The sequence below is a fragment of the Pipistrellus hanaki genome, assembly GCF_964339955.1.
Source record: "Pipistrellus hanaki genome assembly, chromosome: 20".
NCBI lineage: Eukaryota > Metazoa > Chordata > Mammalia > Chiroptera > Vespertilionidae > Pipistrellus > Pipistrellus hanaki.
Window position 1 is genome coordinate 10851874 of NC_140522.1, and position 64953 is coordinate 10916826.

The following is a 64953-nucleotide window of genomic DNA, read 5'->3' on the forward strand; positions in this document are numbered from 1 at the left end:
AGGAGGAATGAAAAGATATAGGTCCAATATGGTGGTGCCCAGTGGCATGTGAACCATGAGGAGTTTTCCCAGTTCCAGGAATTACTAAGGTGATGAGGGCGACTGATGACAGGACATGAATTAAACACTACTGTTATAACAGCTCTCTCTGCAGGAGAAAACGATGCCAGCCAAATCTGTAAACAACTCTATGAGTTTGATGAGGCTCATGTCAGTAGGGACGGAGTCATAAAAGACTGTACAGCTCAGACTTCATCCGCATTAAAACACCTCCGAGAAGAAAGAGAAAAGAATCTGGACAATTTCATGTTATTAAAGCAACTTAGGAAAGAACAGACGAAGTTGAAATGGATCCGGTCAGAACTGAATGCTGAAGAAGTGGTAAATGACAGGAGCTGGAAGGTGTTTGATGAACGCTGCCAAATTCATTCAAGCCTCCAAAGAATGAATAAAAATATTTTTTTTTAATAAAAAAAGGACCAGGTCATCTCATAAAAGCTAAGCATGACATATGTCAACAAGGCGGGCTTCCTAGGCTGATTTCTGAGCCATCAGTCCAAGACCTTTAATGATTTCAGTCCCACTTAGCCAAGACCTCAAGTGTAAATAATTCTGATAATTATGAAGAAATCAATGGCTATTTTATACTGATTCTGTTAAAAAATATTTTATAGCTATTAAAATAATTTTCTGACTTAGCAGGAAGAATAAAAAATCTCACGGGGTCTGGGCTCACCATTAACCGAAGAGTCCCACAAAACACTATTTCAAAAAGAAACCTGTACCTCCATGTTTATTGCAGCAATAGCCATGACTTGAAAGACACCTAAGTGCCCATCGATAGATGAATGGGTAAGTAAGATGTGGTGCATATATACAACGGAATATTTCTCAGCTATATAAAAAAAAAAGAAAATCTTCCCATTTCAACGTCATGGATGGACCTTGAGGACATTGTGCTAGAAAGTCTACTTTGAGTCTTTTTTCAAAATATATTTTCATTTTTTATTTTTTAATATATTTTTATTGATTTCAGAGAGGAAGAGGGAGGGAGAGATAGAAACTTCATTGATGAGAGAGAATCACTGATTGGCTGCCTCCTGCATGCCCCCCAGCCTCCCCTACTGAAGGTCAAGCTCACAACCCGGGCATGTGTCCTTGGAGTCAAACCCAGGACTCTTCAGTCTGCATGCTGACACTCTATCCACTGAGCCAAACCAGCGAGGGCGCATTGGGGCTTAATTTTGCACTAGTAGCTATGCAGTCTTAGGCAAACTGCTTTGTCTCTTTGAGATTATTTCTTTGTCTGTAAAATGAGTCAATAATACCTATTTTAGCCAAAACCGGTTTGGCTCAGTGGTAGAGCGTCGGTCTGCGGACTGAAAGGTCCCAGGTTCGATTCTGGTCAGGGGCATGTACGTTGGTTGCGGGCACATTCCCCGTAGGGGGTGTGCAAGAGGCAGCTGGTCGATGTTTCTCTCTCATCGACGTTTCTAGCTCTCTATCTCTCTCCCTTCCTCTCTGTAAAAAATCAATAAAATATATTTTAAAGAAATAATAATAATAATACCTATTTTATAGTATTCTGGGGATTAAATGAAGAGCCTGGGTTAAAATCCCTAACTTTGCTGGGCACTTGGCAAACACCCAATAAAAAAGTTCCTTGTATTTCTTCCTGCGACGTGAAGGTAGGTAAAATGACATTATTAATGTTTATTTAGCTATCTCCTGTCTCATTTCGAGCAACGTGCTAAATTATAAGAGAGACTCGGTAACTTTAGAAACAATAACACAGTTTCCTATATTGACTTCCTAACGTTCTCAGCTTCCTGAAGGAATTAGCCTACATCAGGTAAACATCACATGCACTTTGATCAGAAAACCTTGCATTCAAATCCCAGCTCTACCACTTACAACTGTGTAAGCATTTATAAGTAGCTTAACCCCGTGGTCGGCAAATAGAAGCTCGCAAACCACAGGTGGCTCTTTGGCCCCTTGAGTGTGGCTCTTCCACAAAATACCACGGCCTGGGCGAGTCTATTTTGAAAAAGTGGCATTAGAAGAAGTTTAAGTTTAAAAAATGGCTCTCAAAAGAAATTTCAATTGTTGTACTGTTGATATTTGGCTCTGTGGACGAATGAGTTTGCCGACCACTGCCTTAACCTATCTGAGTCACCATTTCCTCATCTAAAAGGAACAGTTGCTATAAATTTGGTACATTGCCTGGTACCTAGCAAATACTCCATTAGTATTATTTGCGGTCCATGTTAATGATTTAAAAAAAAATAACTTTATTATTTTTGTCAATACTTATTATTGTTAATTATTACTAATACCGTTATTGCATTTGTCTTGGGAACCACTATCAAATGGAGTACAACTGTTAGCAGGTCAGTGAGGTTGTAGTGACCAGCTCGAGGAAATTCTGTAGCACACCTACGGAAAAATCATCACTGCTGTTATATAAATGTATCTGTTCTCTCCTTTGTCAAGATGATACTAAGATTACACATGATTTGATCATTACCATAGAGATGTGGAGGGAGCCTTAATGTATTGCACTTAATTTAATCTTTAATATTGTTTTTCTAATTTGCAGTTACTGTAACCTAACAGCTCTCTTTGCGATAGAGACCTATGGAATGATTCCCAGGTAATAATTGTGCCTAATCAGGCTTTAAAGAAAGAAGTTGTAAAAGACCCAGGTGGTAGCTAAAAAGGAAAAAAACCCTCACCCATTTTCCTGGGACCTAATATTTCTGCCCAGTATGCTGTCCTAGAAATTGTATCAGTTACAACAGGGACCCAGCAGGAGGGAACTCCTGAGAAGTGTTACTGCAGCTAATTTCCTCTTTTTAAAATATATATAAATATATTTTAATTGATTTCTGAGAGGAGGGGAGAGGGAGAGGGGGAGAGAGAGGGAGAGGGAGAGGGAGAGAGAGAGAGAGAGAGAGAGAGAGAGAGAGAGATAGAGAGAGAGAATTATTGATCAGCTGTCCCCTTCATGCCCACACTAGGGATCCAGCCTGAAACTCTAGGCATGTGCCCTGACCAAGATTTGAACTTGAACCATGACCTCCTGGTTCCTAGGTCATGCTCAACCAGCTGGGCTGGGTTCTGCTTTTTGGTTAAATATATTTTATTGATTTTTTTACAGAGAGGAAGCAAGAGAGATAGAGAGCTAGAAACGTCGATGAGAGAGAAACATCGACCAGCTGCCTCCTGCACACCCCCTACCGGGGATGTGCCCGCAACCAATGTACATGTCTTTGATCGGAATCGAACCTGGGACCGATGCTCTGTCCACTGAGCCAAACTGGTTTCAGCTGGGTTCCGCTTTTATTCCATCATCCTCTACGCAGGGGTCTTCAAACTACGGCCCGCGGGCCACATGCGGCCCGCAGAGGAGTCTGATCCTGCCCGCCAGGTTTTTTGGGCAGTGAGCGCAGCCAAGGTGTTACAGTAGGAATTAGTAGTTCATATAGTCCGGCCCTCCAGCTCTCTGAGGGACCGTGATCTGGTCCCCACTTTAAAAAGTTTGAGGACCCCTGCTACAGCTACCTTCTTGCCATCAAACATGGCAGCAGGTAGACTGGCAGTGGGACTGAGAGGGGACAGTGGCTGTGCCTGCACAGACCCTGAATCAGCCCTCGACCAATGTCCATTGTCCCAACACACCCAGGTGACTGGTTGTAAAAGCATTTCCCTGGACTCCATGTCAGTTTCTTTGGAGAGCAGAAGAACAGTCTTATGTTAATACTAGAGGCCCAGTGCATGAAATTTGTGCCAGATAGGATCCCTAGTGGCTGCCAACTTCCCTTCCCTCATGGCTGGCTGCTGGCCAGGGCCTTCCTTTGTTCTGAGCCACCCCCTAGTGGTCATCACACATCATAGCGAGTGATTGAACTCCCGGGAGGACACTTTGTATATTAGCTCATATATATATTTAGATGGAAATTGGGACCACAAATGACTTTGCTTCTCTGTCCTGGACCTGATTTTATTTTTGTTTATTTGTGTGTGTGTGTGTGTGTGTGTGTGTGTGTGTGTTTTGTAAAACGTTAAACAAACATGTACGACAAGTCATTAATTATAGCCCTACTTTAAATATTACTGAGTCCTCAATTTGTTGCATTGATGGGAGGTTAATGGTGCGAATAATCTGCAAATGAGAAGAGCCATGTGTTGTTTCTAAGTAATTTTGGGGAACGGGCTTCGCCTTTTTGCAGCAGCCTCTCACGCTATTGGTCATACTGTCTATTTTCCTGCCTGGTCAGCCTCAACCACTAAAAGGTAAACAGTTTGAGGGTGGACAGGATGTCTTGTTCACCTTTGTTCTCTGTCAGTGGAATAGTAGCTAGCAATTCAGAAATTGTTTGTCTAACTTAAATTAACCAAAGTGAACAATCATTTCTAATTACTTTTTTTTTTTTTTTTAATTTCAGTCCAAATGGCTACCTGGTTTTTTCTGTCCTCTTTCTCCTGATGCTACTGTTCTGCAGTATTCTAACTTTTAGCTACTTCCATTACATGAGGATCTACAAACATCTTTATGGACCAACTGACAAAAGAAAACAGAAGAATAATTAGGGGGAAAAATGAAAGTTTGTTTACTATGGATATATATATATATATATATATATATATATATATATAGGAAAATACTCAGAGTATAAATATATATTGTATTTATATTGAAAACACGTGTTTGACCAAGAAGTACTAAGAATAAAAGTTCATAGTAAGTATTATCATCAAACTCAAGATCTAAAAAATGTTCCTAAATTATCCAAAGCACAAAATATTTTCATGTGTATCTCATATAATAAAATTAATTATTAATGTGTTTGCATTTATCTTTTTAAAAATATTATTTATTGTTTTTTCATAGAGCGAGGAAGGGAGAGGGCTAGAGAGAGAGAAACATCGGTGAGAAAGGAGGTCATCAGGTGGCTGCCTCCGACACAACTCCCACTGGGGATCAAGCTGCCCAGGCGCACTGGTTGTGCCCTGAGGGGTTTGAAGAAAAGGGAAGTTAGAAGTTACCCTGGCATTCCAAAGGTATGTTATCGTAGACTAGAGGCCCAAGGCACAAAGATTCGTGCAAGAATGGGCCTTCCTTCCCCTGGCTGCTGACACTGCCTTTGACCTGGCCCAGAGCCGCCTTTCCGCCTTCCCACAATGCCCAGAGGCCCGGAGCTGCTGGGGCAGTGCGCAATGCCTGTGTTGTCGCCATGGTGATGATGCAAACATCCCACCCCCGGCCGCTCAGTTCCTGAGTATACAAATTAATTTGCCATCTTTGTTGGGTTAATTTGCATACTCACTCTTGATTGGCTGGTGGGCGTCATGAAGGTACGGTCATTTTTTGCATCTTTCTCATTTTTATTAGTGTAGATACAAAAAGACAATAGGCTCAGTCAAGGTTAGAGTTGATCTTTGTCAGGGAAGATACCTGTCTAGGACATGACTACCCACCATTAGACTGCTTTTCAAGTTTTAATATCAGACCATCCTTTGTGGTTACTGTAGGTCTCTGAGTTTGCAAAGCCGCCATGCAGGGCTTTCCCTATGTTAGTCAGTTAGCATTGGCCCCTTTTTTGTCAAGACATGTTTGACTGGAATGGTAAGATACAGAGAAGAAAACATGGGCACTAAACCTGTAGACCTTGAAGTGGTGGTTTTGTGAATTAGAATGCCAAAGGCAAGGGGAATGAAATAAAAAATAAACAACTGGTATTTCCTTCTTGACACGGAATTTATTAGCAGACGCTACTCAATACAGAAGAGTCATTGGCTAGGCCCTGAAGATAGTTTTCACAGGAAGTCTGCCACAAAGGAATCTGGCCTGATTCATGGCCATGGAGCAGAGAACCAAGGTTGCTTGGTTTCCTTGGAGCTAAGTCATCTTAGGTATGAATAAAATGGAACTATCTCAAAAACTGATCTGGATATGTTATTTTTTTAATATATTGATGAGTTTTATTTGCTACTATTTTGTTTAGGTGTTCTATATAAATGATCAGGAGCAAGGCTGTCCCCTGTGAAAGGAAGATCAGAAACAGTTCACACCCACATGGTCAGCAATATTCAATTACCTGCTGATCCTATGGAATTCCCTGTAAACATCCTCATACAGATAACCAACAGCAAACCAAGTTCCTGTCTGGTCGGGTCACAGGTTTTGGGCCCCAGCTCCCATTGTATCAATTACAAATGAAACAGAACCTGGCTGGCTTGGCTCAGTGGACAGATTGTCAGCCTTCAGACTTAAGGGTTCCAGGTTCCATTCCAGTCAAGGGCACATGCCCTGGTTGTGGGCTCTATCCCCAGTAGGGGGCATGCAGGAGGCAGCCGATCAATGATTCTCATCAATGATTTTGTATCTCTCCCTCTCCTTCCTCTATGAAATTAATATATATATATATATATATATATATATATATATATGCACATATATATTCAATATATATATTGAAATAGGCAATGGGGCAGCTGATTACCCAAATTTCAACAACGATAATCTCTACCTTAGCACCAACATGCAATAATTCTCCTGCAGACACATGAAATACAGGACTGACAGGTAAGCCATGTTGAACCTAGCCAGGGAAGATTATATACCTTTGCCAAAGTGATTATCACTCCAGATACAGAGTAGCAGTGCCTACCTGGACAGTGACTGCAACGCCTACAGTCAAAGACTGGTCAAAGATCAACCACATTTCACTGCCATACCAACAAGCTTAAAAAGTCACTTCATAGCTAGAGACATCTAAGACAAAAGTGTATTTTTTTTTTTAAATATATTTTATTGATTTTGTACAGAGAGTAAGGGAGAGAGATAGAGAGTTAGAAACATCGATGAGAGAGAGTCATCGATCAGCTGCCTCTTGCACACCCCCTACTGGGGATATGCCCGCAACCAAGGTACATGCCCTTGACTGGAATCGAACCCGGGTCCTTCAGTCCCCAAGCCGACGCTCTATCCATTGAGCCAAACCAGTTTCGGCTAAGACAAAAGTGTATTATTCTCTGAATCCCAGCTATGTTTTCTCCTCAGCTGGCTGACAATTCTAAAAGTTTGTCCACAACTTTGTCTGAGAACAGTCATGCACACAGCATTTACTGCCACTAAACACTGCCTGGAGTTCAATTCTATTTTCCTAATGTATTTGTTTTTCCTACTTTATACCTTCTCTCTTCAAATTCCTTCCACTCCACCTCTCCCCTCTCTCACTCTCCACTAATCATCTTGTTCTCTTACTCATTGAGAAAATAAAAGCAAATCGGAAAACAAAACAAAACAAAACAAACAAACAAAAAAATCTCTCATTTCCCCATCCCCAAATGTCTCTGTATCTTCTAGGCCAGTGTTTCCCAAACTTTTGACATGTGTGTACCCCTTCTATAATTTTCCTCGTACTCATGAGAACGTAGAATTAGGCGCCGCTAAGCATGGTGCATATCCCCACCAAACTCTTCCCGTACCCCTGGGGGGACGCGTACCACACTTTGGGAAACACTGTTCTAGGCCATCGCTATGCACCTGCTTCTACCTTACATGCTGCCACTATGAATAAAGCATCCCTCCTAATGGTGAACCTCTCCACTTCCTTCCACTTGTGCACTGGAGGATCTCTTCTTACCTTGCCCTTGGGAACCTCGCCCTCTCTCCTAGATCACCAAGTTCCCTCTTTACATACAAGTATACCTTAGTATTCTCATCTTTAAAATGGCCTCCACTGACCACACAGCCCGATCCCATTTGTGCCCTAGCTGCTAGGGTCTCCATTGCTTCACCTTACATCCACTCCTCAAGCCATTCTAGATGTTCTTTGGACCTCACTCCTTCCCGGAGATTGCTCATGTCAAGGCTACCAGTAACCTTCATATTGCTAAATCTAGTCTTGTGGCTTTTGTGTTACCATGCTCTCCAGCCACACGGTTCCTCTTCCTCCTATATTTGATCTGTAAATGAAGGGTCTAAGAGTTTTATCCTTGGCTCCTTTCTCTAACTACAGTTTTCCCTAGGTAATCCAATCAGTCCCACAGCTTCATTTATCCAAATGCCCATTGACATGACAGTTGTCTAAAAGGCACCTCTAGCCCTAGCTGGTTTGGCTTAATGGATAGAGCAGACCGAAAGGTTCAATTCTGGTCAAGAGCATGTACCTTGGTTGCAGGCTCCTCCCTGGCCTGGGCCCTAGTCAGGGTGTGTGCAGGAGGCAACCAGTCGATGTGTCTCTCTTACATCAAAATTTATCTCTTTTCCTCTCCCACTCTCTCTCTAAAAATCAATGGGAAAATATCCTTGGGTGAGGATTAAAAAAACAAATAAATCCTATTTAATAAAGAGGTAATATGCAAATTGACCCTCACACCTTTCCACATGATGGCTGCCTCCATGTGGTCAAAGATGGCCAGGAGGGGAAGGGCAGCGGGGTGGGACCAGGCCTGCAGAGGAGGGTAGTTAGGGGCAACCAGACTGGCAGGGGAGAGCAGTTAAGGGGGGGACCAGGGCTTCAGGGGAGGGCAGTTGGGGGCAATCAGGCTGGCAGGGGAGCAGTTAGGCATCAATCAGGCTGGCAGGGGAAAGGTTAGGGGGTGATCAGGCTGGCAGGCAGGCGAGTGGTTGGGAGCCAGCAGTCCCGGATTGTGAGAGGGAAATCGGCAGTCGGACATTCCTGAGGAGTCCCAGATTGGAGTGTGTGCAGGCTGGGCTGAGGGCCACCCCTCCCCACTGCCAGTGCATGAATTTCATGCACCAGGCTTCTAGTAAATAAATAAATGGCACCTCCAACTTAACATGACCAAACCCTAACTCTTGACTTTCCTCCTACCAACCTGTTCTTCCCAATTTTCACATCTTGGAACCAACATCCTCACAATTTCCCAAGTTGAAAATCTAGAAGTTATCCTTGAATGTTCTCTCCCTAATAAACTCAACACCCAACCCATTAGCAAGTCTTAGATACTCTTGTTAACGGAAAAAAAACATTGAAACCTGTAAAGAATTTTTGTGAGTTTATTTGAGCGAAACTGTCGACATATGCCGGGAAGCAGAACCTCAATGAACTGAGATAATGCTCCGAAGAATGGCAGGTGACATTTCTGTTTATACATTGCAATCAAAGGAGGGACATAGGTGGGTTACATGAAATTCATTGGTGACGGGTTAAAGAGGTGGGATAAAGCAAAGTGGTGGGAAATCCCTGGGATGGGATAAAAAATAAAATGATGGGCACATACTTAGGTGGGTACAGGAACAATTAACATGATAAAGAAGGAATTTGTGGTATCTGTCCTGGCGCCCACCACATTTGGTTGTGCCCCAGGGGCTCCAGGAAGAAAGGGAAGTTACAAGTTACCTAGACATCTCACAGATATGTTATCTTAGAGGCAAATAGGCAAATGGGCTCAGTAAAGAAGATCTGAGTTGATCTTTGTCAGGGAAAATATCAGCCCAGGACATGACTAAAGGTACCTGTTTGTAGTTAGATATTTAATTTCAGACCATCTTTTGTGGTTATTTTAAGTCTCTGAGTTTGCAAAACTGCCTCGCAGGCCTTCCCTGAGCTTGTCAGGTTAGCATGTGGCTCTTTTCATCCAAAATATTCCAAAGCTCTCTAATTTTCTGTGTCCCCGACAACCCCAATATCCAAACTACCTTTTGACACGCACTTAGGAAAGCTTTCCTAATTAGTTGAATGAATTAGGTTTGTGGTTTCCTATTAATGGGATACTTGTCCCCTGATATCTATAGGTCTGCTTTTTTGTCATTCCAGATCTCAGCTTAAAACTCACGTTGGCAAAAGATCTTCACGCTGCAGCCTCTCTTAAGATTACTCTCAATCAGTTCATCCTATTCTAATTTTCTGCAAAGCACAGACCACCAATATTTTGTTTGTCCTCCTTCCAATTTATTACTGTACTTCCCAGGGCCAACAACACGGCCTGGCATGTGGCAGACACAACAAATATTTGTTAAATGCATGCAAAAGCACCAACTGGGTGCTAGGGTTGGGCTCATCTGAGTCTCGTTTCATGAGGACAATTTCATAAAATGTAAAATTGCACCTTGAGGATTAACTTGATGTATGTTGCACCCCACCCAGCACCAGTGACCCGCCTACCTTTATTCCCCACCCCTCCCCTAGCAAAAAAAAAAAAAAAAAAAAAAAGAGGGATTTGGAAAACAAGGTCATTGCTGCGGTCTTTTGCCACATTTCGTTATCTTCACCCGGGCTCCAAGGACAAAACTAGCATCACCAGAACCAATGAAAAGGGATCGAACGTCGAGAACCTCACCCCGCAGCAAAGGATCAAGCGCAGATTCCCCAACCACTGCATGCTGGGAACTGTAGTCTCCAGGGAAGCCCTAGTCTGATAGGGTCGGTACCCGCGCAGCATGCTGGGAGTTGTAGTCAAGGCTTGGCAAGAACCCCGCAACGAAGGACCGTAATAGTTGAGACCCCGCCTCCGCGCTTAGGCACGCAGCGGGTGAGCCCCACTGCATGCTGGTAACTGTAGTTCCCCCGGAACTCCGCTCCCTGAGGTGGAGAGACGCGCGGGGGGCGGGCTGCGCCATTTTAGGCCCGAGGTGCGGCGGCGGCGGCGGCGGAAAGAGAAGCGCAGGCGGGCCCCGCTCGGGCGCCGGGCCGGCTCCGCCTTCGGAGCTCCCGGCGCCCGCCCCTCGCCAGGCCCCGCCCTCCCCCACGTGCCTGCCGCCCGGGGGAGGCGCCTGGGCCCGGAGCGGGCGGCCAGCAGTCGGCGGCCCCGGCGGCGGCGGCGCGGAGGTCTTGGCGGCGGCGGCGCCCTGGAGCGGCCCGGCCTCCCGATGCCCCTGCGCCGGCTGCCGCGGGCGTAGGTGCCCGGCTCGGGCCCTGAGGCGGCCGCGGGGCGGGGCGGCGGAGACCGAGCGGCTGGGGGGCGAGGCGGCGGCCGCGGGCAGGAGGATGGGGGCCAACCAGCTGGTGGTGCTCAACGTGTACGACATGGTGAGTGCGTGCGGCCCGGCCCGCGCCCCTCGGACCCCGGCCCGGGCCCCGCGGAGGCCGGGAGGGTGGGGGAGGGGAGCGGTGGCTCCGAATCCCCGAGGGCGAGGGTGTCGGCGGGGCCCGGGGCGACGTGAACCGCCCTCGGGCCCCCGCTCGGCGCGGACCCCGGCCCCGGGCCCGACCCCCGGCCGCGGGGCCGTGTCCTTCCGGCCCCGCTCCCGTCGCGGGTCCGACCTCCGACTCGCAGCCCAGGTGCCCCAGGCGCCTCCCTCCCAATCCCTCTCGGGTCCGCCGGGCCACCCTGCTCCGTGCACAGCACCCCCGGCCCGCCCCCCGGAAAGTCCGTCCAGAAAGTCCCGCCGTCGGGGGCCGGGCCGGTCCCTCCGGAGGCGCCCGGAGCCCGCCCCTGGCCGCCGGGGCGTTTGTGCAGAAACATCCGAAGGAGGGGAGGGGGCGCCTCTCCCGGAGCCGGGGACCCCGTCCGGGGGATGCCACAGGTGTCAGGCGGGACCGGGAGCGGGGCACCCCGCCCGGGAGCCCTCCTCCGGGCACCGGAGCCAGCCCCGGCCCCGGCCCGGCCAGGGCGCCTGGATCCCGGGCAGAGCGCAGCCGGGGCCCCCGTTCGGTGCCGGGTTGCTGGCTTTGGGCGATGAGCTGGTTTTGTCGTGGACGGCTTGTCTGGAGTTGGCTGGAAGCGGCTGGGCACCTGAGAAAGCCCCTCCATTACTGTGTGTGCAGGAGAGCCCAGGTCCTCGAGGTCAGAGGTCTCGGTTCCCAGCCCCAGACCTGAACTTTTTCTCCCCTGCGTCCTGGGGAGGAGGGAGGGGTGTGGGGGGGCCTAGGAACCGCCTGGGGCCGGAGGTGGGTTCTCAGCTGAGTTCACTAAGAGCCTGGAGGTCAACGTGCTTAGGAGCCTGAAGCTCGATCACTTTCCAGAGAAGAATGGGAACCAGAGATCCTAGAAAACACGGCCCTGTGTCAGGGTCGTGGCCTGTGTCTCTGGTTAAGAAATAACTCTAGGTTTAAACTTTGTTTTTTCTTCTTCATGACCTATACTTGGCACTTAGTAGGGATATATACATATATACATATATACGTGTATAATTGATTATGTATATAATTGATTTTATATGTTATATATATATATATCAGAGAGGAAAGGAGAGGGCTAGAGAGAGAGAAAAACATCAATGATGAGAGAGAATCACTGATTGGCTGCCCCCCCCTGCTCGCCCCACACGGGACTTAGAGCCCACAACCCCGCATTGTGCCTTTGACCAGAATCGAACCCAGGATCCTTCAGGACACAGGCCAACGCTCTATCCACTGAGCCAAACCCTCTGGGGCTGAAACCACTATATTTTAAAGGGAGGAATATTCTAAGACCGTGGTCGGCAAACTGTGGCTCTCTGGCCCCTTGAGTGTGGCTCTTCCACAAAAGACCACGGCCTGGGCGAGTCAGTGTTGAAGAAGTGGTGTTAGAAGAAGTTTAAGTTTAAAAAATGTGGCTCTCCACAGAAATGTCAATCGTTGTCCTGTTGGTATTTGGCTCTGTTGGCTACTGAGTTTGCCGACCACTGTCCTAAGAGATTAGTACTGTTAACTAGTTCCTCACATCAGGTTGGTAGAGAGAAAGCAGGTGGAGAAAGAGGAAGTGAAACCTGCCCAGGTAACTAAGAGCAGGGAGGGGCTGGAATTTCCAGGCCGCAGTCTGATTCATTATCTCCACCAATTCCTGCTTCCCATTTCTTATATGTTGCTTTGGAGAAGTATATGACTGTGTATCAAAATGGTCAAGAATTGAATTATTAGGCTTCTAATAAACTTGCCTTTGTGTGTTCTTTTGGGGGCCTCAGTGTGTGATGGTTCTATGTCACTAATTCGGCAGTCTACAATTCTAGAAGTATGACCCTATCCGATGAGTTGGCCTGGTTTAAGGAATTGAGAATGTCACAGGAGAGGTGCAGTAGTAGGAACAACTCAGAGTAGAAGAGCACGATCTGGATAGGAGCATAACCAGAAGTGAAGGACGGGCTCCACCAGGCTGTGGGTGAGGAGACAGGGAAAGGCAAGGGGACACTGGAGGCCCGGCAGGTGCTCTGCCGGGGAGATGGCGGGAGCAGGAAGCACGGGCTGGATTTGGAAGCAGCAGCTGGTCCAGAAGAACAGGAGGGTAGGATACAGGAAAGGAGACACACTGAAAGTCTGATTAGAACTCTTCTTAGTTTGGGGCTGGAATGAAGGGTTGGGGGTTGGGGGGGGGGGGTGTCTGTGAGCCAGGGGGACCCACTTAAACTCGTGGTCCAGAGCAGCATGACCAGAGTTGCGTTTTAGAATTAGGTGGGTTGAGGTGCAAATTTGCTGTTATACTCATGTTGCTCAGCTCTGGATTGGCTTTTGAGACCTTTTAGTTGATGTCAAGGGCATGCTCTTTATCTTTGGAAGTGCTCCCTGCTCCTCCTGGGCCCCTGGGTGAGGATTGCTGTCGTCTGTGGTAAACATGTGCTGATCATCACTGTGTCAGGGACCTCTTGTCATGCCTCCTGTGCCTCTTGGCTGTGAGATGCCACCTGCTCCTGTTTGCCAGGTGGGAGCTGCTGGTCATTGCTTTCCCCGTCACTCTGCCTGGTGCGGATCACCTGTGTGACCGTCCTCCCTGAAGGAGGAGCAGCATCCCCCTGACGTCACCTCGTGGCCAGGCTGTAAATCACTGCCTGCCACCTTCTCGGTGATTATGTTTCTCTCAGGACATGTTTTATTGGGGGGGGGGGGGGGTAACCTGCCCCAATAAAACATGTCCTGGGGTTACTGTGAGTCTTGGGAATGAGGTTATCCCCATACTCCCAGCTGACTGGCCCACATTGGCAAGCAGCTGATTCAGATCATTTCGCTGCTGGGACAGTCTGGGGTGTAGTCAACTCCAGCACAAGCTCTTCATCTGTCGTAGTTCCAGGTCATGTGCTCTCGTGTTATCTTGGCTACTAATGAATTTTCATAAAACCCGCATATGCATTAGTGTGATGATGTTTGTCGATTGTCAAACAATTTTCTCCCTGTTTTTATTTTTATTTTTAAGTATACTTTATTGATATTCTTCCTGTTTTGTTTTAAATATATATTTTATTGGTTTTTCACAGAGAGGAAGAGAGAGGGAGAGAGAGTCAGAAACATCGATGAGAGAGAAACATCGATCAGCTGCCTCTTGCACACTCCCTACCGGGGATGTGCCCACAACCAAGGTACATGCCCTTGACCGGAATCGAACCCGGGACCTTTCAGTCCGAAGGCTGATGCTCTATCCACTGAGCCAAACCGGTTTTGGCTATTCTTCCTGTTTTTAAATAGTATCTGTACATCTCCAAAGTCTTAATAGAAAATAAACACACTTCCTAGAACTCTTCAAATAAGGAAATTTGGTTTGCTCCGTTCTTTTGAACCCCCCACCCCCACCCGCCTCCATGAAAGCTGAGGCCCTGCAGGCGTGACAGGCTCTGACTTCCCAGCTCAGCAGGTCAAAGGCAGACGTCCTGAACGAGTGCATCAGATCGTGTCCTTCACCTAAATGATTCCATAATCTCTGAAGCAACACGCTCAGTAACTGCCTTTCCCTCCCCTCCTTTACTCCCACACCCCGCACCTCTCTGTGGTAATTGTTTTTGTAATAGCTCAGCTTCCAAGCCAGAACCCTGGGAATAAAACTAAGTTCCTCTCCATTGCAAACAAGCAGTCAGTTAAGTCACAGGTCCTGTCTGTTTTGTTTGGTTGATTTTGCTGGAAGGAACCGCTTGATAATCGGTGGCTTAACCTGGAAGGATAAGGATCTTAAGTCCACAAATAGACAGACCTGGGGTAGGCCCGCGGCCCGGCGTGTCATCTGGACCTGGACTTCCACACTTGCGCTCGCTGTTCTCGGCTGCTGCCTTCTGTGTTGTCCCCTCGGAGTTGGAAATGACGTCATAGCACCCCAGACCCCAGCCCTGTCAGGACGGGAAGGCAGACAGGTGAGCAGGCCTGTCTGCCTGCACCTCCCTTTCAATAGACAGCTTTCCCAGAGACTGTCCACAGCTGCCACGGGGGTCCTCTGGCCTCGGCTCTCTGGGGGTTACGAGGAGGGGGGCAGGGAGTTGGAAATGGCAGTTAGCTGGGACCTATGGTGTCTAGCACATCCTTTATTTTCTGGGTGTTCTTTTTTCCCCACCCCATCCTCTCTCCTCCCCAGCCTTTCCTCTAAGATGGGGGCCCAAAGCTGGACTCCTGAGTGTTCTTTAAAGTGGTCACCTGATCATCATTTCCACTGCTGCTTCTCAAGTTCAAATTATCTCTGTTTGCGTAGTAATATAATAGCCTTCTTACTAGTGTCATTTTTTGGGATTACTTTGTTTTAGCACATTTTCCCTTCTGTTACCCAAGGGATCTTACTGAACCGTAAGTGATTGTGGCATTTTTGTGTTAAAATCACCTACAGGATACAGTCCAGGGCCCTTTATGATGTAACAGCTCCCTGACTTATGATGTAACCACGTACGAATCTCCCACGAGTTCCCACACGCCCTGTCCGCTCTCTGCTCACACAAGGAGAGTTTTTCCGTTTCCAGGCAGGCTGCACTGTACTAGCGCACCCCTCAGTGCCTTTGCACACGCTGGGCCTTCTGTCTGAGATGTCCCGCTCAGAAACGAGCAGCGGCACCTCCTGCTCCTTCTGCTGGCGCTTAGCCTTCCTCAGACGTGGGTGAACGTCTGTGCCCTCGGCCTGCCCACCTGTCTCCGTCCCTGCGTGTCCTGTGATTCTGTGGATCCCACTGGACTGAGTTCCTCCAGTGTCTGCCACAGGCCCGTCACCATAGGTGTTCTGTAGTGAATGTTTACCACCGAGTGGGTTTTAATGAGGCCGTTTTACCAGTGATGGTGTCAACACTGAAGTAGCATGAAAAGGTCATCTGATCTCCCTCTGTTTGTGCCAAATATCTACTTCTGTGTTTTTTTCTTGTACTTGGTCTACTGCTGGGTTCTAGCTTTATTATTGGAGTAGGGTGACCAAATGAAAGGGGAGGATCATGGGAATGAGAGAAGAAATATCAACTATTCTTCCGTGTCAGTTTTTTTAAGCATCATGGGACTAGGCTGAGGAAATGTTTTAAACTGTTTGTTTTTTGAAGTTGGATCTTAGTCATTCCTTGGAACACAATCTTTCCGAAAACATTAAAGTCAGTTCCTGAATTTAACACGATTAACTAGTTAGTAGAAACTAGACTCAATCTTCTTGCACCAAGTATGCATGTTGGGCCAGAGCCATTTCCACCACTTGAACGTAGAAACTGACGCATGAGTCTAGCTCCGTGGTCAGCAAACTGCAGCTCGAGAGCCACATGTGGCTCTTTGGCCCCTTGAGTGTGGCTCTTCGGCAAAATACCATGGCCTGAGCGAGTCTATTTTGAAGAAGTGGCATCAGAAGCAGTTCAAGTTAAAAAAATTTGGCTCTCCAAAGGAATTTCAATCGTGCTGTTGATATTGGGCTCTGTTGACTAATGAGTTTGCCGACCACTGGTCTAGCTAAATTAAAAAAGAGGACAGTCATCAGTCTGTCCTCCTAATTACCCGTGGAGCATCTGTATTTTTATTTTTTGGTTTAGATGAAGTGAGGAAAGAATTCACTCGCTGTGTGTATTTGTTCTCCATTGCTGCCATAAGAAACTCCAAAAACTCAGCCCAGCTATCCTCTCTCCTGTGGGTCAGAAGGCGGTGGGCTGGGTGGTCACTGCTGGGTCTCAGTGTCAGCCTGCCTGGAGGGGGAGGGGGGGGAGTGGGGGCAGGGAGCCTGCCCCCAGGGTACTGGGGCTGCCCCAGAATTCAGTTGTTCGAAGTTGTAAGACTGGTCTCACTCCTTGCTGGCTGCTTCATGTTTCTGGTGCCTGCGTTCACCTTTTTTTATATTTCCCCTGGGGCTCCAGGGGAATCCCGTAGGAAAAGGAGTGGTGCTCTGGGCTGACAGGTGGGCAGCGGGGGGAGGGCACTCAGAGGCTTTCCCGGGAAGGGGCCGCTGTGGCCACCGGCTTTGGGAGGACAGGGAAGGGCACTGAACTGAGGAACTGCATTCGCCTGTCTAACTTCATTTCCTTAGTCTCCTCCTCCTCCTCCTCCGGTCTCTTCCTCTTCCCTGTTCCCTGGGCCGGCCACGATGCTGCAGCCCTAATGGGGGAGAGGCCTGCATTCTTCATCTTCAGACCTCACAGCAGAAGTGCAGTGAGTCCTTCCCCTCTTCGCACCTGTCTGTCCCCTCCTGTCGCACCTATCCCCCCCCCAGCAAGTCCTCTCCTGTCAGAGGCTGTGTAATTAAGAGGACCCCAGAGGATGCCCCGGGACAAGCTCCTGTCTGAAGGCCTCTAACTTTAATTACATCTGCACCTCCCTCTGCACATCATGGGCACACTCGCAGGTTTGGGGGCCGGAGTGCCCCGTCCTAGGGAGCCATTCTGCTCCACAATGAAAGGTGTGTAAACCCCGATGTGTGCAGTGTTCCTTCCACAGCCCTGACTTGGCGTGGATAAATTTTAACTTACATTGGAGAATGTGAAGTGTTCGGAAAATAGAGTGTGGGAACCTTTTGTGACTGGCAATACGCAGACGTGAGGGTCCACGCCCGTTGGTGAGCACAGGCCCTCGGCCTGCAGTGCGTAGTGTGTTCAGCCAAGGTCACGCTGAGGACGAGACGTTAACAACATAGAACTGAATAGAACTGGGAGTTAAATATCTTCCAGGACCAAGAAGAGCTACTGTCTTAGGAGATTTCTTTTGTTAAATGGATTTTTCTTAAGACAGGGTGTACTTACTTAGCATTTGTTGACTGTCAGATTTTCTACAAGATTATTTAAATTTTAAAAACCAACATTATTGTTACCCAGTTGGTTAATAGAATTTAAAGGGAAACTGCCAAAATAATCTTAAAGTATAAGGAAGGAAAAATAATAGAGGGAAATGAGATACATGAAAATAATTTTGCTTCAGTTTATCCAGATTGTGTTTTGGTATATGTCTGATGTTCCCTAGCTCCAAAACATTTAACTCACAAATTAATTGAGCCCACATTATCTATAATAATAAAAGTATAATATGCTAATTAGACCAGACAGCCAAACAACCTTCCGGGCGACCTTCCAGAAGCCAGGGCTGTGAGCGCTGAGCCCTTTGCACAAATTTCTTTTTCTTTTTCTTTTAATATATTTGATTGATTTTTTACAGAGAGGAAGGGAGAGAGATAGAGTTAGAAACATTGATGAGAGAGAAACATCCATCAGCTGTCTCCTGCACACCCTCTCCTGGGGATGTGCCCCCAACCAAGGTGCATGCCCTTGACCAGAATCGAACCCGGGACCCCTCAGTCCACAGACTGATGCTTTATCCACTGAGCCAAACCGGTCAGGGCTCCTTTGCAGGAATTTCATGCATCAGGTCTCCAGTTTGAAATAAAAGCCTTTCCTCACTAAATCGTGATGTCATCCTTATCATACTAAATTCTTGCCATACAGAATTCTTGCAACTACTCATCACTACACTATTCTAACTGTTACAGTTTCACAGCGTATCTTAGTATGTGATTAGGCCAGCTTCCTTTGTTTAATATTCCCAAGTTTTCTTGACTGTTATTCACTTCCTTTTCTATGAACACTTTATAAGGCTCTCTGGAAACAATACATTTTTTAATCTTTTTGTTTTCTTAAATTGTGTGAAAACACACAGTTTGCCATCTTACCCATCTTTGCTGTATAGCTCAGTAGTGTGTGTGCTATTCACACTGTTGTACCCCAACCCCCGGAAATCTCTCATCTTCAAAACGGAAACTGTATTCACTAAACAACTCCCAGTTTCCTCTCGCCCTCACCTCCTGGTTCCCTCCATTCTGCTTCCTGCCTCTCAGTTTGGGTGCCCGTATAAGTGGAATTGTACAGGACTTGTCTTTTCATAGCTTATTTCACTCTGCACAGTGTCCTCAAGGTCATCCATGTTGTAGCATGTGTCAGCTTCCGTCTTTTTAAGACTGAATAATATTTATTCCATTATATGTATATATAATACCACATTTTGTTTAGCCGTTTGTTTGACAATGTCCATTTGGGCTACTTCCACCTTTTGGCTGTTGTAAATAATACTACTGTGAACATAAGTGTGCAAATATCTCTTCCAAGTCCCTGTTTTCAGTTCTTCTGTGTGTGTGTGTGTGTGTGTGTGTGTGTGTATACACACACATACATATACACACACACACACACTGTAGTCCATAAATTAGTTTTAAATTGGAATTGGACTAAACCTATAAGTTAATTTAGAAAGAACTGGCATCTTTTCTATAATACCGCCACCCCACCCCGGATAAAAGTATGATTTATTTATTTATTTATTTATTTTTGCTTTTTGAAATATTTATCCAGAGAATACATCAAGTAGTTAAATAAGTTAAGGCCCAACTCCTGTATCTGAGCCGTCTGTGAACAGAATGGGCTTAATGAAGAAGGAAGGAATATGGTATGCTGAGTGACAGCGGCTCAGGAGGAGCCTGAGGCAGGGCCGGGAAGGCAGGGGCGGGCAGGACTGGGCGCAGGTCCGAGCATGTGGCCGAGAACGGCCTCCGCAGCGGGCATTCTGGAAAGGGCCAGGCTGCCCGGGGACGTCCTGGGAAAGAATGTTCTGGGCAGAGGTAAGCACCACAGCGGATTAGTTGGCCCAGGTGCCTCTTAAGGAAATGTACAGCAAGAAACAGGATGTTTTTAGGGGAGTTCATGAATTATATTCTCAAGTCGATGAATGAGATCATTGAAAATAACAGCAGGCAGCATCCAGAAAGGACCAGTCTGAGGTTAGGATACATTCCACAAGGTGAAAGGCCCATTGCCGAATTTAAAACTATAACCGGAAGGAGTTACTGAACAGACAGATTGAAAACTGAAGAGAAAACAGCAAGATTTAGCAAGCCTCTCAGAACCCTGAGTGTAAGGGTCAGTGTTGATCTCCAGAAGTTCTAGGCAGACTGTCTTAACGCTAGGAACATCGAGCCAGAGCCTGGCTTAACTTTCACATTTCAAGCAGAAAGCAGAAACCCACACATACGCACAGGCAAAGAAGTTACCAGAAGGGAACAGAATTAAGCTACTCCAGGCTCCTCACGCGTGACAGCAGCGCCCAGGGAAACAGCGCTGTGTGCAGAGTGAGGGCGGCCACTTCTGTGGGCGCTCCTGCTTCTCCATGTCATTCCCCTGCAGGCGCCTGCGGAGTGACAGGCCACTGAGAAAGCGGGGACAGTATAAAAGAGTCACCGCTGGGCACCCATACTTGTTTACTATAGATGCAGCCTAATGGATATATGGTTTTAAAATGCCAGTACCCAGAATTCCTCTTCAGAGAGAAGGAACATGGTGTGAAAAACGAAGTCTCAGGTTATAGCCTCCAAGCCTGGGGGGTAGAGGGGGAGCAGCATCCAGCATAGCATCCTACGTAAGCACTAACCCAGTAGGTACAATTGGTTCTTGTTGGAATTGGAAAGTCCATCAGAGTGGGGTGTAATTTTTTTTCATGTAAATGGAAGTATTGTTGGGATAAAATCAGATCTAGAGGGGAAACAGAAGAGAAAATATAGTCCACGTGATGTAAGAGAGAAAACAAAAAAGACAAGTGTAAAATGAAGACAAGTAAAGGCTAGGCATAAATTATGAAATGACAGTAAATAAATTAAAATCCCCTTGTAAGCTTGTTAAGTATGTTTATATTGTCCTTTGCTTTACAGAGCTGAAAATTGCATGTGGCCAAAACTATTGTTGTCTGTGACCTTTCAGCTTCATGTCGTCCCTAGGAAGGCTTTCCCACGTTTAAAATTATACAAATAGCCTGCCTTTGTTTCCAGTGGAAAGCCAGTCTTCCCAGCACCGTTTCTTGCGTGATCCATTGCCCCTGGTTAACGGGAAGTGTGGGCCACGTTTGTCCCGTGCTAAATCATCAGCGCCATCTGAGTCTGTTTCTTGACTCTCTTTGCTGTTCATCTATTTAGTTACTTCTTCCTGCACCTTTATCAGGTGTTTAATTACAGTATTGCAGTGTGTTTTGTTATCTGGTGATGGAGGTTTCTCAGAACTTTCTTTATTTCACATTCATTTTCCAAATAAAATTTAGAATTTCTCAAAAAACTCACTGCAGTTTTAAGTGTAATGACATTAAATTTGTGAATAATTTTTAGGATAATTGATAGATTTACGCAATATTGAATCTTCCCAAAATAAGAGCTACCGTTTTTTGATGATTTCTTCATGCCAACCATTGCCCTGAACCATTTCTTTATACACTGAGTGCCAGATTGTTATGATCTCTGAATGCATAATCATCTGGCCACTCGGTGTATATCCTATATAATAAAAGGCTAATATGCAAATTGTCCCCTCGACCAGGCTGGCTGGACCCCACCCATGCACAGGAGAGTGCTGCTCAGCTAGAAGCTAGGCTCCGGCTGGTGAGCGTAATGGCGGTGACAGGAGCCTCTCTAGACTCTGTGGCAGCGCTAAGGAGCAGGAGCAGCGAGCAGGCGGGCAGGAAGGAGCGAGGGGTCCTGCACTGCGAGGGGCACAGGCCTGGCTGAGGGACACCCTGTCCCTCCTTGCCCCCAGTGCATGAATTTCGTGCACCAGGCCTCTAGTGTGAAATAGATAAAACAAGATATGTGACAAAAACAAGAGTAGGTGAAGGCTAAGAAACCTGGGTCTCACTTACATAGCTTAGCCACTCATTATGTGATGTTGGGCGTATTATTTGCCTGAACATCCCTAATGTGATTTACATATTTTACATGGACTGTTCTCATTATGAAAAACAAAATAAGTGAAAGTGTGGTTTATTTTTGAATGGCATCCAAAAAAATGAGTTATTAATTTACTATATTTGCACAGATTTCTGTTTAACACCTATCAAACTGTGATTGCTTGCATTCTTAATGAGCTCCTCCACATGAGGACTGGGAATGGATCATCCCGTTTCCAGTGCCTAGCAGTCCCTGACACATGGCAGGCCTGCATACATTTTATGGAAGCAAAGTTGTCTAACTTGCTTTATAGCAAGTAAACCTTTAAAATGAGATTTATTGTCTAACCACTATGCTGTACACCTGAAACTAATTCAAATTAATGTAGAATGTAAACTATAATTGAAAAAAGAATTTTTGATTAAAAGTAAAATGAAGTGAAATTTAAACTGAAACTCACAGGTCCTTCTGGAATAGTGTTTCTCAGTTTTATCCTGGACCAACAAGAAGTCATTTTACATCACACCCATTACACACACACAGTCCTGAAACAAATGTTAGGAGACACCTTTGTGTGATGTCCTCTCATTAGTTTGATCTCATTAATTTTTATTCATTTGAAATAATGCTGGTGTGACCCACCGTAATGATTTCAGGAGCCCTGAGAGGTTCCAGGACATATCTCAAGAAAGCAGGCTCCCTGAGAACAGGACGTTCATGTTCACGTCTATTTTGCTAGTGCTTGGCACATAGTAGGTGTTCAGGAAGTATTTCTGGAGTGAGTCAAAAAATGGACAGGCTCTTTTCCATAGGGCACAATTAAGGACAGTACAAAGAAAAAGCAGGAGAGATCTGTAAAACGGTCAACACTTAAAATATACACTGAGTGGCCAGATTATTATGATCTCTGAACACATAATAAGCTGGCCACTCAGTGTATATCCTATATGATAAAAGGCTAATGTGCAAATTGTCCCCTCGACCAGGAGTTTGACCAGCAGGCAGGCCGTCCAACTGCCCATGCCCTCCCCCCCACTATAGGCCAGGCTGGCCGGACCCCACCCATGCATGAATTCATGCACTGGGCCTCTAATGCATACACACACACATATATATATACACACACACAGTGGCCAGATTATTATGCATTCAGAGATCATAATAATCTGGCAACTCAGTGTATATATATATTTATCTATATAATAGACGAAAATGCAAATTAGCCAGGATGCCGTAATGTCATGACCGAACAGCAGGGACCTGAGGCTGTATGGCACATCAGGCCACACCCCCCCACCCCAGCACCAGTCCAGGGGACCTCAGGCCGCACCCCTCATCTGGCAAGGCTTGACGGGACCTCAGGCTGCACCCCCTGCCCCAGTACTGAGCCGGGAGACCTCATGTCATGCCCCACTCCCTGCGGGGCTTGACGGAGACCTCAGGCCACACCCCCATCCCGGCACCGGGCTGGGGACCTGAAGCCTAGTGGGGCTTAATGGGGGACCTGAGACAGTGCCTCCCATCTGGCGCCGGGCTGGGGGACCTGAGGCTGTGCCCCCCTCCACCTGGCGCTGGGCTGGGGGACCAGAGGCTGCGTCCCCTGCCCAGAGGGTCTGGGTCTCCTGTGTTTTCGAAGCATGTGCAGGTGGTGGGTAGGGACTTGATTCTAGGTCCCACGGGTGCGTCCCAGGCTCTGACAGGAGGAAGGTTTTCATATACATTTTACTAATTTTCTTTAATCTCTGACACTTCTATTATAGAGAAAGGGCAAATATCAATATTAAATTATTTCCTCTAATTAATTCCCTTTTAATGTGCACGAATTTCGTGCACCAAGCCACTAGTTAAAATATATCTATATATAATTTAAAAACACACACAAAGAAATAGCCTTATAAACTCCTTGCTACATTTCAACTCTTAGTATTTGGTGGTCTAACTAGAATAATGTGATAACTAAGCATCAGGAGGAAGCACAGGTAGGTAAGCCTCAGTCTCAGACCTCGCGCAGTTTAGAGCCCAATCCAAGGGAATGGTCAAGTACAAGTAGCCTTAGAAGAAGTTTCAGGATTTTGCCAACATATTTGACACCAGTCACAGACAGACACAACTAAAGCCAAGTGCTGACAGGAGGGTTTTCTGGCATAGATGTGATAATGGGATCAAGAATTGATGACAGTACCTTGCTCATCTATTTCTCATCAACTGTGGGTTATGTATAAAATAGATTTAATCTTAAAAATATTCAAGGGATACTTGGTTTGACAGTAAAAATCTGTTCTCCGCCGAAACCGGTTTGGCTCAGTGGTAGAGCGTCGGTCTGCGGACTGAAAGGTCCCAGGTTCGATTCCGGTCAGGGGCATGTACATTGGTTGCGGTCACATCCCCGGTAAGGGGTATGCAAGAGGCGGCTGGTCGATGTTTCTCTCTCATCGACGTTTCTAGCGCTCGCGCGCTCGCTCTCTCTCTCTCTCTCTCTCTCTCTCTCTCTCTCTCTCTCTCTCTCCCTTCCTCTCTGTAAAGAATCAATAAAATATATTTTTTTAAAAAATCTGTTCTCGTTAAATAAGTTAATTCATAATCTGTGTGTCGCTTGTGGATCCTAAAAATTAGGTCTTTCTGCAAGCACAATACTTTGTTGTTGAAAATTAAATCTGGTTGATAAAGAGGAGGAAGCTTTAGCTTTATACAAAATACATTTCCTTGTATTAGCAGGTAAGTATGTAGTTGTGTGTACTCACACTGACGAGTTCAGGACTGTGCTTAGGAGCTGTTAAGACTTACAGTCCTAAATTAAGCCAGCCTTAGACTAACCTTAACATTTTTTATCAAAACGGACTTGAGCAGGAGAGGAAGCGGGCTGAATAGCTGTGCTGGAACAGATGGAAATAGGACTTGTCCCCATGAACTGGGAGGCATGGCTCCCCTGGCTTTAGTGCATGTGTTCATGTCTGGTTACATCATCTTGAAAAGAAATAAAAAAAGGCTTTACAGAACATTTACAAAACTTGAAACACTATTAACCAAAAGCCCACTGGCAAACTTTTGTAATCAGGGAAGATTACTTTCGAAGATTGAAAGTAATCAACAATTTAATAGCATTGTAATGAAAATGTTTTTGTTATACAATTTTTTTCTAAGATCAAGAAAGTGAGCCGTGCTTATTTTAGATCATCTCTAGTAATGAAAAGATTGAATATTTTCTTAGAAATAATAATAGGGGTGGGGATTGGTAAGGTATGTACACATATAATATCTTAATAAAAAAAATAATGGAATAGATCTAATTCTTATTTTAAGGCAAGTTAACAGATAGCCCTGGGTGTTCGTGATTTTGTCTAAAAGACACTAGGATATCTCAGTTCATTCAGTGAGGATTTTTTGACTCCACTTTATGACTAGCCAGATGATCAGGCACCGTAGGCAGCATTTTAATGTGGTTTTCTGTTAAATGGCAGTTGCTATAGGATTATCTGGGACTCAGCCCAAACGGTGCCACAGGACCTGACAGGGTTGCTCAGCCGTGTGAACATGAACTCCAAGGACAGTTTTATAGGAGACAGCGCTATCGTAATTACCCCACAGTCTCCCGCGTCACCGTTATTTTGGATTTGTAACTCAGTAATCAAACGCCTTCTCTATTCCCTAAGCACCTTTTTATGGCAATTAAGTAAAACACTTGCTCTGACCCACAGGAACACGGGCTCTGGCTTTTCAGAGGAAACGGCCGTGCTTTATGCTCTCCGATCATTCCAAGTGCCTCTTCAGGAAGGAAGGCCCAGGCCCGAGTGGTTAGCTAAGTGTTTTAAGTTCCAGACTAGGGAGATGGCATTTATCGTTTTGTTGCTTGCAAACAGAAGCATAAAATTTTATTAAATCGATAAGGCAAATCATTGACCAAAATGAAGTTTAATGAAAGTTCTCTGTCAGAAGATTAACTTAACATTTTAATAGTATGTGACTATAATATAGCACAGTCAGCTCTCTTCTATAAACTGTGCTTTAAAATAATAGAAATATTTAGGCCTCTTTTTTTCTGTATTGAGGCAAAATTGGTCTCAAAAGTAAACGTACTTACATATTTATTGCCATTCCACATATTTTCAGATGATAATTTTTCTGGTTTGTTTTTTCCTGTCTTTTGTTACATTAATACTTTAGAATGCTTTGGCATATGAGCCTAACCAGTGGTCACGGACAACAGGGGGTGAGGGCATACATGGGGAGGGGTTTGGGGTAGGAAGGGGGGAATGAGGACAATTATGTGATACCATAACCAATAAAAAAAAATGCTTTAAACCAGCAGTCGCCCACCTTGCGGGCCTCCCGGACCACAGACCACCGGTTGGCGGCTGCTGCTCTAAACCAGGGACCCTGGCTGGCACAGAGGCGGTCGTGTGCTGGTGTTCTTCCATGCCATCTTCTGCAGAGCGGCCATCTCCATAGTCTTAGAAGTGCAAGGCGAGAGGGGCCGAGCACCCACGTGGAGATGTGGCTCTCCAGCCTCTGCTCTTGCCCCTCATGAAGGTAGAAGCATTTATGGAACCACTGCCTTCTTACAGACTTCCACTCAGGTCTGGACTTCCCAGGAGGCATCATTGCAGTAGGAGCCCTAGAGTCAAGTGAACTCTGCCATTGTTTGCTCTTCACTGTAGGGAGGTGCTGCTCCGGGCTATTTGATCTCCTCCCAAAGGTTCTTGAACATTCTGAGAATTCACAGAGCCAGAACTGGTCTGCCAGGACAGGAATGTTAGGACAGGATCATATTGTCAATAGCCATGTGTTTGCTGCTGCTGGCACTCAGTGGTCACTGTGCTGTGGGTCACGCACTGTGTAAGTAATGGATGCATCTCTCGTTTGTGTAACCCGCACAGTAGCCCTCTGAGTAGTACTGTTTATCTCGTTTTATAAACACTGGGAGGGTCCGTCTCTCTCCCAGGTCACCCAGTACATAATGAAGTCAGAATTCCAACCAACGCCTTCTGTTTCCAGAAACTGAATTGGAATCCAACTTTTGAGATAGATTGGGTATCTTTAAAATTATCAAATGTTTATGAAAATATAAGGCAAAGAAAGACACACCACCCAGCTTCTTTTCCACTATCGTTCAAATGCTTCACCTTGTGTTAGTTGCAATGCTTGGCTCAGCCTTTTCTTATCCAAGCAGTAATCTCTGCAGTAAATGCCGATATAATAGAAGCAGCTTCGTCCTTCGATCCCAGCTGGAATGATACAGGTTTCCCATTTGCCTAAGGGAAAATTGCCTCGATCTGGGGTCGGCAAACTGTGGCTCAAGAGCCACATGTTAAAGCAAGTTTGAGAAGCTCTGTTGAGCTTTGTACAGAGATTTTATCTCCAGAGATGCTTTGGCCCCTTGAGTGTGGCTCTTCCACAAAATACCACGGCCTGGGCGAGTCTATTTTGAAGAAGTGGCGTTAGAAGAAGTTTAAGTTTAAAAAACTTGGCTCTCAAAAGAAATTTCAATCGTTGTCTTGTTGGTATTTGGCTCTGTGGACTGATGAGTTTGCCCACCGCTGGCTAGATTTAAGCTGACCTAATGTGTCCTGGGACAGATGGTTTAAGTGGGTGGTTGGCGTGGAGATGCTGTGGTAACTGCTGTTGCTTCATGGTTTGAGAGTTGCTATTTTGTGGTAGCAACTGGCTGGTTTACTGTTTTCCTTTAGTATGTTACGGGTTTAAGAACTATAAACTAACTCAAGTGAAAACATGTGATTTCTCATGGGTCCCTGTCCGCAATGAGTAACCGTAAATATACCGCCTCCTCCAGGGGGCCCGCCTGCTGCTGTGTCGCTCCGCCTGCCCCAGCAGGCCTGTGCCATCCCCTGGGAGGAAGGCTGCCCCAGTGTCCTACATCCTCATCTTGGCCTCTGCAGCTCCTGGAGTCCTGAGCTCCGTCCCTAAACTGTCTCCCCAACTCTCCGTGCACTCTACACTTGGTCCAAATCTAGGCATAAAAGTGCTCCTTTCCCGGGTCAGATACAAAGCTAAGCTTACGGTTCAACTTGCCCCAGATTTTGCATTTCCCCCAGTCATGGAATTGTAAACTTTTGGCATCTGCTACTATTTAGACAACAAAATCAACGAAGATGTACCCAACAAAAGTGAACAGAGAGAGATCTTGCTGACATCCAGGCGTATCTAATTGAGCAGCTTGTTTTGTTTGTTTTTCCTGCCTGTGATTTCATGTTGCATATTTATGATATGTTTCTGTTAGAAACTATCAGTGTTTCACGGTGTTCTACCAGAGCATGCATTTTCATAGAGCAAGTTTGAGAAGCTCTGTTGAGCTTTGTACAGAGATTTTATCTCCAGAGATGCTATGTGCCAGGTTTTGACAGCATAAAGTAATTTTTTAAAGTAACGACGGGGGATGGAAACCAATATAAAGAAGCATTGAGAAACTCTATTAATTTCTAAAATCTTAAACTATGAGAGGGTAATAATTACTTCTGCATGAATAGCAACAGCAAATCATTCTGTAAAAGGCTTAGTCCTTGTATACCGTTTGGTTTTTTACAGTAATCTCATTAAATCCCCACTTAAAATAAGTATCCTCCAGTTGTCTGCAGAGCCAGGCAGGGCTCTGAGGCAGAAGCACTGGATAAGACAAGCTGACCTTGAATTAAACACCAGTCTTGCAGGCAGTGTGCCCAGGTTTTAAAGATTGAGCCTTCCAGGTGTGCTTGCTAATTGTGGAGCGAGGGAGCCCTCAAGGGAGCAGAAGCGTTTGGAGGGCATCTCTCCGACCAGCTCTCCTGAAGGCTTTACCCCTTTTCTTCCGAATCCATTCAGAAAACAAGTCACAAGAAGAAAAACATCCAAATTCTAAAAATGTTGCCAGTGATGTGCTGCTGCTCATGTGAGAAGAGGTGGCTGACCAGAATACATATATTGATATTACGAGTTGTGTTTTTTCTATTCTCCTGTTGTTTTTAGCCTGTTTTCCACAGGTTTTTTAAAGCCGCTGGCTGGAATTAAAAATGTAGTGTTTAGTCCTGTCAGTGTTGCTCAGTGGTTAAGCATTGACCTAATGAACCAGGAGGTCATGGGTTCAATTCCCTGTCGGGCCACATGCCTGGGTTTTGGGCTCCATCCCCAGTGGGGGCCATGCAGCCTATTGGTGTTTCTCTCTTCCCCTTTCCCTTTCTCTCTGAAATCAATAAAAAATATATATTTTTTAAAAAGAATGTAATTTGAGAAGTAAATTAAAGGTTTCTAATTGGGGATTAGAGTTCAAGAACTAATGGGACCATTATTTTTTATTAGAAAAAAAACACTTTCTTTAAAGACTCTTTAGTGTCCTTTGAAGCATAAAATTTTTTAATTTTTTCTTGTTTATTTTTTATTTTATGCTTGTGTTCTTTTTTTCTTTTTTAAATATGTTTGTAATTGATTTCAGAGAGAGGAAGGTGAGAGGCAGAGAGGCATAGAAGCATCAATGATGAGAGAGAATCATCGGCTGTCTCCACACTCTGCTACTGGGGATGGAGCCCACAGCCCTGGCATGTGCCCTGGCCCGGAATCAAACTGTGACCTCCCGGTTCACAGACTGACACTCAGCCACTGAGCCACACCAGCGGGGCTTGGTGCTTATGCTTTTGGTGTCAAAATTAAGAAACCATTGCCTAATATAAGATCATGAAGATATATTTTTGCTACTAAGAGTTTTATAGTTTTAGATCTAACATGCAGGCCTTTGATCCATTCTGAGTTAACTTTTATATGGTGTGCAGTAGAGTCCCAGTTCATTCATTTTTATGGACATCCTGTTCCCAATTCCTTTTCGGGGAGGGGGTGGGCCTGGAGCTTTTGGTTGGTTGGTGTTTATTGTTTTATTTGTTGATTGATTAAGGTATTGCATATGTGTCCTTTTCCTCCCATTACCTCCCTCACCCCCTCACTCATGCCCTCACCCCCCTGTTGTCTGTGTCCACTGGTTAGGCTTATCTGCATGCACACAAGTCCTTTGGTTGATCTCTCCCCCTTACCCCCACTCTCCCCTACCTTCCCTCTGAGGTTTGACGGTCTGATCAATGTTTCTCTGTCTCTGGATCTGTTCAGTTTATGTTATTCCAGTTCCATTTCTTAAAGAGTATTTCTTTCCTCCACTGAATTGTCTTGGCACCCTTGTTAAAGATCAATTGACCATAAATAAAGGTTTATTTCTGAACTGAATGCTATTCTTTTCATCTGAATGTCCGTCTTTGTGCCAATCACATAGTCTTGGTTACTGTAGCTCTGTACTAATTTTTGAAACTAGGAAGTGTGACTCTTCCAATTCTTTCAAGATTTTTTGGCAATCATGGGTCTCTTGAATTTCTAGCATTGACCTGTCAATTTCTGCAAAAGGGGCAGCTGGGATTTTGATGAAGATTGTAGTGACACTGCAGATTAATTGGGGAGTATTGCCATCCTAACAATATTCTTATTTAGGTCCTTACTTTCTTTCAATGGTGTTTTAGTTTTCAGATACAAAGTTATGTAGTCCTATGGGTTTTTCATTGGTGCTCTTTATCAGTTTTGGAAATTTCCTTATATTCCTAGTTTGTCGAGTCTATTTATCATAAAAAAAAAAAAAGCTGTATTTTGTCCAATGCTTTTTAACATCTGAGAAGTTTTGTCCTTTATTCTATTGATATGGTATATTAATTAGTTGATTTTTCAGATTTTAAACCCACTTTTCATTCCTATAATAAATCCCACTGTTCATGGTGTATAATCCTTTTAATATGTTTCTTTGCTTAGTTTGCTAGTTATTTTGAATCCACATTCATAAGAGATATTGATCTGTAGTTTTCTTGTGGTCTTTGTTTTTGATGTCAAGTTAATTCTGGCCTCAGAATGAGTTGGGAAGTGTTCACTTCTGTCTTCTAGGATAGTTTGTGAATAATTGATATTGGTTTTGTATTAAATATTTGGTAGAATTCTCCAAATTCTTCTCATCATAGCCTTTTTTCTTTGTGGGTAGTTTTTAAATTACTAGTTCATTCTCCTTTCTCTCATTCTTATTCACTATAAGTCTACAAGAGGCCCAGTGCATAAAGTTCATGCACTGGTGGCGTCCTTAGGCCTGGCTGACAGTCAGGGCCAATCGGGTGCCCTGCCTCCCTGCGTCCTCCTTCCCGTGCCACCTGCACATTGCCACTGCGTGGTTCTCCACCCCCTCCTTCCCTCACCACCGCATCCACCACCACCGTCCCCCGTTCCCCATCCAAGCCCTGGGTCCAGCCCCGATTGGGCAATTGGGATCTGCCAGCAGGGGGGGGGAGGGGGGGTGGCACGCGCGGACACCAGAGGTTGGCCAGCAGGCCCCCATCAGGCGATCAGGGCCTGCAGAAGCTGGGGGCAGCTCCTGCATTGAGCGTCTGCCCCCTGGTGGTCAGTGTACATCATAGCGACCAGTCATTCTGTTGTAATGGTTGCTTAAGCTTTTATATATATAGATTCAGATTTTTAAATTTCTTCTTGAGTTAGTTTTGGTAATTTGTGTCTTTTGATGAATTTCTCCATTTCATCTCAGTTATCTAATTTGTTGGTATACAGTTGTTGATAGTGTTACTTGAAATTCTTATTTCTGTAAGTAGAGCTATCTATTCATAGGTTTCTAATTAGTAAATAGTTACTTAATCTCTCAAAGAACTTAACCCTTAAATTTGGGGGTATTTCTGGAGATAAGAACACAAAGAAACATAAAAGCAGGAAGTTACTGAGTCCCTTATTGTTGTGAACAGTCGGTAAGCACCACCACATCAGCTCCTGCCTGGCACACAGTGTGGAGACAGAGCCGTGGGAAAGCGTTAGGAGTGGATGGCCTTCTGCTGCTCAGTACTGACAGAGAACAGTTATTGCCCTGCAACTTGTGGCTTCCTATAACCTCGGACAAAAACACTTGACCTAATTGTAACTTTCCGCTTGAGAGCAGAGATAACACTACCACATGCACAACTATCAGGTATTCATTTTTCATTGTAGTGTCTCCGCAGTTCTTTAGGAACCTTATAGAGGTCAGACCTCAGTATACTGAACTCCACAGGCTGACCACGTTTTCGGAAGGTACATTTTCTCCTTGTTTTTAAGTTTCTCATTTTTACAGATTTCCCAATTCATAAAATGTTTTACTTTTTTTAATGTAAAGTCTTGAGTGCAGGGAAGTTTCAAACGGAAATAGTATAGACCTACCCTGGCAGCATGCAGGAGCCCTAGCATGCAGTCCCTGGGCCTGTTATTGGTGAGAAGGCAGAGGATAGAGATTCTGAGTTGGGATCCCACTCAGACAAATGCATTCCCATCCCAGCCCTGTGTTACCCTTTGGCCCAAAGTCACTGTATGCAATTTTCCTTTTTCGTGAAAACCTTTCTATCTCTCAATAAAACCGTTAGATTCCCATTATAGACATTTATTATAAAAGCACTTTGGGAAGGCTATTTACTGCCCAACTAAAAGACAAATTGTTAAAATTAAGTGATATGAAACATTAAATGGAAATAAATGTTCAATTTACTAAGAGTTTAAAACATTGTTAGACAGTGTTTTATTGTAGATGTTCTAGGCAAACCATTAGTATATGTGTTTTTTGGAAAATATTCTGCATTTTGAAAGAGAAGCTCATGTGTACAAAGAGAAAGGTCACTAAAATAGAGCTGTCAGCAACCAGGGGGGAAAAAAGCCTGCCTGTGCTTCCCGTGTATGGAAGCCAGCAGTGTGCAGGCCGAGTTATTGGCTGCAAACGCTGAGCACGATGGGATTTCTCACGTGGAAAAGGCAGGGAAGTCAGGAGTGCCGCCAAGGAAACTGCTCCCTGGAAAAGCCTGGCAGCGTGTTTATGGGGTCTGGCAGGTCACCTTCTATTTCTGCTCTGAGAGGAGAGAGGAGGAGGGTAGCAGGAAACTTGGAAAGTCATCTCTTCGGTTGGAGGGAGGCAAGCACTAGGTCACTGGTCGGCAAACTGCAGCTCGTGAGCCACACGCAGTCGGAAGCTGCGGTTTGCCGCTCTGTTGACGGAGTTTGCCGACCACTGGACTAGATCATTCTCTTTAGTTCCCCCTAACATTTATTCTGAAAATGTATAAACCTTCAAAAAGAAGTTGTAAGGCCTGGCCTGCGTGGCTCAGTGGTTGAGTGTTGACCTGTGAACGGTTCGATTCCCTGTCAGGGCACTTGCCCTTGTTGCAGGCTCAGTCCACAGTGTGGGGTGTGCAAGAGGTATCGGTCAGTCATTCTCTGTCATCATTGGTGCTTACTCTCTTTTCCTCTCTGAAATCAACAAAAATATATATTGGTTAAAAAGCTGTAAGAATAATACAGTCTGTATACTTTTACCTAGAGTCACCTATTAGCTTCTCTACCCTCTCCTTCACCACGCACTCACACGGAAAGTAAGGGGGAATGCCAGGGTGGTGTGGCTCAGTTGGTTGGACATCGTCCCATGCACCAAAAGTTGGTGGTTTGATTCCCAGTCAGGGCACATGCCTGGGTTGCAGGTTCAGTCCCCGGTAGGGGGCGTGCAGGAGGCAGCTAAGCTATGTTTCACTATCACATCAATATTTCTCTCCCTTCCTTCCTCTCTAAAAATCAATTTAAAATATATTTTTTAAAGAATATAGAAGCATTATAGCATTTCATCTGTAAATATTGCAGCATATATTTTCTAAGAAGACAGTCTTACCTTAACCACGTTATTATAACATCCAAGAAATTTTCAGTTGGTATAATATCATGTAACGTACAGTCCCTATTAATGTCTCTCCCCCCTCCCCACCCCCCCATTCCCCCAGTTGTCTTAATAATGTCCTTTCGGCCTTTTTTTTTTTTTTTTTTTTTTTTTTTAAATCTAAGCTCTAATCAAATTCCTTCATTGTATTCAGTTGTCGAATCTTTTTAATCTTCCTTTGAAGAATACCCACCCTTTTTTTTTTTTTTTTTTTTTTTTTTTACATTATTTTTAAAAGACCAGGCCGCGTGTCTTATTGAATATCTCGCACTCAGCTGATTATTCCTTATGGTTATTTTCTGTTTAACATAGTTGACAAGAAAACTGTCAGGAAATGTTATGGCCTTTCTGTTTCATCATATCAGGAGGTACATAACACCAGTGTGTCCACCTGTTGACAATACTCAGTTTAATCACTTAGGTAAGATGATTCCGTGATTTTCCATTGCAAAGGTACCTCTTTCCTTACAGCTTAGGGGGATGGAGGGTTGGTACTTGGAGACTATGTGACCATTGCTTCTCACCAGCCTTCTCCCAGGGTGTTAGCATCCATGAACCTTGTGTCAGCAGGGGCTGCCAATGGTGCTTCCCTGATTCTGCCTTCACATCCACTCTGATTAGCTGGCTTTCTTCTGTCAGAAGAGCTATTCCTTCTTTTTTGTGTCACTGTGGGCTCAGATTCTTATTCAGTCTCTCATAGTCCACTGTTGTCATTTCCTGAGAGCTGCTTCTCCTTTTTATGGCAGCATCGTATCCACATGTTGTGTGAATATAGCACAGTTTATCCAGCCAGGACCCCGAGAATCACACGTCAGTTGTTACCAGTATTTTTCTCACACAAGTAATGCTGCTGCTTGTGATGTTTGTATAATGAGCCTATTCCCTTAACGATAGTATAAGGATTCAAATAAAGAGAAGCAGTCTGGAAATATGGAATTAAAAGTGAAAGAATCCCTTTATATTTCTCCCTCCCACCCGAGTACCTGCTCTCCTCTCCCAAACTGTTAACACTTCGTTCTGCTTCAAACGTTATTTTGTTGTAGTTGATGGAGGTTTTGCTTTATTTTTCCATGTTTAGTATGTAAAAAAACATACACTGTGTTTATTTTATGGAAATATGATCATGCTATAATATGAATAGGGTTTCCACTTGGTGTCTTAGCTACCGTCTCATGTCTAGAAGTATTGAGTTACTTCATTCTTCGTAGTAGCTGTAGACAGTGATAGTTCATAATGCAGACTCACCATCATTTATTTAGTCGTTCTCCTACTGATATTTAAATTATTCCTACTTTTTCAGAATTATAGACAACACAGTTAATAAGCTGCAGTGTATCTTTGTATGTATATGCCCAGTATTTCTATAGAAAAGATCCCACAAAGTAGCCTGGTAGTTAACTACCACTGAGTCACTCTTCACATTCTTCATTACCAAGTATTAGCAGCATAATTTGTATTTGCAAATCTGGTAGATTAAAAAAAGAATGGTAGCTATTGTGAACCTGGGGCCCTTCAGTTTGCAGGCTGACGGCTAGGGCAGTACCGTACTCTTTTAATGAATATTGTGATACCAGATGAGAAAGTCCCTTGTTCTTTTTCAAATATTTTTCCTCTAGGTATATTCGAGGGCGGGAGAGAGAATCAGCTTTATCCGTTTACGTTTTCCCAGCCATGTATGGACTGTGCCTCTTCCCAGGTCTGGGAGGAAACTTACCAGGCATTCGGAGCCAAGGTTGAAACTTAAATAAACCTAGAAAAACTAAAGATCATTTGATCTTCTGACCTGGGAGAAATCTGATAGGGTTTGTAACACTGTTAAATATTATCCAACATTTAATGAGCTTTTGCTCATTCCCTTCTTCCAGGTATAGCTCTCTGCAGTTTACCTTTTTAACCCCTCGGACAGTCATCCCCATAATTTCCTATCTACGTATGTACATATGTAATTTCACTACCTATGTACAAAATATCCCTGTCTTCAGGGAGCTTGCCAGGGAATGAAAAGGAAAGCTTAGTGAGAAGAAACATAGATATGAAAGCAGATATCGGGTGAATTTTTAAGTCACTAACAGAACTTACATATCATTTTTTCCCCTATCCTGGCCAGGTTTCGATTTTGTGCTCTCAATGTGCTGGTAGGAAAGTGAGACATTCCTTTTGGCCCAGGAGGGAATCTGGAAGGGAAAATACCGAGAAACGGGATCAGTGTGGGGATCGTGGCTTCCTGTATGTAATGTGGAGCCGAGACCTCAGGAGCAGACGTTCTGAATCTTTCCTTTTCTCCTAGTACTGGATGAACGAGTACACCTCCTCCATCGGGATTGGAGTTTTCCATTCAGGAATTGAAGTGTATGGCAGAGGTAAGTGTACACACGGTCTCAGTACACTTTCTGGAGGTTTTTTCTTTAAAGGAGTTGCAAAATCCTAACTATAGTGCTTCCTTTCCATTTTTTAACTGCTTCCATAACTTTCTATTGCAGAAAAGTAGATCACTTTCCATATTTACTTATACCATATTTTGAGGAAATCTCTAAAGTTGAATGTATTGGGGGAAGTACATGAGTGTACATTCATTTAGTTATCTTTTATTCTAAACTAGAGGCCCAGTGCACAAATTGGTGCACAGGTGGGGTCCCTGTGGCTGATGATCGAGGCCAATGGGGGGGGCCTAGCCAGCAGGGGAGGAACCACAGGAGGTTGGCTGGCCCCGGGGGTGGGACTGTGGCAGGTTACAGGCTGTGGGAGGTAGGCTGTGGGAGCACACTGACCACCAGGGGGCAGCTCCTGCATTGAGCATTTGCCCCTGGTGGTCAGTGCACATCATAGCAACCGGTCAACCGGTTTTTCAGTCGTTTGGTTACTTAGGCTTTTATATATGTAGATACCGTATTTTCCGGCGTATAAGACGACCCCCTAATTTTACCGTTAAAACATAGGTTTAGGCCTATATTTGCTGTATAGGACTACCCCCCACTTCCGAGGCAACACCAGTTCTTTTTTTAATAGACCGCCTCTCTGACTCTGGCCAATCTGAGCAGGCTTTTTACTAGAACACAGTATACATGTTCTGTACCCGAAGCTACACTGTGTTCTAGTAAAAAGCCTGCTCAGATTGGCCAGAGTCAGAGAGGCGGTCTATTAAAAAAAGAACTGGTGTTGCCTCGGAAGTGGGGGGTAGTCCTATACAGCGAATATAGGCCTAAACCTATGTTTTAACTGTAAAATTAGGGGGTCGTCTTATATGCCAGGTCGTCTTATACGCCGGAAAATACAGTAGTATGTCTTAAATATTTTTCTTTTGAGATTGTTATACCACAACAATCATTTTGGTTGGAGAAGGGTTGATTCTAGCGAGTGCCACACTTGAAATACCAGTTTCTGGAGGGAATTTCAGTGATTTGTGTTTGTAGATCTACCAGTGTGAGGCTGTAAAGTTTTAAAATGTCACTGAGCAAGCTCTGCCCTTGATTACACCCGGCTTTCTGCTGGGGAGCGATGGTCTTGGCCACTCATTAGCTCAGCTCTTTTTATTCTTTATTACCCTCATCCTGGCGAGCACATGGGGCCACTCTCATTAGCAGCGCTGCTCTCAGCAGCTTGTCTTTGTTCTCAGGCCCACTCTCGGTGAAGATAATTTACTCGTGAGCGAGTTGTGAGCAGTAACAGTGTGCGTCAGACCACACTGCAGCCTCATCAGGGCTGTAATAACACATTAGTTTGAGTCATAAACTCGCCCTGAGCAGAAACGCCTTGCATTGCCTCAGCGAGGCAGGCTTTGTGACTCTTTCAATGTGTTCCTGCGTTGACTCAAAAAGGCCACCGACACGCCAGCCGCGCTGCCAGGAAGAAAAGGCTCGTGGACGTACATGTGTCAGCACGGTGCGCGGGCTGTCCCTCTCTCACCGCACGGCCACCGCGTGCCGGGGGGCAGCTGTGCAGTGTGGGCCGCACGGTCACTGTGAAGCTCCATGGTGCCAGAGGCTGCATCTGCCTCCCGGCTGGGGTATTGCTGGGGGCATTGTGGTGTGGGTTTGCTCCGTGGTGTGACTTGGCTTTTGCCCAGTTGTGTGTATGTCCTTTCCCTCTGGGTTGGATGGTGTGTGTGTTTTAACCACACGCCTGTGCTCCAGGGGGTACATAAGAGCCACTTTCCCGCTGGAGTCACCAAACTGCTGAGAGCCATGCTGTGAATCAGCCACAAGCCCAGGAGGAAGCCACGTGTTCTCTGCACCAGGCCACGCCTCCCGTCTGCCTGAGCACGGCTCCCTTCCACAGAATGATGGGGCGACAGTTAGAAACATGGCTGGAAGCATCCACATAAGCTTAGCAAAGCCAGGGCACAATGCAGGGTGGGGCAAAAGTATGGAAACAATACAGTCACTGATAATCAATACACACAACGTAAACCTCCTTTTGTTCCACTCTGTATTCCTGAAAGTGAACGGTCACTCCTTACATAGGAGAGTCAATGGCTGTGACTCATCTTACTGCTATTAAGTTAAAAATCCAAATACATTCTTCCCATGGCCAACCTGATGACCACAGTGTTTTATAGCATCTGTCATTAAAAACGTCTTAATGTATATTTCAGTACTGAGTGTGAAATACCAGTTGGTTATCTACGTCCTTGCTTTTTTTTCTGAAAGATCTGAATCAAAGGTAAACTCCGTGTCTGCCAGTTCTTTCCCACGCTTTGCTAGAAGATCTTTTCAGGTTACCTTTAATAAATGATAAGTGATGGGATACATTTAAACAGGTGTTTAGAATTCTGACAATAAGTCACTAAGGTTGCCCACTTGAATACCGAAGAATCTCGTAGCAGAGCTGCAGACAGGACCTTCGGCTCCCTCCCTATCGGAAACCGTGCTCCCTGCTCATCTGGAGGAGCGGGCGGCGCTGTCAGGCAGGCTGTGTGTGTGAGGCTGTGTTAGTAACGCGCAGTTTATTTTCTCTCGAATGGGGGAATGGAATTCAGTTTTCCAGGTTTGCTAATATTTCAGAGATAAACCAGGAGTCTTTGGCCAGGAATCATGGAAACTCATTGTTTTTTATTTTTTATTGATTTCGGAGAGGAAGAGAGAGGGGGGAGAGAGAGAAACATCAGTGATGAGAGAGAATCTTGGATCGGCTGCCTCCTGCACGCCCCACACTTGGGATGGAGCCTGCAACCGAGCATGTGCCCTGATGGGTAATCAAACTGAGACCTCCTGGTTCATAGGACAATGCTCAACCACGGAGCCACAGTGACTGGGCCAAAACTCGTTGTTCTTAGGCAGATTTTTTAGCAAAGTACACTTTTGACTTTTGATCGCCTTGTGAGAATGAACTGACCCCTCATTGGTGCGGCAGGCTCCATCGGCAGAGAGGCTGTGTGTACGTCGGGGTGTTAGTCACTCTCCTCTTACAATTAAAGTAATTCTGTGACTGTCTTCCATTATTAGAGTGTCAGGCCTTTTGCACCAGCTGTCCTGTACAAGTAACAGCTAAATGAGATGTTTGTGGAAGCAGTGGTAAACCGAAAAACATTTAGGTGGTGTTATCATTTATTAAAGCTAACTCAGCATTCTGCTTATGGTTTGTGTGATTAATACTAAAAATCATGAGTTTTCTCTTTTCAGAATTTGCTTACGGTGGCCATCCTTACCCCTTTTCTGGAATATTTGAAATTTCCCCCGGAAAAGCTTCTGAACTAGGAGAGACATTTAAATTTAAGTAAGTGGGAGGACATTTTTTTCCACTCTTTTAGTGCCAGCACTGTTTCTGGCATACAGGACTCCTCTGCATGGAGGTGGCATTAGCTCACCGTTGCTTTAGTTGCTGGCATTTCGTGTTCACGTCTCCGCAGCTGGGGAAAGAGGGGGCGGCCTCGTCCGTGCTGCACTCAGACCCGGGGGAGCTGCTCCGCGGACTTGAAGCCGCTCCGACGGGTCTGACGCCAGCTCTGCTTTAGCAAAGGTTCATATCTGAGCCAGCCAAGAAGTGCTTACCCGAGTGTGTCTGCAGAAATTTAGAGAAAGCTGGCAATTGTAAAGCCATGTTACTAGCCTTAAAGACATTGAAGTCTTTAAGGTCCCTGAAAATGGCTGTGAAAAGAAGAAAATGGATAGATAGGTTCATATCTAAACATTGCTTCCCCTCATCTCCTGTTTGGGGGGAGATGGAGGACAGTTTTATTCCAATCTGCCTGACAGCATCAGCAGTCTCTTCACTGTCCCGAGGACAGGGACTGTTTATAAATTTCCGGTAACTGACTAGCCGGGAAGCCATTGCTCAGGGGAGAACCCAGAGTGTAGGGCCTGGGTGGCTCTGGAGCCCCGAGAGTGAGCAGCGCCCGAAACAAGGCTGAGCACCGGCTTCCGTCACTTCCTGAAGGTTTGGTTAAAGTGATGCTTAGAATCTTGAAGATGCTTCAGAGAGCTTCAGGCACATGATAGTTAACTTGCCAAAATAGGGGAAACAGTGAAATGAGGTTGTACCACTGAAGTGCCGCAGAGGGCTGCCCAGCTGGCCCGGCCCGTGTTCGTGGCCCCGCCTGTGGCCGATGGAAACTGTCCCCCAGGAACACTGCCCAGAGCCGTCCCGAGTCCACTCCGGAGGCCCCCTCAGTGCGGGTTTGAATGTTCTTGGCTCCCGTGGATGCCCTGCTGCTCTGCCTGAAATCCTCCATGGGACTGGATGGTGACGGTTACGTGTCCAGGGTGGCAGCTGGGTGCGGGCAGGGGCAGTTAGGCACGGGGCGGCTTCTCTGATACGCAGTGTGACGACTCACACCCAGTTGTAAATCAACGGTGATGCTGCATTTCTACTGTCGGGACGAATAAAGGCACTGACGTTGCATTGGACTTGTTCAGACGTCATGTGTTTAAGAGTTTATTGCAGAAAAGTAGAAACTAAAATAATTGACATTTTTAAAGTCTCATTTATCTTTAATCACCACGGTATTCCTGGCAGTATCGAATCTTTAAACATGCTTTCTGTAAAGACCTAAAGCTCACACAGCTGTGTTTTTCTCTTTTCTTTAAGAGAATCTGTTGTTTTAGGGAGCACGGACTTCCTAGAAGATGAGATAGAAAAGATTGTGGAGGAACTGGGGAAAGAGTACAAAGGCAATGCCTACCACTTAATGCACAAGAACTGCAACCACTTCTCCTCGGCTTTATCGGAGGTGAGTTCAGAGCGCTGCCCAGTGCACTGTCTGTCCCCGGCGTGTGGCCGGTTCGCCTTCTGGTGGTTCGTGTTGTGTAAGGAGGTCTTACATTTCTGTCCGCGTGGCCTTTCTCACAGGGTGACTTAGCACAGCTGGAAACGGGGTTGTATTTGCTGTGGGTACAGAGCGAGGAATTCATGTTATTACAGCCTGAAACTTCCGATGCCTAAGCGACCACTGCTTGCGAGCCACTCGTATTTCTCTTTCCCTAACTTTTAGTTGCCAACTTGAATTTTCTTCCCAGGCTCCCACTTATAAGACATTCATGTTTCCTGTCTGGGAGTCTTACTCTGCCAGCTTATCACCAGGCACGTACTGGCCTTCCCAATCTTGAATCCCACGCGGAAGGCCAAAACGAGGTCAAACGACAGGACCTTGGAAAGGAAGTGGAAGGAGAAAACGGAAGGTGCTCAGATAAGGCCTCGAGAATTAAATGGCCCGGAGCTGGGGGCGGCGGTGGAGGACAGCGCTCCCTCCTGGGCATTCCGGCCCCTGCAGGCGGCGTGGCCCGGCTCTGCCCACCCCTCCCGCTCCCGGGGCAGCGGCCAGCGGACTGGGGCACCACAGAGTCCGTGCGAGGGGCGTCGTCTGCTCCACGACAGACATGCGAGTCAGGTCCTCCCTGGGGCACGGCCCGGTGCTCCCTGTGAACACGAGTGGAGAAGCGGGACCACGGTGACCTGGGTGACCTCAGGGGAGGAGGAGGGTGGCTCAGGGTTTTCTGGAAACCAGCATGACATCGTACGGGAGGCAGACTCAGGGGCCGGTGGCGCACAGGCTCTGTCTTAGGCCAGACCGGTCACTGTGCGGGGCGGGGTGCAGGCAGCTTCCAGGAGGCGCACGGCTACACGGAGGCGCCGTGGTCCCCGTCACCGCTCCCGTGGCTGACCTTCACCATGCAGAGTCCTTAGCGGGTGGAGGTAACGCCTGTGTGTGTGTTCAGTGTAGGCAGATGGCAGTGGGATGGCAGGTCAGTAACCATAGGCATAAGGCTCACCCTTTGGGGAGGAGTTACATCCTTAATGACAGGGGTCAGCTCTGTGCATGCTCGCTAGTTTGGGGACATAAACCACTTGGAACCGTCCTTCCTATCAGCTGAGAAACGGGTGGCGCTCTGGCTCCCATGTCACCGTCGTGGCCATGACTGGAGGCAGGAATGCGAGAGGGACCTTGGCCCAGCGCGGGGTCCCGCAGAAGGAAGCGAGCAGTGAAGAGGGGGGCAGTTTTGTGAAAGCCAGTTTGAAACAGGAAAAGGGATCAGCGGAGGAGCCTCCGGCCTTGTCTGTCTGCTGTCCCCGGTGGGTCAGCCCAGAGCCAGGCTAACGCGGGAGGTGCTGCTGTTGGACCAGTGTGAGCTCCCGGGAAGCGGGGCCGGTGAGGGCCGGGAGAGTTCACAGACAGGAACATACCCAAGACTGCCTGCCCGCCCGCCCCTCGCCTGGGCGTCCCTGCACTCCAGTGACCCTGTGCTTGTCCGTGGTGGAGGCAGAGGTCTCTCCTGTGACTCGAGGCAAGGAAGGAAGGAGCAGGTGGAATAGCTCGTTTCACAGACTGAAGCCAGCAGCTGGCCAGGGCTCCTGAGGGAGGAGTGACAGGAGGGACCAGGCCCGCTGGGGGCTGCTTGTTAGCAGAGGCTGCCGCCCCGCACGGCGGGCTGGTGTGCAGTGGCTGCCCAGGGCAGGGGTGATGGCGGTTACCTCCCCTAACCCAGCCCTTCCTCCTCCAGATCCTCTGCGGGAAGGAGATTCCGCGCTGGATCAACCGGCTGGCCTACTTCAGCTCCTGCATCCCCTTCCTGCAGAGCTGCCTCCCCAAGGAGTGGCTCACGCCCGCCGCGCTGCAGTCCAGCGTGAGCCAGGAGCTGCAGGGCGAACTGGAGGAGGCCGAGGACGCGGTCGCCTCGGCCGCCGCGGCCGCCGCCCGGCCCGGGCGCCACACGAAACTCTGAGGTCTCCGAAGCCTCACTCCGCACCGTCTGGCAGGCGACTCACTGGCGAGAAGCAGAGAGGAAGCGTCCCAGGATGCTGGTATGCAAAGCTGGCTCTCCCCAATCCCGGTCACAGCTCAGGATTCCATTTGTACAACCACCGCTCCGCAGGAGGGGACTGCGGGCAGCGCCTCTGGTTTTTTACCCTCTGTAAATCAGATTTCTGTTTTCTACACTCTCCTAAGTTATGTTTACAGTATTTTGTACCGCTGTTTACAATCCTGCATGGACTCCTGCCGCCGAGAGAAGAAACTCCACGTCTTCACTGTCCGTCCGGCAGCGATCGTACACTCCCCACTGCCAGGCCCTGGTCAGCCGCGGGCACACAGCGGCCGGGCGGCCCGGCCGGCCTGGGAGCTGCCTGTCAGGTCTGTGCGTGTCTGTGGAGGGTTTGGCACAGGATGCAGAGCGCGAAGGAGCACACACAGCGCGAGGCGGGGGCCTTGGTCTGCTGGGAGGCAGCCCCTCCCGCCCCCCCCCCCCCCCCCCTCGGGCAGCACATCTCCCTGGGCCCTCCCAGCCCTGCTCCGGCGGGAGGCACTCGCCTCGCCTCTGTCGGGGGCTTTGATGCCTCTGGCTCTGAGTTAAGACGTTTTTCATTAAATAACTGACTAGTGGTTTTGCACACGGGCTGGAGGCCTCATTTTGATCTAAACCGGTGACAGCCTCCCTGCACGGTAGCTTCCGAGCAGCAGGGCGGGTGCCTTCCAGCTGCGGGGGTCTGCCCAGCTGCCTTTATGAGACCTCGAGAGCTGGTCTCCAGCACACACTCCAACAGCGAGCTCCGAGGTCTGACATGTTGGCACCACGTCGGGGAGGGCAGTGTAGTGTCTTAGGGAGCAGTCACCTCAATGGAACGCCTCCGCATTGACCTCTTGTTTAAGGCACATTTGTCATCTTTCAGTTCCTCTTCCTGTTCCCTCAGATGTATGTCTCTACGTCACGTTCTCTAGGGATGGGATTGTCACACACAGCCGTCCGGCCTCACAGCCAGGACTCTGTCTGCTGAGTCCGCTCCCAGCTCGGCCCTGGGTGCGAGAGCCAGGCCATCACACGCCAGGTCCCGTCTCTCTGCCTTAAGAGTGAATGTCCCACGCGAGATGGATGCAGTGCACACGCACCAAGGCAGTGACTCCGATCCATGCATTGTTAGTTTGAAGTCCGACTGGACTGGAGTGCTACTCCTCTTTATAAAGATGCCTATCTTTCAGTAAACTACATTTTTAACTTTTCCATAAGCGGATTTTGATTCATTTATCAGCTTCAGCACACCCTGTCCAGAGGGAAAACCCTCCTGAGTTTGCATATCGGCCCGAGGAAAGGGAAGCCCGGAGGGAAGGGCGGAGCAGCGTGAGGAGGAGGAGGAGGATCGGAGCTCCATGGGAAGGCGGCTTGGTTCGGTCTAGAGCGAGATGAGAACAAACACTAAGAGGCAAGCAGTGATCTGGTCATTCAAACCGGAGTCCCGTCCCCGCCCCCCGTGAGGGGAAGTGCGTTTTCCCGGCTTGTCCGCCTGGGCAGTCGCGGTTGCTCATCCATTCCGAGCAGAGGCTTTCGTCCGGCCAGTGGCCGGGAGGAGTGGCCAGCACGTAAGCAGCTGCATTCTTTGTTGTGCTGACTTCAGTCTGCAGCTGCGGGTTAAAACAAGTCCCTGTGGCCCAGGGCCGGGCACAGTAACACCAGGCGGGACTCTGGGCGTGAGGTGAGCGCCGTCTAAGTGGACTCCAGGTTGGGAAATAGATGTCGTTACTTAGGGGCCCTCCTGAAACCAGTTCCTGCCAGTGGGTCTGATTGGCTCTTAACCAGCCTCGCCTCCGAGGGGAGAATCCTGCTCAGCCTGACCTTGTAACACTCGGCCTCGGAGGCCGGACGGTGGGGTCGCGCCCTCACTGTAGCCGGGGCCTGTGTCCCGCCCGCGGGACAGGAGGGCCGGGGGAGGGCGGGCTGCTGGTTCTGCTGCTCCCCATGCCCGTGGGGGGGGGGGGGGGCTGTGGAGCCAGCTCGCCCTGCCCACAGCAATAGGATCCCGTCACCAGCACTGGCCCCGCAGCCCCTCCAGAGGCCAGCCCTGCCACCGCTGCTCCGCGGCTCCCCGGCACCCGCCGGCGGCAGCACTCCCGTCCGTCCCGGCGTCTCCTGGGCTCCGTGTCTGCGGCCCGAGGCGCCCTCACTGCGGGAAGCTGTCCCGGCTGAGACTCCATGGCCCTGGAGACGGTTCTTGTGACGCTGAATGCAAACGGACTGTCATTCGTAGTGTTTCTACACCAAAACCAGGAACCTTCACTTTTGCTACCTTGATATAGCATTGGCTATCATGTTAACAACATTGAAATACATGGATTTATTAAAACGTACTTTTGTAAGAAGCGCTTCAGCGTGCTTCCTGGCCTCCGGCAGTGGCAGCCGAGAGGCAGTTGGGTTGGGTGGGAGGTTATTTTTCTGCTCCAGAGACACGGCCCCCTCCTCCCTCTCTGAGGGCAGCGGCGTCCGGGTGTGGAGGAAGGCCCGGAGGGGGCATGCCTGTCTGCACACACACACACAGGCACACACACACACACACACCCTCCCCCTCCTGAAGCCGCAGTGTGCACCTGGACCCCTGGTTCCCCGCCCCCTGCTCTGCTCTGCCCTCCCGCACTGCCCTGCTCACTCAGAAGCCCCTGGGTCACGGCGGTTCACTCAGTGACCCGGCAGGCACCTCCCTGTTTCAGGGTCAGGCCGGCCCATCGGGCGCGGGCGGGCGGGCGGCAACCAATCCGTGTCCCATGTGGATGTTTCTCCCCATCCCCTCCCCCCGCTCTACCAACCAATGGGAAACATTTCCTCAGGAGGACTAACCAAAAAACACCAAATACATTCACTGAGGTAAACATTTATATTTGCTATGTGCTTATCCGGAGCTGGGGTGTGTGTGTGTGTGTGTGTGTGTGTCCACGCAGAGCTGGGGTGTGGGTGTGTGTGTGTGTGTGTGTGTGTGTACAGATGTGTCCACACAGAGCTGGTGTGTGTGTGTGTGTGTGTGTGTGTGTGTACAGATGTGTCCACGCAGAGCTGGTGTATGTGTATGTGTGTGTGTGTGCGCGCGCGTACAGATGTGTCCACGCAGACCCGGGCACAGTCTAGACCCATTTCCTCAGCCCCGTGAAGAGGAAGTGCCATGAAGCCGCAGACCGTCAGCGGAAACAGAAGCCGCAGTTCGCTCCCAGGACGGGTCAGGGAGACTGTCTGCTTTGGCCTGGCTCCTCTTTCTGAGGAAATGAGCCCAGGAAGCGTGAGGCAGTTGGAACCCCTTACGTGTCACCCACTAGCACCTGCTCCGGGACTTGGGGCGGGGCCGGGTGGGGCTGGCTCGGGGCCTCCTGCCGGCTCTGTGAAAACGCATTCCCTCTCAGCCCCACGGGACACTGTAAGCTGCTCGGACAGCCGCAGGAATGAAGGAGCAAAAATACAAAACGCCCCGCGTCCCCGTTACACGGTCTGCCTGGGCCCCCGGCCCCGCCGCCTGCCTGAGCCCGGTTCTCTGCTTCCTGTTTCCTAAGCACCTGCCCCACCGACTCCACGCCCCTCTTCCCAAGATGCAATAACCATTCCTAAACGGAAATTGCTATCAAGGTTTCCATCTCCAGGTTTTAAGGCGCCAGGCCCAGGGCCAGCTCCCAGCCACCGCAGCACCCACAGTCACAAGAACCAGGCCTGCCGCAGTCTAGCTCGCTGGTTAGAAGGCAGTTTGGGGGGAGGCGGGGGAGGAGGAGGTGTGAACAGAGGTCCCTGCAAAGCACGGGAGGCGATACTGACAGTTTAATGCCCTGGTTGCACGGCCCTCCAGCGGCTTCAAGCACCTCCATGTCTAACATTTCACTTTCATCCTCAGAGTCCCCAAGAGCCAGAGCCTCACTGGCAGGTTGTCATTGATGAAGAGAAGGAAGCAGCTGAGGAGCCACCAGGAGTCTCCAGGATTCCGTTCCCTTTGCTCTTTTCCTCTGGATCGAGTTTTTCAAACTCCCCTTTCCACCCACAGCCTGAGTTCCAGTGCTGCTCCACAATGACCGGTGAAGAGCTCAGCAGCATCCTATAGAATAAAAGGCGAATACCCAAATGGACCCAACCTCAGAAGACTGCTCGCTATGACACACACTGACCACCAGGGGGCAGGCGCTCAGCGCAGGAGCGGCCACAGGGGGAGCCGGGCTCATGGCTGGCCAGCACAGCAGCAGTGTCAGGAGCCTCTCCCATCTCAGGGCAGCGGATGTCCTGCCAGTTTAGGCCCCGAGAGCTCCTGGACTGAGAGGCACAGGCTGGGTTGAGGGACCCCCTGACTGCATGATATTATGTATATGTATATGTACCCTGTTTCCCCGAAAATAAGACAGTATCTTATATTAATTTTTTCCTCCCAAAGTTGCGCTAGGTCTTATTTTCAGGGGATGTCTTATTTTCGGGGAAACAAGATATATGTGTGTGTGTGTGTGTGTGTGTGTGTATACTCTACTGGCCCGATGCATGAAATTCATGCACATTAAAAGGGAATTAGAGCCAGAACCGGTTTGGCTCAGTGGATAGAGCATCAGCCTGCGGACTGGTTCAATTCCGGTCAAGGGCATGTACCTTGGTTGCGGGCACATCCCCAGTGGGGGGTGTGCAGGAGGCAGCTGATCGATTTTTCTAACTATCTCTCTCCCTTCAATAAAATATATTTTTTTTAAAAGGGAATTAGAGGAAATATTTTAATATTGCTATTTGCCCTTTGTCTATAATTGAAGTGTCAGAGATGAAGGAAATGAGTAAAATATATATAAAAATAATATATGAATTAATAAACAATAGCAAAATGATATAGAGTGTTTCTCCGAAAATAAGACCTAGCGCATGGAAAGATAAGACATCCCCTGAAAATAAAACATAGCGCAACTTTGGGAGAAAAAATTAATATAACACACTGTCTTATTTTCGGGGAAACAGGGTAACAATACATAAAAAATAATAAAAACATGAAAACAACAAAAACATGATGTAAAAATAACATTGATGCAAACAATGACTGATAAAGTGATTAAACTTATTCCAATCTCCCCATACACCACATTAAGAGCAGAAACACCCAGAGTGCTTGACTAATTTCCCTGTGATGAAGTATTTACAACTTTAACATCGCACGCTCTTGATACTCGAGAGAAAGCAACTGATAACTGACCATGTCCAAAACGGTTCAGGTAGAAATATTCCTATTCTGCCTAGAGTTTGTCCTTGTGATTTACTAATTAATAGTCATCGCAAATGCCGGCATCACGGGAAACTGTCTCCGAATCAGTTTAAATGGGAGGCCAGTGTCAGATGGGACAAATCAATTCTTGGACTCAGAACAATCTCTCCTTCCACAGATCCTGTTAATACTTCAGCTTCGATAAAGTTAGGTTGTAATCGATTGATAATAAATATAGTACCATTACAAAGACCCCATTTACTGTTTAGATTTCTCAATAGCATGATGATTGCACCCACTTTCAATTTTAATTTATGACAGCATCCCCGGAGGAGGAATCCTAGTAAGAAATTCAATGGGAAAATTTTCCTTTGCAGCAGCATCTGTTGAGTCAATGGAATCATCACTCAAATATGAAAATCTCTATAGAGTACATCCAAAATGTCTTCATTTAATTTTTGAATGTGCTCATTTTTTGGACAAAGAATCACATGTTTAGATATATTTTTAATATTATCTATAGTACACTATTTCCAAAGGTAGCTTCAATAATAGATCCGTTACAAATCATTTCACGGGGGATTTCAACAATATCCATTCCTAAATGAAAACTGTTACCAAGTTTGCCATCTCCAAATTTTACTAACCATTCACTATAAGCAGACTCCTCTGATCTCATTTGTTTTAAGAGGCAACTGTCTGAAACATCCCCAAACACTACGGTACTTTAAATCCGTCTATACTATGGCGATCGCACAGCACGCGGCACAACCCAGAGACACTGTGGAAACTCCCCTCTGAGAAGGAGAACTTTCCCACCAAATGCAACGTTCAAATTCGTAATTTCTCTTAGCAATCTGTCTATGGCGTTCACAGCATGACTGGATGCCACGGTGCATTCATCATTAATGAGAAGTTGCGTCTTCTTAAAGGTTTCAGCCACTTCACTCTTTATATCGAGTCTAGAAATGGAAGTTTCGTTTAATGGAATTGGTAATTTATATTAGGAATACAAAGTAAATTTGCAGCGGTTCCTGTAGACACTGTGGGTAAAACAGTACTACCATGACCTCTAATATAATGTACTAAAACTTTACAGCCCTAACCTGTTTGGCTCAGTGGATAGAGAATCAGCCTGCGGACTGAGGGGTCCCAGGTTCAATTCCGGTCAAGGGCATGTACCTTGGTTGTGGGCACATTCCCAGTGCGGGGTGTGCAGGAGGCAGCTGATCGATGTTTCTCATTGATGTTTCTATCTCCCTCCCTTCCTCTCTTTAAAAAAATGAAATAAAATATATTTTTAAAAACTTTATAACTACCACCTGGACCATCCATGAAAAAGCATTTGGGGTATGCAGTTTGATCTTAGAGTCTGAAAGGCTGGCAGCTGTTCATCAGAGAATTTATCAAAACCTGTGCCTGTTGCTGCTCGTACAATTCATCACACGTATTTGAAGTAATTCATGAAGGATAGTCCGGAAATTTGAAATGCGAACATCTCATTCCATGCAATGTGAATACCTCTTGAATTTCGGTAAGGGGATGCATTTCATTGTTTACACAGACACCTTCTCTTCGGTGGGATTTGGGCACGGCCATCTTGTGTTATGGGAACCCTGCCTCTGCTGTGGGGGCTGCCATCTTGTGATGGCGTGATCGTCAATTTGCATATTCCCTCTCTATTTGGTAAGAAAATATATATATGTATATCTTTTTTAAATCCCCTAGACCAGTGGTCGGCAAATTCATTAGAAAACAGAGCCAAATATCAATAGTACAACGATTGAAATTTCTTTTGAGAGCCACGTTTTTTAAACTTAAACTATATAGTAAGTAAATTGTTATTAACTTAATTAGGGGACTCCTTCAACCGCACTGTACATGCACGCCCGCACGTGGTGTTTTGTGGAAGAGCCACACTCAAGGGGCCAAAGAGTTGTATGTAGCTCGGAAGCCACAGTTTGCTGACCACTGGCCTAGGGCCTGGACCATTGCACAGATTGTTACAGAAAAGCGTGCAGTTCCCATGGTCTTCCTGGGGGTGTCAGGAGGACAGTGGGCCCTCTATTCCCATGGAACCCGCTGGGCAGCACTGCCTCCGGTGGGTTGCACAGGTCTCCCCCCCCCCCCAGTGGATTGCATGGGTTCCTCCCCCCTCACCCACCCTGGTAGATTGCATGGGTCCCTCGGCCGGTGGGGTGGGGAGGGGGAACAGAGTGTTTCCTTAGCTAAAAACTGGCACAGAGACGCTGGTCCACTGCCCGCACATGGGCCTTCATTCAGACAGGCTGGGTCCGCTCCGGCCTTCGGTCTACGAAGCCAAGCCGGCCCGGCCTAGGGCACAGGGACGCCGGGCACCGGCTGCAGCGGCAGCAGGGGGATGTGCTCGGGCTCCCCGCGGCCCCGCAGGCAGCGCCCCCAGGCCGCCAGGCGCCGCAGCAGCCGCAGCAGGCCCGGGCCCCGCGCACCCCGCTCCGCGGCCACCTCCCCGGGCCGCGTCCTCCGCCGGCGGGCGCCCCGCAGCAGCCGCCGCCACAGCCCGCAGCCCGGGCAGGGTTCGCCAGGGCCTGGGGCCGCCCCGCCGCCGGCTCCCTGTGCCCCGGGCCCCGCGGAGGGCGAGGGCGGCCGGGCAGGGGGCCCCGGGGCCGTGTGTCCAGCATCGCCATCGGGCAGCCTCTCCGGGCCGGGGACGACGGGACCAAGTCTCAGGGTTGGAAACGGACAGTCGGGTCGCAAAGGCCTTCCGGACTCCACGTGGCTCCCTTTCCGGCCTCGGGTCCCTTTCTGCCACCTCCGGGATGGATGCGCCCAGGCCCAGCCGCAGGCCAAGGTTGCCAAGGAAACGCAGCCGCGACCTCACAATGCCCAGCAGAGCTGTGCCCTCACAATGCCCAGCAGAGCTGTGACCTCACAATGCCCAGCGGAGCTGTGACCTCACAGAGCCCAGCGGAGCTGTGACCTCACAATGCCCAGCGGAGCTGTGACCTCACAATGCCCAGCGGAGCTGTGCCCTCACAGGGCCCAGGGCAGTGGGCCCCTCCAGGCGAGCACAGAACCATCAGAACCCACAGCGCCCGAGGACACCAGGGTGCAGAGTCTCACGCGTCACGAACACAGACCCCTAAGCCCGGGGCTGGGTCACTTGCCACATCACCCGGCACAGGTGACATAGCACCACCGCCCACCACTCACGTGGGGCCTGCGAAACACTGAGCGATCCCTCCCAGACAGACCAACGGTGAGCGTCCCCTGGACACCGGCCCCGACCATCAGCCAGCGGGACCCTCCCCGAAAGCGTCTCCTGGACAGTCCGGCCCCGATCCGTCTGCCAGAGGGACCTGCCCCCCGAAAGCATCTCCTGGACAGACCCACATCAGTTTGTGGCTCTGGTTTTGGGTCCAGGTTGTGTGCCCCGGAGTCTAAAAATCTTGTGAACTTGTTTCCGGGGTACCCTATTTTTTTCCTCTCAATAGGGAATCAGAATTTCAGGAAAGATCTCAAAGATTCTCCTCCTTTTAAGATTGGGATTGAATTTTTTCAATAACTTTTTTTTTCTGGTCACAAACATAAGATGTTTGGGGGGGGTGTGGTTGGGGCATTCAAATAAAAAAGCAAGCCTCTTTTGTCCTGCTCCTTTATGTATTGTTTTTGCACTAGTCAATTTTCTCAAAGTAAGAAAAGCTGTAGATCACAACAGCCACCAAGCTTATTGTCTACCATTTCGCATAAGTTTTGCCGCCTGTAGGCTCCTGGGCAGGCTCTGCTGTGAGTGGCCTGCGACTGAATCCTGCCTCTGACCTTTCCAGCTGTCACTGGGCAAGTCACTCAGCCCCTCAGCACCTTGGTGCGCACACCTGAGGAGCTGAGAGAGCGCTCTCCTGCCTGTGAGGGTGAAATGAGATCCTGCACATAAGGCAGCGGCACAGACGGGGCACACAGGGAGGGTGCACAGCGTACACTGTTATCACACACTCTCCAACAACTCCCAGCGCAATCACCGAGCCCCCTGAAGTCTAAAGAGGCAAAGCCATTCCCCCGAGAGGGCGGAGCCTCTAAGTGAGGGAGACACGGTGTGAACCCAGGAATTAAATGACGATGCTGATGCTAACCCTTCAACTCTTCGCCTGACCGAATGGTGACCCTCCAGTCGACCTCGCCTCCCAAACGCCCCGTCCGCAGGTGGGGTCAGTGTTCAGTATCTGTGGAGACCCTCGATGTCAAACACAACCCGCTGTCAGGCCCTTATTTCTAACAACTATTTAGATGTCACATGACCTGATGGGAGCCTTTCCATCATCATCACCCGGGCACACCCCTTCCTGGTGGTGTGACTGTGCAGAGCCGACCCCGCCAGCCCTGCCCCTTAAGAAGGCTTTCTGTTCTATTTGCCCCTTCCCCCTCTCCACGGGGCCCCTGGTATGCAGGCTGTGCTTCCTGCCTCCCGGCCAGAGCCAAGGGCAAGGCAGGTCCTGGCAGACTCGCTGGGAAAGAGCTGGGGATCCCTGTGGGCCGTTATTTACACGTTCATTGCGAGGACGAGCAGCCGAAGGTGCCAGTGCCCTGCAGCCTGTGCTCCGGGCAGGGCTGAGGCGGGAGGGACAGGGGAGCCTGCTGCTGAGCGGATGCAGCCACCTGACAGCCTGCAGCTGGGCCCTCCCTCCATCGGGGGAGGTCAAGGCTGCCAGGACGCTGGGGCCCTGGAAATGACCGCCCTCCTGGGCCCGTGTTCCGGGCGGAGAGCGGGGGCTCCGTCAGGACTCAGCTCCAGGTCAGGCCTGGCCCCGCGGCCGGTGAGTGTGGACACGGAGCCCGGGGCACTCACACGCCGTGAGCGTGGACACGGAGCCCGGGGCACTCACACGCCGTGAGCGTGGACACGGAGCCCGGGGCACCCACACGCCGTGAGCGTGGACACGGAGCCCGGGGCACTGACACGCCGTGAGCGTGGACACGGAGCCCGGGGCACCCACACGCTGTGAGCGTGGACACGGAGCCCGGGGCGCCCACACGCCGTGAGCGTGGACACGGAGCCCGGGGCACCCACACGCTGTGAGCGTGGACACAGAGCCCAGGACACTCACATGCTTCCTGAATGGCTCTCTGCCCGTTAAGAGCTGAGCTGTGTCCGCCCCCCAAAAGGCGTCCTGTGGAGCCCTGAGCCCTCGCACCCGGATAAGACTGTGTCTGAGACAGGTCCCAAAGGCAGTTCCGCCCCGTGAGGCCATGAGGGCGGCCCCGGTCCAGGGTGACCGGAGTCCGGATGGGCCATCAGGACACGGCACAGAGGAAGGTCATGTGAGCCTCCGGGAGGGAGCCAGAGAGAGGCCTCTGAGAAGCCAGGCCTCGGCACCTTGACCTTGACTTCCAGCCTGCAGAGCCGGGAGGGACACTGGGTGGTGGTCTGGCCCCGTCTGGCACTTTGTCCGGCCGACCCGGAACACACACATGGCGGCCGCGGCTCTGCCTCTCACTTCCTTCAGCCCACACCCAGGAGCTCAGAAGTCACCCCGGAGCTTCTGCAAACTGCAGATGGCGATCACCACCATCATTTCTTTTCTTTTTTTAAAAAAATATATTTGCATTGATTTATTACAGAGAGGAAGGGGGGGATAGAGAGTTAGAAACATCAATGAGAGAGAAACATCGATCAGCTGCCTCCCGCACACCCCCTACTGGGGATGTGCCCGCAAACAAGGGTACAGGAATCAAACCTGTGACCCTTCAGTCCGCAGGCCGACGCTCTATCCACTGAGCCAAACCGGTTTTGGTTTCTTTTCCTTTTTCTTTTTTAAAATATATTTGTATTGATTTCAGGGAGGAAGGGAGAGGCGGAGAGAGAGAGAGAGAGAGAGAGAAACATCAATGATGAGAGAGCATCATCGATCGGCTGCCTCCTGCACGCCCCACACCAGGGATCGGGCCTGCATCTCGGGCCTGTGCCCTGATCCAAACGTGACCTCCTGGTTCACAGGTCCACGCTCACCGCCATCGGACTCCCGAGCCATGCCCCTGGGTCTAACCCGGGAAGTCAGGGCCCTGAGCACCCACACCCGTCCCCCAGCCACGGGTCCCCATGACATCAGGGAGACTGGCCCCAGCTGGTCAGAGGGCCGGCACACACCACACCCGGACCTGCAGAGGGAGCCGTGGGGGCGGGGGCAGCCCCCTCACTTTGCTGAGCGCCTGCAGCGTCACCTTCAGAGATGTGAGAGCTGAGTGGGGAGGAGGAGAGAGGTGGAGTGTGGCAAACGGGGGCTCAGGGAGGACTGGGGCTCCCTGGGACCGGTTAGCTTTTTTTTTTTTTTAAATATATTTGATTGATTTTTTACAGAGAGGAAGGGAGAGGGATAGAGCGTTAGAATCATCGATGAGAGACAAACATCAATCAGCCGCCTCCTGCACACCCCGCACTGGGGATGTGCCCGCAACCAAGGTACATGGCCTTGGCCGGAATCGAACCTGGGGCCTTTCAGTCCGCAGGCCGACGCTCTATCCACTGAGCCACACCGGTTAGGGCAGCACGTGGGCTTTTATGTAGAAAGGACTTAACAGCCAGTGGGCAGTGGCGGGGTCCATGGGGGGGGGGGGGGCACATCAGCAATGCTTTCAACAATAAAGATAATTTTTTAAACGGCGCATAGCAAAATAAATAAAATAAAATGAAATGAAATAAAATAAATTAAAAAATAAACACACCTCTAAGTAAATATCGGAGGGAAAGGAGGGTTATTTCCCCATCTGCTGCCCCCTCCACCCCCCATCCCTCCCGCAGACAAACGTGGAAGAAAAGGAGTCATGACGTGTGGGTGGGGAGGTGCCCTCTGACCTCTGTGGGGGAGACAGCCGGGGTGGTCCTCCGAGGTCCGTGGGAGGAAGGCGACCAGGTGTCAGCTCCACAGCCATCGATGCTTTCTTTCCTTAAAAAAAAAATAAAGACACAGGAGAATCTATCAGGCCCTCGTTGCCAGGCAACCGTCCGCGGGGTGGCAGCCCTCTGACGCGCGAGTCACACGTGTAGTGAGTGAACTTCGGAACTCCACGCACGGGAACACAGCTCAGACCCAAACTGGTGAGGATGGAGGGGCATTTAATATAAATATATTAGCATTGATTCAGAGAGGAAAGGAGAGGGAGAGAGAGATCGAAACATCAATGATGAGAGATGATCATTGATCGGCTGCCTCCTGCACAGGGATGGAGCCCACACCTTGGCATGTGCCCTGACCAGGAATCAAACCCGGGACCCTTCAGTCCGCAGGCCGATGCTCTATGCACTGAGCCACACCAGGTAGGGCAATGCGTGAAGCGTACGGACCTCTTCTAAGAATAAGGGTTCTGTGTGCATTAACAGTAAAATGCATGCCCAGCTGGTGTGGCTCAGGGGTTGAGCACTGACCCATGAACCAGGAGGTCAGTTTGATTCCCGGTCAGGGCACATGCCCAGTAGGCGGCGTGCAGGAGGCAGCCGATCAATGATTCCCTCTCATCATTGACGTTTCCATTCCTGTGCCTTCCTTTCTGAAATTAATAAAAATATCTTTTTTTAAAGTTAAAATAAGCCAAAACCGGTTTGGCTCAGTGGACAGAGCATCAGTCTGCGGACTGAAAGGTCCCGGGTTCAATTCCGGGCAAGGGCATGTACCTTGGTTGCGGGCACATCCCCGGTAGGGGGTGTGCAAGAGGCAGCTGGTCCGATGTTCCTAGCTCTCTATCTCTCTCCCTTCCTCTCTTTAAAAAAGAAAATATACTTTAAAAAAAGTTAAAATAAAATAAAAAGGGAAAATGCATAGCCTTATAAAGGAAACAAGATACTTTTAAAATGTGTCATAATTGATTGGTTTCATTATACACATACTTAGTAACAAGATGGAGCAGCAGGTGTAACAAACTATCACAATATGGATCTGGTGAGTGCAAACAGTGCTTCGTGAAGTGGCAGCACCATGGCTTTAGGCCGAATACACTCACTCACACTCACACACACACACACAGGCACACATTTGCACGTGCACACACGCATTCACACTCACACACCTGCTTACACTCACACACACACACAGGCACACATTTGCACGCATACACACGCATTCACTCACACACCTGCTCACACTCACACACACTTGCACACACACGCACACTCACACACTCACACAGGCACACATTTGCACGCACACACACATTCACACTCACACACCTGCTCACACTCACACACACACACAAGCACACATTTGCACGCATACACACGCATTCACTCACACACCTGCTCACACTCACACACACTTGCACACACACACTCACACAGGCACACATTTGCACGCACGCACACGCATTCACACACCTGCTCACACTCACACACACACATGCCTGATGCTGTCTCCTCCTCCGGACCTCCCTCCTCCCCTCACTCAGCCACACAGAGTCCTGCCCACGGGGAGGCTGATGGGCAGGACTGTTTCTCCAATCGCCTCTCTCTCCCCCTGCCCTTCTCCCGGGACCCACACTCACGCTGGGCCTACAGAGCCCGTGTCTCCGCCCGCGGGCTCAGGGGCTGAGCGTGGGCCTGTGAGCCAGGAGGTCGCCGTTCCATTCCCGGTCAGGGCACAGGCCCGGGGGGAGGGCTCTGTCCCCACGAGGGACTTCCTCTCTGAAATCAATAAAAGATACATTTTACCGGAGAGGGCCACGTCGCTGGTCGGGGTGTGGGGATGGGAACTGTATTTTGTTCCACCGCTTTGGGGGAGCACTCGTGTTTGGGAGAGACACGTGGACACGTTCCTGGGCGGAGGGAGGCCTCCAGGCTCCTCCAGCTGCAAAGACGATGATACACACATGCACACGCACAGCACACACACACACACACACACACACACGCAGAGCCGGAGGTGGGGCTCACAGGCACCTTGGAAAGGTGATGACTGCAGACAGCACGGAGGTCTTTTCTTTGCAGAAGAGGAAGTTTTTCTTCCTGAGTCATCAGCTCGGACAAACCAAGGTGCAGACTGGCAACAGCTGTGTCTCCCTCTGTAAGGACTGTCAGCCGTCGGTGACTTACCAGTGAGAGCGGCGTGTGAGTCTCAGCGTGAGTCACGCTAACACGCCACGGCTCAGCCCGGGGAACATGAGTTACATGCCTGCTCCCACCTCCGTGAAAGCCGGCCTCCCGCGGGCTAGGAGGAAGCACGCTCAGCCGTGACCTTGAGCTTGTCTCCTGTTTGGTTCTGTGGGATCCGGGCTGGGACGCCAGCCCCTCGAGGGCGTCCGGGGGGTGTCACCCGCCCTCGCACACGCGCTGTCATTCCCACAGAGAGAACAGGACAGTTACAGTCCACAAAGCACTGTCATGAATGACCTCATTGGCGCATCTCAACGACCTCATAGGAAGCTGTAAATTAGGACCCATTTCCTCAGCTCAGGGCAGCGGGCCTGAGGGGGGGGTGGGCGCTGAGGCAGGAGAGGGCCGAGGGGCGCCAGCCTGCGGCCAGTGAGATGCCACGGACACGGGGAGCCCTGGGAGTGTCTTTTGTGGCCAACTTTTCAAGATGATACCTTTTTGCCGAAACCGGTTTGGCTCAGTGGATAGAGCGTTGGCCTGCGGACTGAAGGGTCCCGGGTTCGATTCCGGTCAAGGGCATGTACTTTGGTTGCGGGCACATCCCCAGTAGGGGGTGTGCAGGAGGCAGCTGACAGATGATTCTCTCTCATCGATGTTTCTAGCTCTCTCTCCCTTCCTCTCTGTAAAAAAATCAATAAAATATATATATTTTTTTAAAAGATACCTTTTTAAAAATTGATTTTTTAGAGAGAGGAAGGTAGAGAGAGAGGGAAACATTGATGTGAGGGAAACATCCATCAGTTGCCTCCCACATGCACCCCAACCAGGGGGGTCAAACCTGGGGATGTGCCTTGACAGGGAATCGAACCCGCCACCTTTGGGTGGATGGGACAATGCTCCAACCAACTGAGCCACCCTGCCAGGGCAATATCTTTAAAAAAAAAAAAGTGTATATATATATATATATATATATATATATATATATATATATATATATATATATATATTGATTTCAGAGAGGAAGGGAGAAGCAGAGAGGGATAGAAACATCAATGATGAGAGAATCATTGATCAGCTGCCTCCTGCACGCCCCCTCCTGGAGATCGCGCCACACCCTGGGCATGTGCCCTGGGCCAGAGTCAGCCAGGCCCTTCAGTCCGCAGGCCCATGCTCTGTCCACTGAGCCACACCGGCTAGCCTACCCTCCTCCCCCCCCTTTTTTTTTTATCACAACTCAGTCCCAGAAACAGAGGTGCCTGTGATTGTGGGGTGTGTGTGTGTGTGTGTGTGTGTGTGTGTTTCCCACATGGAACTGCCCTGACACGGCCAATAGCCTCACGTGGCTCCTGACATTGAAATTAACTCAAGTGAGAATCAGCTCCTCAGCCCCACGGGCCTGGGGCCCAGCACCTGCGAGCAATTGGGCGGATGGAGACGCCCCCTCGGTGCGGAGGGCCGGGAGCACCAGCTCCAGAGGGGCTCACCTTGTCAACCTCAGAGGGCTGTACCCCCTCCCATGCCTGGGACAGCCCCCTCCCCGCCTGGGACAGCCCCTCCCCGCCTGGACAGGCCCCTCCCCACCTGGACAGGCCCCTCCCCGCCTGGGACAGGCCCCTCCCCGCCTGGGACAGCCCCCCTCCCCTCCCCGCCTGGGACAGGCCCCCCTCCCCGCCTGGGACAGCCCCCTCCCCTCCCCGCCTGGGACAGGCCCCTCCCCGCCTGGGACAGGCCCCTCCCCGCCTGGGACAGGCCCCTCCCCGCCTGGAACAGCCCCCCACCCGCCTGGGACAGGCCCCTCCCCGCCTGGGACAGGCCCCTCCCCGCCTGGGACAGCCCCCCACCCGCCTGGGACAGGCCCCTCCCCGCCTGGGACAGGCCCCTCCCTGCCTGGGACAGGCCCCCTCCCCGCCTGGGACAGGCCCCTCCCCGCCTGGGACAGGCCCCTCCCCGCCTGGGACAGCCCCCGCCCCGCCTGGGACAGGCCCCTCCCCGCCTGGGACAGGCCCCTCCCCTCCTGGGACAGGCCCCTCCCCTCCTGGGACAGGCCCCTCCCCGCCTGGGACAGGCCCCTCCCCGCCTGGGACAGGCCCCTCCCCTCCTGGGACAGGCCCCTCCCCGCCTGGGACAGGCCCCTCCCCGCCTGAGACAGGCCCCTCCCCGCCTGGGACAGGCCCCTCCCCGCCTGGACAGGCCCCTCCCCGCCTGGGACAGCCCCCTCCCCGCCTGGGACAGGCCCCTCCCCGCCTGGGACAGCCCCCTCCCCGCCTGGGACAGGCCCCTCCCCGCCTGGGACAGCCCCCTCCCCGCCTGGGACAGGCCCCTCCCCGCCTGGGACAGGCCCCTCCCCGCCTGGGACAGGCCCCTCCCCTCCTGGGACAGGCCCCTCCCCGCCTGGACAGGCCCCTCCCAGCCTGGACAGGCCCCTCCCAGCCTGGACAGGCCCCTCCCCTCCTGGGACAGGCCCCTCCCCTCCTGGGACAGGCCCCGCCCCTCCTGGGACAGGCCCCGCCCCGCCTGGGACAGGCCCCTCCCCGCCTGGGACAGGCCCCTCCCCGCCTGGGACAGCCCCTCCCCGCCTGGGACAGGCCCCTCCCCGCCTGGGACAGGCCCCGCCCCGCCTGGGACAGGCCCCGCCCCGCCTGGGACAGGCCCCTCCCCGCCTGGGACAGCCCCCTCCCCGCCTGGGACAGGCCCCTCCCCGCCTGGGACAGGCCCCTCCCCGCCTGGGACAGGCCCCTCCCCGCCTGGACAGGCCCCTCCCCGCCTGGGACAGGCCCCTCCCCGCCTGGGACAGGCCCCTCCCCTCCTGGGACAGGCCCCTCCCCGCCTGGGACAGCCCCTCCCCGCCTGGACAGGCCCCTCCCCTCCTGGGACAGGCCCCTCCCCGCCTGGGACAGGCCCCTCCCCTCCTGGGACAGGCCCCTCCCCTCCTGGGACAGGCCCCGCCCCGCCTGGGACAGGCCCCTCCCCGCCTGGGACAGGCCCCTCCCCGCCTGGGACAGCCCCTCCCCGCCTGGGACAGGCCCCGCCCCTCCTGGGACAGGCCCCGCCCCTCCTGGGACAGGCCCCGCCCCGCCTGGGACAGGCCCCTCCCCTCCTGGGACAGCCCCCTCCCCGCCTGGGACAGGCCCCTCCCCTCCTGGACAGCCCCCTCCCCGCCTGGGACAGCCCCCTCCCCGCCTGGGACAGCCCCCTCCCCGCCTGGGACAGGCCCCTCCCCGCCTGGGACAGGCCCCTCCCCACCTGGACAGGCCCCTCCCCGCCTGGGACAGGCCCCTCCCCTCCTGGGACAGGCCCCTCCCCGCCTGGACAGGCCCCTCCCAGCCTGGACAGGCCCCTCCCCTCCTGGGACAGGCCCCTCCCCGCCTGGGACAGGCCCCTCCCCGCCTGGGACAGCCCCCTCCCCGCCTGGGACAGGCCCCTCCCCGCCTGGGACAGGCCCCTCCCCGCCTGGGACAGGCCCCTCCCCGCCTGGGACAGGCCCCTCCCCGCCTGGACAGGCCCCTCCCCTCCTGGGACAGGCCCCTCCCCGCCTGGACAGGCCCCTCCCAGCCTGGACAGGCCCCTCCCAGCCTGGACAGGCCCCTCCCCTCCTGGGACAGGCCCCTCCCCTCCTGGGACAGGCCCCGCCCCTCCTGGGACAGGCCCCTCCCCGCCTGGGACAGCCCCTCCCCGCCTGGGACAGGCCCCTCCCCGCCTGGGACAGCCCCCTCCCCGCCTGGGACAGCCCCCTCCCCTCCTGGGACAGCCCCCTCCCCTCCTGGGACAGGCCCCTCCCCTCCTGGGACAGGCCCCTCCCCTCCTGGGACAGGCCCCTCCCCGCCTGGGACAGGCCCCTCCCCTCCTGGGACAGCCCCTCCCCGCCTGGGACAGGCCCCTCCCCGCCTGGGACAGGCCCCTCCCCGCCTGGGACAGGCCCCTCGCCTCCTGGGACAGCCCCTCCCCTCCTGGGACAGCCCCTCCCCGCCTGGACAGGCCCCTCCCCGCCTGGACAGGCCCCTCCCAGCCTGAACAGGCCCCTCCCAGCCTGGACAGGCCCCTCCCCTCCTGGGACAGGCCCCTCCCCTCCTGGACAGCCCCCTCCCCGCCTGGGACAGGCCCCTCCCCGCCTGGGACAGGCCCCTCCCCGCCTGGGACAGGCCCCTCCCCGCCTGGGACAGGCCCCTCCCCGCCTGGGACAGGCCCCTCCCCGCCTGGGACAGGCCCCTCCCCTCCTGGGACAGCCCCCTCCCCTCCTGGGACAGGCCCCTCCCCGCCTGGGACAGGCCCCTCCCCGCCTGGGACAGGCCCCTCCCCTCCTGGGACAGCCCCTCCCCGCCTGGGACAGGCCCCTCCCCGCCTGGACAGGCCCCTCCCAGCCTGGACAGGCCCCTCCCAGCCTGGACAGGCCCCTCCCCTCCTGGGACAGGCCCCTCCCCTCCTGGGACAGGCCCCTCCCCGCCTGGGACAGGCCCCTCCCCGCCTGGGACAGGCCCCTCCCCGCCTGGGACAGGCCCCTCCCCGCCTGGACAGCCCCCTCCCCGCCTGGGACAGGCCCCTCCCCGCCTGGACAGGCCCCTCCCCGCCTGGACAGGCCCCTCCCCTCCTGGGACAGGCCCCTCCCCTCCTGGACAGCCCCCTCCCCGCCTGGGACAGGCCCCTCCCCGCCTGGGACAGGCCCCTCCCCGCCTGGACAGCCCCCTCCCCGCCTGGGACAGGCCCCTCCCCGCCTGGACAGGCCCCTCCCCGCCTGGACAGGCCCCTCCCCGCCTGGGACAGGCCCCTCCCCGCCTGGACAGGCCCCTCCCCGCCTGGACAGGCCCCTCCCCGCCTGGACAGGCCCCTCCCCGCCTGGGACAGGCCCCTCCCCGCCTGGGACAGCCCCCTCCCCGCCTGGGACAGGCCCCTCCCCTCCTGGGACAGGCCCCTCCCCGCCTGGGACAGGCCCCTCCCCGCCTGGGACAGGCCCCTCCCCGCCTGGGACAGCCCCCTCCCCGCCTGGACAGGCCCCTCCCAGCCTGGACAGGCCCCTCCCCTCCTGGGACAGGCCCCTCCCCGCCTGGGACAGGCCCCTCCCCGCCTGGGACAGCCCCCTCCCCGCCTGGACAGGCCCCTCCCAGCCTGGACAGGCCCCTCCCCTCCTGGGACAGGCCCCTCCCCGCCTGGGACAGCCCCCTCCCCTCCTGGGACAGGCCCCTCCCCGCCTGGGACAGGCCCCTCCCCGCCTGGGACAGGCCCCTCCCCTCCTGGGACAGCCCCTCCCCGCCTGGGACAGGCCCCTCCCCGCCTGGACAGGCCCCTCCCAGCCTGGACAGGCCCCTCCCAGCCTGGACAGGCCCCTCCCCTCCTGGGACAGGCCCCTCCCCTCCTGGACAGCCCCCTCCCCGCCTGGGACAGGCCCCTCCCCGCCTGGGACAGGCCCCTCCCCGCCTGGGACAGGCCCCTCCCCGCCTGGACAGCCCCCTCCCCGCCTGGGACAGGCCCCTCCCCGCCTGGACAGGCCCCTCCCCGCCTGGACAGGCCCCTCCCCGCCTGGACAGGCCCCTCCCCGCCTGGGACAGGCCCCTCCCCGCCTGGACAGGCCCCTCCCCGCCTGGGACAGGCCCCTCCCCTCCTGGGACAGGCCCCTCCCCGCCTGGGACAGGCCCCTCCCCTCCTGGGACAGGCCCCTCCCCGCCTGGGACAGGCCCCTCCCCGCCTGGACAGGCCCCTCCCCTCCTGGGACAGCCCCCCTCCCCGACTGAGACAGGCCCCTCCCCTCCTGGGACAGCCCCTCCCCGCCTGGGACAGGCCCCTCCCCGCCTGGACAGGCCCCTCCCCTCCTGGGACAGGCCCCTCCCCGCCTGGGACAGCCCCTCCCCGCCTGGGACAGGCCCCTCCCCTCCTGGGACAGCCCCCTCCCCGCCTGGGACAGCCCCTCCCCGCCTGGGACAGGCCCCTCCCCTCCTGGGACAGGCCCCTCCCCGCCTGGGACAGCCCCTCCCCGCCTGGGAGGCCCGCAGAGAGCAGGCCTCCTGGAGCCGGTCCCGGGAGCACCAGGGCCCAGCTGGGAGGCCGCGGCCAGGAGAGGAGCGGACGGAGGAAGCGGCGCATCCCGCGCCCACGGGGGAGCGGCCTCCACGCGGTCCGGGGCTGCAGACTGACCAGATGCACAGCCACCTGCTCCCCTCCCCTCCGCAGCTCAGCGCCTGTGCCTGGAGCCTGACCGTGACCCCGCACCCCGCACCCCGCGCTGGCAGGGGGAGGCTGCAGGGACAACACGGCCACGCACCCGGTCACAGCGGGGGAGGCTCGGCAACAACCCACGTTAGACAGCCGTTAGACAGCCGAGAACCCCTGCACCCCGCTGCGAGGCTCCCCACCCGCACCCGCACCCGCACCGCACTCACCTGCCGGCCGCTCCTGGGCCGGCGCGGGGCCTGGGACCCCGGACAGGGGCCTGCCTGCCCCGCGGCCACCGGAGACCGGGCGGCGCTCCTCGCCAGGCGCCCACGGGCCACGGGCGGGCGGGGCGGAGCGGGCCTCGCGAGACTTTAGGACCCACGGAGCCGGCAGGTGTGGCTCCGTGGCTGGGCGTGGACCTGTGACCCGGGCGGTCAGGGTTCAATTCAGGGTCAGGGCACAGGCCTAGGTTGTGGGCTCCATCCCCGGCGTGGGGCATGCAGGAGGCAGCCGATCCATGATTCTCTCTCATCATTGATGTTTTCTCTCTCTCTCCCCCTCTCTCTTCCGCTCTGAAAGCAATAAAAATATATTCGTTAAAAAACACACACAGCTGAAACCGGTTTGGCTTAGTGGATAGTGCATCGGTCCCGGGTTTGATTCCGGTCAAGGGCATGTACCTTGGTTGCGGGCACATCCCCAGTTGGGGGTGTGCAGGAGACAGCTGGTCGATGATTCTCATCGATGTTTCTAACTGTCTATCCCTCTCTCTTCCTCTCTGTGAAAAATCAATAAAATATATATTTAAACACACACACACACACACAAAACGTACTGATGGTTTATTTCTGGAATTATCCATTTAATACCTTCAGGCCGCAGTTGAAACCGAAAGCACAGAAAGCAAAACTGCACCTGAACGGGGATAACAGCCCAGCTGTGGTGGCTCAGTGGGTTGAGCATCGTCCCCTGGACCAAAAGGTCCCCAGTTCGATTCCCGGTCAAGGGCACAGGCCTGGGCTGTGGGCTCCATCCCCAGTAGGGGGCGTGCAGGAGGCAGCCGATCACTGATTCTCTCTCATCATTGATGTTTCTCTCTCTCCCTCTCCCTGTCCCTTCCTCTCTGAAATCGATAAAAATATTGTTTTGGGGGGAAAAAAAGTGGACAACTGTCCAGAGAAACCCACTGCTCCCCCTGCAGTGGCCAGGCAGCCAGGCCCTGCCCTCTTCACCCTCCTGCCCAGCGGAGGGCAGAGTCCCCCGGAGACAAAAGGCTGCCATCTGCTCTGGTCCTCGCTTTCTGGCCTCGGCCACACAGCTCCCAGCCCCGGCGGCTTCCAGACTGAGCCTTCCCTGGGTCCGTCCGTCTGGCCTGGGCCCGCAGCTACACAGGCTGCTGCGGAAGCAAACAGGGGGGCCCTCCTCCCGCCGCCCCCCCCCCCCCCCAGGCGGGCTTCTGCCCTCTGCGTGCACGTGTGTGCATGTGTGTGCACACGTGTGTCTGTGCACATGACCGAGCTTCCATCTTGTCAGCGTCTGTCCGTCCTGCGGTTCACATGGGGATGAGTGCAACCACACCCCCTACTGTACACTGTAAAAGCTGTCCCCGCGCGTGTGAAGCCTTCAGAGGGAGGCGCTGGTCCTGAGTGACCCCCCAAGGGGCAGGCTTGGGCGTGGACAGGAGAGTGGGTTCTTTGGGGCGGGGGGGTGACAGTTTCTGAATTGGCTGTGGTGGTGACTGCCCCGGCCTGGGAGCAGCCGGATGCCCCCATGCTGTTGGCTTTCGGTGGGTGACCTGCGTGGTCTGCACTAAGTCTCAATAAAGTGGTTAAAAAACAAAGGCATGGCCAAAACCCGT

The 64953-nt window shown here is 51.1% G+C and overlaps 2 protein-coding genes and 1 pseudogene across 3 annotated transcripts in view; all 3 read left to right on the top strand.

Moving 5' to 3' along the window:
• CATSPERE (catsper channel auxiliary subunit epsilon) overlaps positions 1-2657 on the top strand; it is a gene marked incomplete at its 3' end in the record, with an annotated part of 71967 nt that extends 69310 nt beyond the window's left edge. Inside the window, exon 22 of the mRNA XM_084868515.1 lies at positions 2600-2657. Within this exon, the coding sequence (XP_084724641.1) occupies positions 2600-2657 (58 nt within the window). The remainder of the gene's footprint in view (positions 1-2599) is intronic.
• Positions 29-452, top strand: LOC311614266 (protein MIX23-like; annotated as a pseudogene). The gene has a single exon. The product of its transcript is annotated as a protein MIX23-like (transcript).
• Positions 2658-10608: 7951 nt separating the features above from the next.
• Positions 10609-43327, top strand: DESI2 (desumoylating isopeptidase 2). Its single transcript, XM_084868967.1, has 5 exons — positions 10609-11003; positions 35796-35868; positions 39127-39220; positions 40532-40673; positions 42442-43327. Exons 1-5 carry the CDS (start codon positions 10962-10964, stop codon positions 42661-42663), a joined length of 573 nt encoding a protein of 190 aa, XP_084725093.1. The 5' UTR covers positions 10609-10961; the 3' UTR covers positions 42664-43327.
• Positions 43328-64953: the final 21626 nt, after the last annotated feature.

Bases quoted from the DNA above. Each gene is read 5' to 3' on its own strand.
- DESI2 (XM_084868967.1), top strand. From the start codon at position 10,962: ATGGGGGCCAACCAGCTGGTGGTGCTCAACGTGTACGACATG. The intron at 35,869-39,126 runs GTAAGTGTACAC...TTCTCTTTTCAG, and splicing joins AATTGAAGTGTATGGCAGAG to AATTTGCTTACGGTGGCCAT. The intron at 40,674-42,441 runs GTGAGTTCAGAG...TTCCTCCTCCAG, and splicing joins TCTCCTCGGCTTTATCGGAG to ATCCTCTGCGGGAAGGAGAT.